This window comes from Felis catus, chromosome C2, assembly GCF_018350175.1.
Source record: "Felis catus isolate Fca126 chromosome C2, F.catus_Fca126_mat1.0, whole genome shotgun sequence".
NCBI classification, from domain to species: Eukaryota; Metazoa; Chordata; class Mammalia; order Carnivora; family Felidae; genus Felis; species Felis catus.
The window spans coordinates 2,895,655-2,951,331 of NC_058376.1; the positions used below are offsets into that span (position 1 = coordinate 2,895,655).

At 61.1% G+C, this 55,677-nt stretch overlaps 1 protein-coding gene and 1 long non-coding RNA gene across 4 annotated transcripts; both read left to right on the top strand.

The window, feature by feature from the left end:
- Nucleotides 1-14,641: 14,641 nt before the first annotated feature.
- On the top strand, nt 14,642-24,391 carry SIK1 (salt inducible kinase 1). The gene is made up of 14 exons (XM_023238671.2): nt 14,642-14,774; nt 15,699-15,869; nt 16,295-16,411; nt 18,823-18,886; nt 19,064-19,225; nt 19,388-19,512; nt 19,614-19,737; nt 20,223-20,446; nt 20,740-20,889; nt 21,361-21,483; nt 21,601-21,817; nt 22,417-22,695; nt 23,254-23,488; nt 23,894-24,391. Exons 2-14 carry the CDS (start codon nt 15,714-15,716, stop codon nt 24,252-24,254), a joined length of 2,337 nt encoding a protein of 778 aa, XP_023094439.2. The 5' UTR covers nt 14,642-14,774; nt 15,699-15,713; the 3' UTR covers nt 24,255-24,391.
- Nucleotides 24,392-37,129: 12,738 nt separating this feature from the next.
- LOC102901542 lies at nt 37,130-50,036 on the top strand. 3 transcript variants are annotated; one of them, XR_006584749.1, is made up of 6 exons: nt 37,130-41,086; nt 42,069-42,175; nt 43,901-44,120; nt 47,856-48,075; nt 48,173-48,566; nt 49,863-50,036. It is a non-coding gene; the product is annotated as an uncharacterized LOC102901542 (long non-coding RNA). The 3 variants fall into 3 exon arrangements; XR_006584748.1 differs by lacking the exon at nt 43,901-44,120 and having other exon boundaries at nt 37,130-39,872; nt 40,117-41,086; XR_002162156.3 differs by lacking the exon at nt 43,901-44,120.
- Nucleotides 50,037-55,677: the final 5,641 nt, after the last annotated feature.

Here is a 55,677-nt window from a genome sequence, read left to right on the forward strand (position 1 = left end):
CTTTCTGGAAATGCAGCACACCCCCTGCCCCCACGCCCTTGCTCTGCGTCCCTGCAAGGTGGGGCTTGGGGGTGCTTCCTCACCGCTGTGTGGGGAGGAGGTGAGCAGGGATGGCTCAGGGGGGAGCTGGGAGCCGGCAGTCCTCCAGGACCCGCCGCGGGGCTGGGGAGCACGGGACAGCCGGGGCTCCGTCCTCCCCTCCGCCTGGCTCCAGCCACGGCCTGGTCACCACTGGCCTCACGGCGGCTGGCAAGGCGGCGGCTGGTGGGGGCCTTCCCGGGAGGCTGGGGACTCCCTGCCTGGCCCAAACACGCTCAGGGGCACCGAAGGAGCTCCCCCTTCCACAAGGGTCTGGCGGGGACCCCGGAGCAGGGCTGCTGGTGCCTAGGGGCTGCAGCTCAATTTATTCTTCACTGGATGTGGAGACAAGGAGCAGGATCGGCTCCACTCGGGCCGCAGACCGGCCTGGCGGGGTATTTGCACCGGGGGACGAGGCTGTCACAGCAGGCCTTTCTAAGAAAGCGGGAGCATGGCCTTGCGGCTGGGCTGGGCTAGGCCGGGCCTGGGGTGCTGGCCGTGTGCTCCCGCAGGGGATCCAGCCCCAGCCCCAGGGGTCTGCCCCTCCTCCCCTCAGTAGCCATAGGCCCTGGGGAGGGGGGGTGGCAACACAGCGGAGGGGCTGAGAAGTCCCCGTTTGTCCACTGTCTTCTTCCCGTGCTCCCCGAGGCCCCCGACTCCGAGCAGAGATGTTGATTTTCTTCCCCTTCACTTCAAACAAGACACAACACAGTCGTCCAGTAGGCACGAGAGCAAGTTCCCAGCCGCTGTCCTACAGAAGTCCCTACCGCTCAGGCTGTCATCATAGGCCGCGTGTCCCTCCCGGATGCGTGTGTGGAAGCCCAGGCCCTCGGCACCTCAGAGCGGGACTGCATTCGGAGATGGGGTCTTTCCAGCAGTGATGGGGCTAAAATACGACCGTTGGGGTGGGCCTGGCCCCGTATGACTGTGTCCTCTGAGAGGGGAGACCGCAGGAGGACACGGGGCAGACGGCGTCCACGCGCCCAGGGGAGAGGCCTCGGGAGGAGCTGGATCCCAGTCGCCGGCCCCGGGGAACTGGGAAAGCGGGTGCCGTCGCAGCCGCCCGGTCGGCTGTGCTGTGTTTCGGCCGCCCAGACACGGATGCATCCGCGTGGCACGGATTAGAGAGAATTTCGCTCCTGGGAGGTGATCCCCCCAGCACTCCAGTGGGGTGCGGCAGGCTGGCACGTCACCCCCACGACGAGGGGCTCCGGTCCCACTGCGCGCCGGGGGGGAGGAAATCGCCCTTTGACCTTCCTTCGAGGGGCATCACTATGGGGCCAGGCCGGGGAGGCTGGTGGCCTTGGTGAGGCAGAGTCCTCCCCACCTGTGCTCCCGGCTCAGCTCTGCCGCGGCTCCCCACCCACCGCGGGCCTGACGCACACCCCTCCCGAGGTCCACGTGATTACTTCGGGGAGCCCTGCTTTGTGCTGATAGTGCTGTGTGGCCCTGGCCTCGGCAGATTGTCCACAACAAGGAAGCATCTAGAAGCAACGGTCCCTCTGCGCCTTGTGATTTGTCCTCAGAGTGTCCAATGTGCCCGTCACTGCCTAGAGCCCCATGCTTTGGCCTTCAATGCAACACGTGCCAGTCTGGGACCATCCCAGCCCCCTTCGTCTCCACGGGCACCTAGCATGTTGCTGGATGCCTGATCTGCAGTGACTTGTGTCCAGGAAAGCTGCATTTAAAAGAGAATTCAAGGGGCGTCTGGGTGACTCAGTCGGTTAAGCGTCCGACTTCAGCTTGGGTCACGATCTCACGGTTCGTGGGTTCCAGCCCCGTGTCGGACTCTGTGCTGACAGCTGGGAGCCTGGAGCCTGCTTGGGATTCTGTGTCTCCCTCTCTCTCTGTCCCTCCTGTACTCATGCTCTCTCTCTCTCTCTCTCAAAACTGAATGAACATTAAAAAAATTTTTTTTTAAAGAGTATTCAATGGTCAGGTCATGTTTAAGGGAATCCTTTTGGGAAGCATTATGCAAAGAAAATAAATCCTCAGTAACTTGCATTTCATTTAAATTTGTATTTGCGGGGAGCCTGGGTGGCTCAGTCGGCTCAGGCCATGCATGACCTCATGGTTTGTGAGTTCGAGCCCCATGTCGGGCTCTGCCCTGATAACACGGAGCCTGCTGGGGATTCTCTCCTTCCCCCTCTCCTCCTCCCCTACTCGTGTTCTCTCTCTGTCTCTCTCTCTCAAAATAAATAAATAAACATTGATTTGGATTTGAAAATGTCGGGTTCCCTGAAGGTGGATTCCCCAGGAAGCTCCCGGACGGTCACAGCAGGGAAGGGGCAGGCATGCTGCTGGGATTTTCCCAGGGTTCCCAGCTCCCCGCCTCCCTGCGGAGGCTCAGGTGGGGACGGCCCACACTGAGTTCCCACAAGGTCGCAGCTGTGGCTAAGAGCCCTTTTCAAGGGCAGGCGGGTAACATCATCACCAGCAGTGTTCTAAGAAATTCCACACTTCTCTCCTGATTAAATCAGCCGAGGGCTGCAGCTGAAGTTATTTCCAACCGAATCTAAATAAGGTGGAGATTCTTGGGCTCCGCGCCAAGAGGGGGAAGGAGCCCACGGAGGGCCACCTCAGGGGGGCCGGGAGCCTTCCCTACAGTGTGGCCGAACCCGAGGCCAAGGCCGGGGCTGAGGGACCCGCCTCCCTCTCCCTTTCTCGGAGGCGTTTCTTTACTGTGGCTGAGCCAACACACGCCTAGCGACGTCCGCTCCCCCATCCCTGGCTCCGAACCCGAACCCGCTGGCCCTGGGAGGAGACGGAGTGGCCTGGGCGTCGGGCCCCTTTGCTGGGGGCAAAGTCAAGGGCTCTCGGTTTGGGGTCCCCGAAAGGCAGACCTGAGGCCAGGATTTGGGTGGGGGTGGTTCATCTGGAGGCAATCCCAGGGATCCCAGGGAGCAGGGGGCACGGTGGCTGAGGGGGTATGGCCGTGCGGGCACAGGCTGCCGGCCGGTGTGCAGACCGCACCTCCACACGGTGCCTCTGCGGCCGGCTGCGGCCACGGCGCTGCGGCCCAGCCCCCTCGGCGGAACTGTCCTCCTGGAGCTCAGACAGACCGAGCACGCCCTCAGGCAGGGCGGAAGGACAAGGGTCAGAGACGGTGACCTCACTGCCCCCCGCGGGGGCATGGCGGCGGCCCGCCTGGCGTTCAGGAGGGTGCGCTGAGCACCTCCAGAACTGGGCCGCGGCCAGAGACAGGCCCATCCCTGAGTCAGACGCCCCTTCAGCAGCAGCGGCCGGAGCCTGTTGGTGTCAGGTGGCGGGGCGGGGGAGGACGCAACCTCGTTCCGGGGAGGGGGTGTCTGGGAGCCTGGACACAGGGCAGCGGGGACCCACCGGGCTTTCGCGTCCCCGTCTAAGCAGACACTCCCGTTGGCCCCGTGTGGCGGCGGCTGGCTCTCCCGGGATTTTTACAGTCAGTCTGGAAGAAACTGGGGCTTCTGAACGGCACGCGCCTCAGGGAGCCCGGGACTCGGTCAGGTTGAGGCTCTTTCTCAGGGGCCTTCGGAGGGGTCTCTTTCCAGGGAGAGGCCTGGAGGAAACCCCGGCCCCGCCTTGCCGGCTCTCACCCAGCCTCCAGTGCCGGCCCCCTCCCACCTCCGCCTGGGCCCCGCTCCCTGGGCTCGGCCCTCCTGTCAAGGCTGCCCAGCCTCTCCCTCCTGGACGCTCACATCCCTCAGCTGATGGTGTTGAGGATGCCTCTGGGCCTGGGCCTGTCTGCCCTGCTCCTCGGCGAGCCTTCTGGCCCTGCGAGGCCAAGACCCCAACCGTGAGGGCGGCCGGGCCCAGCCCCGGCCCGGGGACCTCCCTGCGGCCAGGGGACCGAGCCGGCAGGCCCATCCTAACAGGCCTCAGGCCCCTCCCCCGGTCCCTGCAGTCACTTCCCTGGGCTGTTCTGTCAGCCCTGAAGACCCCTCCTTCCCGGGCAGAAGGCTGGGAAAGGGGCACCCCCCCAGCAGAGCTGGCCCGCACCCTGAGGGGCTGGCTCTCCAGGGACGCGTCCTTCCGGGCAGCAAGGTGGGCCACAAGTGCCCCAGGAGCCTGCCCCACGCCCCGCTGCTCTCCCTGCCGCAGGCCCGGCCCCAGGGCACTCCTTCCGGGCAGCCGTGCAGAAGCCCCTTATCAGGAGCCCTCGCCGGCCGCGCTCTGTTACCCTTGAATTTAAGCTCACGGCAAGGACGACGTGGCCTGGGAGCCTGGGAGCCTGATGGTGGGGGTGGGGAAGCACAGTGTCGGTCGGGCGTCCTCCCCGGCACTTTAGAACCTACCCCTGGAAAGGCTGGGAAAGAGCAGAGGGAGGGCGTGGGGGAGGGGAGGGCAGGGGGCCGGCGGGGGGGAGGGTGCCTTGGAGCTGGACCTCCGGACCCCTGGATCCAGGGCCTGCCTGGGATTTGCCTGTGGGAGGGTCAGGCCGCCCGTTCCATCTGCCTGTAGTCCGAGCCCGGTCACGAGGTTAACGAGCTCCAAGTTCGCTCCTTATCGCGTCGCCGAGAGCGAGCGAGGGCCCAGAGCCCTGCACCTGCACCGTCCGTCCTCGGCGCCCTTTCTTTTACTGCGTGACCTCAGTAACTGTTACAGGTGCGGCCACGCTTTTATTAGGCGAGTGGCGGTTCCTTACCTCTAGCCTTCGCCCATGACGTCTGTGCCCAGATAAGCTTTCAAATGCTTAGTCGTTCACGGAAGTACTAGCCACGCTTTTTTTCCTCCTTTGCTGTTGGACGGCATCATTTACACCCGGGGAATGTGGCCGAACCAACCCCCCTCATGTAATGTCATCACACAAGGACACTGTAGGGCAAGGGCGCCCGAGCAGTGACACAACCCAAAAGGCAGCACTGGCCTCCAGGAAGAGACTCGCAAAGACGAGCTTGAGAAAAATATGTGGAACAAAGATGCAAAGGATTAACATCCTCAATATGTAAAGAGTTCTCAGAACAAATAAGGAGCATCTGCCTTACTCGGGGACTTGCTTTGATTTCCTCCCCCCGAAGGCATCCGTGGCTCCTTCCTCGGGTAACACCTCAGGAACCACCCCTCTCTCACCTTCAGCCCGTGAGACTCAGTGGGCTGACCTACACTTCCCCTCCAGAGGTCAGACGCGTGGCCCAGTCCGGGCCGATGAAGGGGGACCCTGGGCTGCAAGCCAGAACCGCAGAGCGGGAGGCAGGCTCTCCCCTGGTGTTGGCCATCACTGCTACAAGATGGAATGTGCTGATGGAAAACAAGAAGGGCCACACAGGGCAGCTGAGCTGGGAGATGGAGTTGCCAAGATGTAAGAGAACAGAGAAACTTCTTACGAGCGCCTGGATCTAACTCAGCCTGAAGCCTAACCTGAAAGCACGAACTTTGCTTTCTAGCTTAAAGCCATTTGGGTTGCATTTCTGTTTTTCGCAACCAAGGGAGTCTGGGCTAAAACCCACTGATAGAAAACAGGGCAGGAAAGAAGGCCTGATAGTCACGAGGAATACGAATGGCCCATAAACATAAAAGCAAGAACCTATCTTAGTAAGGATATTGAAAATCACACATTAAATTGCACGCACACTGTTACGGACACCTACACCGCAGCCCTTCAAGCCACACACACCCACACACACCTGTCCACATAGCTCGTGTCCAGATGCTGTGGTCCCGAGAGGAGCGTGTTATCCAGGGTGCAGGGAAGGGCCTCGGTCCGTCTGTGCTATTTGAGACTTGCACAGGTCCAGGGTGAGCCAAAGCCCCGCCTCCAGCCTGGCCGCCTCCCGTACATGGAGGTCCTTCAGCAGGTGCGCTGGGACCCAGCCTCCGTCTGCTCAGCAGGGCCTGCCTCCCTGGCTCTGGGCCCTTCCAGCCTCAACGCAGGGTCGCCGGAGCAGGACACAGGCGACGGGGGAGAGGTAGCAGGGGACAGCAGTGGCTCCCGCTGTAGGAACAGTGTGGCTCTGGGGAGACTCACTCTGGATGGGTAAGGGTAAGGAGGGAAGGGTAAGGTGGAGAAGACCAAGGTGCGGTGTCCCCCAGCTGCTCTGGGCTCCTGGGAAGAGCCCTTGCGGGCGTCAGCTTAGAGTGGCAGGCGGGGTCTGAGGCACACCTCCCTGGTGGCCGGCACGAGCCTGGGCGCACACGTTCTGGGCCTGCCTCGGCACCACAGGCGGCCTCTGGCCTGTAAGGAAGGGGGTGGAGGGCCATTGGGTGGTCCTGTGGTGCTTTAGGGTCTTGCTGGACCCTTGGACGTGGCTTTTCTTTTTGATTTTTTTTTTGTCGTGATAAAAGATACATAAAATTTACCACCTTAACCATTTTTAAGTGCGCAGTTCAGTTGCATTAAGTAATTCCCAATGCCGGGGTGCCTGGGTGGCTCAGTCGGTTGAGCGTCCGACTTTGGCTCAGGTCATGATCTCTCAGTCCGTGAGTTCGGGCCCCATGTCGGGCTCTGTGCTGACAGCTCAGAGCCCGGAGCCTGCTTCGGATTCCGTGTCTCCCCCTCTCTCTCTCCCCTCCCCTGCTCGAGCTCTGTCTCTCTCTCTCTCTCTCAAAAATAAATAAACATTAGAAATTTTTCAAAAAACAATCATTCACATTGCTTGGCAACCTTCAGCGCCATCCATCTCCAGAACTTTCCATCTTCCCAACCAGAAACTCTGTCCCCGCGAAACACCGACTCCCAGGCCCCCTGCCACCACTGTGCCCTTTCTGCCTCTACGAATCTGACCGCATGGAATCGGTAGAATATTTGCCCTCTGGTGACTGGCCCGTGTCACTCAGCATGACCTCCCCGAAGAAAGAAAGCTTACTCTGTGCAGGTGTAGAAGTCTTTAGACACCTGTTCTAGCCTCACCCCTGTACGTGAGGGGTATGTATGTAAATGAGCCAGTACAGAAACAACTCAAGGTTGAGGCCCAGCCCTCTGGTTGCCCCGGGAAGCTGGCTTTCAGTGCGCGGAGGGTCCACGCTCTTCAGAGGTGAGGTCAGCAGGCTTAGAGGTTGTCGCCTTTGACCCGAGGGCTAAGGACACCAGCCAGGAGAGCCAACCCCCTTCAGACTAGGACTGAGTGTCAGCTGGGACCAGAGAGGGGCTCCTGGAATGGAGGCCTGAGACGGAGCACGTCCAGGGGACCCTGCCCCAGGCAGGCACCCTCAGACACACTGGACAGGTGGGGTGGGGTAGAGTGAGCTGCGTCGGCCTGAATGACCCAGCTTCACCGTCAACATTTCAAAACACGGGCTATGGGGCGTGTGGCACAGCCTCCCGAATCACCAGGAGGAAGGGGGTCCTGAGAGCCGCTGAACCCCATCCTGCAGCCCGTAGGAATCCAGCCAAGGACTTCTGTTTCTAGAACCTGAATGTCTGCCTGCTCACCCTTCCTCCCCTTCCCGCATCTGGTTTGGGGGCAGAGGGTGAGAGAGCGCCCGTCCTAGATGCCTTGCAACGGCTGGGGCTGGGGGTGCTGTGGAGTGTCCCCGGGGACCACTCTGGGGGGATGCCGGCTCAGGCCTGGGAGGGGCAGGGTCCCAGCACCGACCCTGGGGCCCAGGAGCTTGGGGGAGCACCCCGGAGGGGTGGAGGGACTGGCAAGGGGGAGGGGAGGGGAGGGGAGGCAGCCGCTGTCCGGGTTCTCTCTCTGAGTGGCTCAGCTTTAGGTGGGGGGACCCGGAGCAGGGCACTCCCAGAGGAGAGAGACGGGGAGCAGTCAAAGTCGGGGTAAATTCAGGTCAGGGGCCGGAGGCCACGGAAAAACAAGACCCGTCACTGCACACTCCTGTTTCTGGCTCACGGCCCCCATGCCCCTGCCCAGCTGCCTCACAGTCCACGTGTCTGCCCTGCTCAGCTGCGCCTCCCCCAGCCATACGCTCTGTCTCTCCCTCACCACACGGCCCCCCGGCCCCACTACCCCGCTATCCCACAGCCCCCACAGTCCTATGGCCCCAAGATCAGGTGTCCCTTGCTGCCAGCTTCTCTGGAATATCCCACTACTGAGCTTGCCCTATTATTTTAAAGTTGTCCGTCTTGGGCCTTTCCTGCACTTGGGGCTCTCCAAAGCCTCTCAGGTACGCTTCACATCAACTCGAGGGCTCTGGGACCACACACCATCGAGGGGGGACAGCGGGAGCTGGGCTGCGGGCCGGCCCCGGAGCGGACGGGCCAGCTTCCTCCCGCTGCTCAGCTGCCACTAACCAGTCCCCAGCCCCGGGATCTGGTTGGACCTTCTTCCCGGTCTGGCTGGTCCCGAGAGGCTCTGCCCACCTGCAAACTCTCTTATGTTCTGAGTAGCTGTGGCCTGAGCTGTCTTGTTTTCTCCCCGACCAAATTTTTGTCCTTTCTGGTCTCTCAGGGACCACCACGGAGACGTGAGCAGGACCGCGGGGTGCCAACGCCCCAGACTTTGTCCCGCTCCGTTCCACGTCCCGTCTCTGCACGGCTCATTAGCTGTCCCGCCGTACTGGGGAGATGTCGCTGCGGGTGCGTGGTCGGGGGACTAGCTTTCGGTCATTTTTATTAGCTGATGGCTGTGACGTCTCTGCCTCCTCGTGACGTAAGTCTGTGTGTTTTCTTTTTAAACAAACAACGCAACAACAACACCAGAAACCATGGAAACCAGGTCAGAGGGGATGAAAACACCTCTGCAGGCTATGAAAAGGCCCGAAGCAGAGCCGGCCTCCTCCTGGGCAATCAGAGGCCTCCGTGTCACCTTGGCAATGGGGGGACGAGGTGCTCCTGAGCTCTGCTGCGGTGGCCCGTGCCTGCGGGTCCCCAGGCGTGTCTGCAGGCCCTGAGGCTCCCGAAATTCTGCCCTTGGCCTCCAGGGACCACCCCCCACCCCCGGGCTGCGCCGTCCTGAGCTGTCTGGGCCAGGTGTCCAGCCTTGACCCCGGATGCCTCTCCAACAGCCACATCGCCCCCAAGCCAGCCTCCCGGGGAATGTCAGAGGAAAGCCTCATAGCACAGGAACCACGATGTCCGCGTGGAGGGGAGGACAACAAGGGGTTAAATTGGGGACGACACGGCCACTTCCATGGCGGAATTCCGGGCAGACGCTAAAACCACCGCTCTGATGGCTCCGTAACGCCTGGCAGGACGCTTCCCGGCCGCGGCTGGTGAAGAAGCCTGGCGGAACAGGGTCTCCGCACGGTTTTCATCAAAAGACTGGATGGAAAAAGATCACGCTGCCGGTAGCATGGCCAGGGTTTTCTGTTTTCATCTTTCCGGACTTGCGCATTTTCTAAATTTCCTATCGATTGTGTGCCCAGAAGACACCGCTGAACGTGCTGGGATCCATCCCGAGGCCGCACAGAGACCCGGTGTCCGGGCCTCTGTGTCACTGCCTGTCCCTCCTCCCACGGCTCACACCCGGAATGGGGGAGTCCTCTGCCACCGCCCCAGGGTCTGGGCTGGGCAAACGACTTGCGCTTCCTGTGCTGCCCAGCGGACCCCTGCTGCCCTCACCCCCTCCTTCCCCCGTGGGGAAGCCACACCCAGGATGGGTCGGCTCCACGCAAACATCCCAACCTCCTCTCCCCTCATCCTGGCTGCTTTCCCTGCCGTCACTCCTCGCCTGGCCATGCCCCAACCCTGGTTGAGCCCAGATACCCACTTACGCCACAACGGTCCTCACCCGAGCACCTCCAGGGAAAAGTCACAAGGCCACCTGTGCAATAATTTGCAGACGGGCATTTGACGATGCTGAGCGTGTCCACCCACGTGTGCCTCTCCAGCCTCGGAGCTGGCCTGGATCCCCCTCTCCGGCTTCTCCTCAGCTGCCTCCGCCGGCCTCTTGCTCTGTGTCCCCCACCTTCTCTCGGGAAGACGGAAGGAGCCCCCCGTGGGATGCCTGCCAAACCCCTCTGCCCATCACCTTATCGCCTTATCCTGTTGCCTGTCTTCTTAACGAGGCATCTGCCCTGGAGAGAAGGCACCTTGTCTGTCCCCTTCCTGCTGTGCTCACGTGCCCAATATGCGTGGCACACGGCAGGTGCTCCGTGACTCTGGGTGGACGCCTGAGGGGGGACCCCCCAGGCACCGCACGCCTCGCCACCTCCCCTCCCTCTCAGACCCGCCCCCCGCCACCCACTCGGTCGCTGCCAGCGCATCCGTCACTGTCCATGGCGCCCGGGCACACCCCTGCACAGTTCTGACCCAGAGTAGAAACTCACATCGTTTCTGAATGAGTGAACAGCCGTAAAGAAGACAGTATAGCACGCTCGATGACGGTCAGATGAGAATCACTGCTTCGAAGTCCAACATCTCCCAGCAGGGGTCCGGGAGCTCTGTGCAGCCCCTGTGGAAAGCCCAGAACGAGGGGTGCGACCACACTGTGGCTCCTGGGCCCGGTGCCTGGTTTGCACGAGGTCAGGGCACCCCAGAGGCCTCTGCTCTACAACACGGAGGAGTGGGAACTTTTCTCCCCACTTGCTTGGGACCGCCAGTAAGACAGCGGGAACTGAGGCATTTACAGGTGCGGCTTCCTTCCACCTGAGGACAGCTGGTTTATTCTGGGAACGCGACCAGGACATGTGACCGCCCCCCACCAGGTTTCTGGATGTTGCTTTTCTTAAACGAGCCCGCGATAGGTGCATTTCAGGTCCTCGCTGCTCCCTTGCCCAGTCCTGCGTCCCCTCCCACCCCAGTCTCCTTAAGACAGCTGTCTACAGAACGCCCATCAGGAGACAGACATCCAAAGGCCTGCTGGGTCCTCGGGTGTGGCACCAACCACAGCCTCGCTTTCTATCAGGCAGCCCCATTAGCCCCATTAGCCCCATGATCAGTGAGGACTCACTGGTGGGAGACAGGAATGGGAACCAGAGTCCTAGAACGTTGGATTCAAGAGCTGGTCTGCTAATAGGAGGTTTTTGCTGGTGTGTGTGTATGTGTGTAAGCCCAGTGTGTTAGAATTCTGCCCTGCCTGTCCCATGGCTCCCTCTCTGGGACCTCTCGGGACACATATCCCAGTCCCAGAGTCCCCAGGACCCAGGATTCCTCCTCTCCCAGCCTGTGGAGGGCCTCACCTGAGCACCAACGAGGCAGTCACGGACCCAGAGGAACCGTGGCATAGAAGTGATACCTTTGGAGCCGAGGTGTCCACGGAGGAGGGTGAGTGCTTTCTTCCCACCTGCTGAGCCCAAGGCCAGGGGCACTGATTCCCTGAGGCAGTGAGGGAGTGTCTATTCCTGTGTCCATGTCAAGTTCTGCAAACGTAACAGACGGCAGAAGGGACCGGGGCCAACGCTGAGGCCCGAGAATGCTGCTGGCAACCAATCTTATTTTTTGATACGTGAAATCATTGGCCTGACCCCTTAAATAAACCACATAAAACCAAACAAGACAGCCAGGAGGACAGAGAAGGACCTTGAGTATCTAGGAGGAGAGTGTCCAGGAAGAAAATCACCTCGCCTTCCTATGGCGACAAGGGGAAAGCCACCTTACAAGGGGCGCTGCTGTCCCCACCACCTTTAATCTGGAGGGAACGGGTTTAGGACACCAGCCAGGAAAGTGTGAGTATCGAAGGGACCCACTTGCTGCCAATGGGGTCTCCTGTCTCAAGACCTGAGGAGAGGAAGGTGAACTCCAGAAAGACTACCATGAGAAGTCAGGCTTAAGAAATTCCAAATGGAAAAGAAAACCGACTTCCTGATTCTCCCGAATCTGCGAAGATCTACAAAACAGACACTATCCTTGCAGACGCTGAGAGCGTTTCTTCCGTTATGGCGAGTGGGGGAGTCCTCCCATTGTTTGCTTACCTCTCCTGGAGCACACACTGTGTGTCCCCCCCCCCCCTCATGACGCACACAGAGCATGCAAGACGAGAAATCTGAAAAGAAGTCAAGGATTCTGGAAGGAATTACGGCCTCTGTGTGCCAAGGATGCAAAGAATAATCGAAGATCCTTGGAAGCAGAGACGCGTCAACGGCAAGTTCCCAGGGGTGCCAGCCAGAGTCCCACTGGGAGAGGTGGCAGCCGTTCTGGGGTCAGACTTTGCCTCTGCCCTGCCTGCATTCTCTGCAGAGCAGACTTTCCACCCAAGGGTTGGGGCGGAGGGGTGGCCACGGCCCACACGGGGCTGTTCAGAAGGCTGGAAGCTCAGGAAGGACGAGGTCTAAGGGACAAGTGCACCTGGGTCCAGGGACCTTCTCTGGGAAGGCAGCTTTGGCTCTTTCGGCGGCAGGTTTTTACTCAGCGATGACACAATGTTTCCAAACATCCAGCCAGGTGTTTGCAAACACCTATGACCTTTCAAAAGACTTGGCTAGTCCTGGGACGGGAGGGGGTGGAGGGGCCCCGGTTTGCTGGGCGTCCCTTTGGATGAGCCTGAGGAAAGTTCTGGGGTCACAGAATGAGGGGCCGCAGGTGAGTGCATGCAGATCCCCGGGTTCTTATCTCTGCATCTTGCTCTCCTAGGAGATTAGTGGGACCCCCAGAAGGGAAAACAAGCAGTTGTGAACTATTCAGCTGGAAGAAAGTAAAAATACTCCTCCAAATTCTCGGCGGATATAGCTGGGACAGATAATCAGGGCACTTCTGAAAGACTAAGGAAAATTCTAGAATTGTCGGTGTCCCCGAAAGGCCTTTCAAAACAAACTGACCCACGAAGAACCGCCCAGGGAGGGGTGATTGGGAAATATTCGGTCTGGCTGGTGGCTGTGCATCAGGAGAAGCACATCCGAGTCCTACATGGTGCCCTCACCAGTCCAGCCACCTCTCCAGGCCACGCATGGAAGCCTCTGGAAGAAGGCTGCTAAGTTCTGCATCCATCTTACTTAAGTTTTGCTCCCCACCCCCTCCTATGAAATAGTGTTTTCATTTAACACAAAGGAAAATGATTCTAGGCTAGACGTAAAATTCAAATCCCAAACCACTGCCTTCCTAATGCCTAATGTTCAAAAAATGTCATTCACCCATAGCCTCTGTCTTCCCTAGAGAACGTGTTATTTTCTGATGAGGCATAAGGGGACATGAAGTGAACAGCAATACCAACGGCAATTGTCACCCACTGCCGTTGTCATCCTGTCCGGCCTCCTCTCTAACAGGGAATAGGCTGCCGGGCACCAGTCCGGGGGGGGGGGGGGCACAGGACTGTCCCCGGCAGCTCTGGGGAAACAGGCAGCAGAGGAAAGTAACTAAGTCCACAGGACCTTCCCTGTCCACTGCCGCCAAGGAGGAAGTCCTGGCCTGAGCTGACCCCACCTGTTTCCCCCCACCCACCCCTCCACGGCCCCAGGAGCAGAGTCCTCCCCTTGTCTGAATGCAGAGCATCGGGGACTTGTCGGAGAACCATCACCACCTCACTGAAGGTGTTGCTAACTGGGCTCCCCATAGATGGTCCCAAGAGCTTGAAGACCTCAGTGGGCAGAACCCATTCCCACCGACACCTCTGGCCCTCCGAGAAACCGGCCTTCTGGGCCTTTCCACCTCTCTCCATCCCCCTGGGTGCCTTCGTCAAAGCAGAGCCCGTGGATTCCCTTACAAAGGTCCCCAAGCCTCCTCTGGTCTGTCACTAGCTGCTGACCCGCAGATCTGAGGGAGAACGGGCGGGCTGAACCACGCCACTGGCGCGCCTTGCGGGGGCGGAGGGCAAAGCCAGGACGAGAACCCGACCCATCCCACCCGGGGCTCCCTGTGCCAGAAGATGCTGCCCAGGTTTCCTGTGTTTAAGTTTCTCACTCGCTAAACAATAGATTTGTGCAGAACAAAGGTAACCGGAGTTGGGCTGCCCCCAGGTCTTGCGTGTCTGCAGCTGCCGAGCCCCAGAGGGTCCCTGGGGGTGCTGGCGCTTCTCTGGGATGCGGGGGGGGGGGGGGGGGCAATTCGGGGAGTGGGAGCTGTCGGGCTGTCACCTGGCATCCCGTGTGGCCCTATTCTGCGAGTCTGCGAGCTTTCCCGAGCCCCACCTGCTACTTCTCCTAATAGAGGTGCCAAGTCCGAGGACCTTCGACAGAAATTGGGGCCCTGTACCCCGATAACGGGGACCCCCGGACTACGGGTCCAAAGAGGACGCAGCAACCGCGGTGCTGCACTTCCGGGGGGTTGGGAAATGCCCCAGAACCAAGCCTTTGGGAAGAGCGCGATAAGTGGGGGCGCCGCGCCAGGGCGGCTGCGCGCGCTAGCAGGCGGAGAACTGCACCCCGGGACTGGAGGCCGAGCCGCCTGCAGCGCCCGAGGCGCCCGGTAGGGGGCGCGCGCCGGCGGGAACGCGAGCGCGGGCGGGACGGCGGGCCTCGGCGGGCCTCGGGCGGCCGGCGCCCCTGACGTCACCGCCCCGCGGTCGCCAGGGCGACGGCCCCATCAGCGCGCGCGTCAGAGCCGCCAGTCTCTTGGCAACCGCCCGATCTCCCGCTCTCCCTTCGCCTGGCGCTCGGCCGCGCGTCGCTCTGGCGTCAAAGCGACGTCAATGGGGATGTATCAATCCGGCGGCGGCGGCGGCGGGGGCGGGGCCGGCGGGGCGGGGCGGGGCCGGCGCGGCAGGGCCGGGGGCGGGCCGGAGGCGGGGCCGGGGCGGGGCCGGGGCGGAGCCCGCGGCGGGCGGCGCGTGCGGCCCGAGCGCGCCGCGCGGCCTCAGAGCTGACATGCGGCGCGGCCCGGGCGGCGGCGACGGCGGCGGCCCGAGAAGCAGGCGCTCGAGAAGCAGGCGCCCGAGCAGCGCGAGCGACCGAGCGGGCGGCGGGGGCCGCGGGGAGAGCGGCGGCCCGGCCTCGGCACTCGGAGGGCGGCGGAGGTGAGGCGGCGGCGAGGCCGGGGTGGCCGCCGCCGGGCTCGCGGCGGCCGGGCCGGGGCTCCGGAGCTCCCGGGCTCCGGTTTCCGACTGCCGCTCCGGGCTCCGGGGCCCGAAGGCGCGCGCGTGGGGGTCTCGGAGCGGGACGCCGCTCGCCCCGCCGCCGCCGGGCTCCCCTTTGTTGTGGGGCGGGCGGCGTGGGAGCGGGTCCACCGGCCCCACGGAACTGGGGCTCCGGGGGTTGGGTTGGAGCGGACCGCGGGCGGCGGGGTGGGAGCGCGTCCCGGCGCCCTGCGGGGCTGGGGGTCCGGGGATCGGCATGCAGCCGGCCGCAGGCGGCGTGGGAGCGGGTTACACACCCTGCCGGACTGGGGGCCCGGGGTCGGTGTAGAGCGGATCCCGGGCGGCGGGGTGGGAGCCGGGCCCCGCGCCCCGCTGGGCTGCAGGTCGGGGGTCGGGATGGAGCGGGCGGCGGGGGAACGGGTTATACACCCCGCGGGGCTGAAGGGATCTGGGGGTCGGGATGGAGTGTCCCCAGGGCGGCGGGTGGGAGCGGGTCCAGGCGCCCTGCGGGGCTGGGGGGTCGGGGGTCGGGATGGAGCAGAGGACCGGCAGGGGGCGGTGAGGGTGGGAGCGGGCCCACGCGCCCCGCGGGGGTCGGGATGGAGTCGACCGCGGATCGCAGGGTGGAGGGGGTCCACACGCCCGAAGGGCTGGGGGTCTTGGGAGCCGGAGTGTCGGGAGCGGGCGTGGGAGCGGGCGTGGGAGCGGGCAAGCGCCCGGCGAGGTGAGGTGTTTAGAAAGGAGCAGAGTGAGGGGGCGGCGGGGAGCGCGAGCCGCCGTCCCCCCCCCCCCCCCCCCCCCCCCCCCCGCCCCGGGTCGGGTCAGGCAGGTCCGGTGTTGAGTGCGCTCCCGGGTGGCCCGCAGGTGCGCCCCGGAGCCATGGTGATCATGTCGGAGTTGAGTGCGGCCCCCGCGGGCTCCGGCCAGAGCCAGCAGAAGCCCCTCCGGGTGGGCTTCTACGACGTCGAGAGGACCCTGGGCAAGGGCAATTTCGCCGTAGTGAAGCTGGCCCGGCATCGAGTCACCAAAACCCAGGTGTGTGCCAGACCTGGCCTGTGAGGACCCTCCCTGGGGGCGGCCGGGTGGTTTCCCTGTCCTCAGCGTTCATCGTGCAATGTCTCAGTGCTGACAGTTCTCAGTTCCACGAGGAGAAAATGCTTTATGTTATGATTCTGAATAATTTCGACAAATATTAGGGGACAGCAGAGAGGGTAATGACCGGATGACCCAGGAGTGTGGGGCTCTGGGATCCAGGCCGAGGCCCTGTAAAGTGAGCTAGAAGACATTTAAGATACTTCCTTAACTTTAAGTACCATTAATGGTGACTTGTTTCCCCCCCCCCCAACTTTTTGTGACCTTTGGGGACATAAAGTGTTACAGAAATTAAGCTGCAAAAAACAAAATGTGTCAATGAAAGGCGTTTGTTTGGGGACAAAAATATCCTTTCTTTTAAACTGTAGGTTGCAATAAAAATAATCGATAAAACTCGATTAGACTCCAGTAATTTGGAGAAAATATATCGTGAGGTTCAGATCATGAAGCTTCTGAATCATCCTCACATCATAAAGCTTTATCAGGTAAGGACTCAAGTTTGCCTTTTGCTGTTACTTCTGGCAAGTGTATTTATTACCTTTTATTTTCAACAATAAGTCTGCGATTCTGAATTTTGCCCCTCTCTTTGGGTGTGTGTGGGAGGCAGGGGGTTGGCTGTGTAAGGTAAATAGGTTGATTTTTGGAAGCTCTTCAGATGCGTTTCAATTATTTTCTTGCTTTTGGATCATAATTGAGATTTGCCTCATTAAAATTTTATTTCGTATTGTCATTCGCTCCAGTTTTAAATGCGTAGAGGTCGGTTGTTAGACTCACTTTCCTAAGAAAACAAACAACCAGACGTAGGTATTGTCTCATGTCAAGCATTTAGCATAGGACAGATTTTAGTGGAAGGAGACGCTTCCCCCTTTGCAGATGATTATTCAACTTTAAAACCGGCTGCGTTTACCAGTTTCCGTGAACTCTTTGCAAAGGCAGTGGTAAAGGCATTTGTCTTCCCGTTTCAACTCTTCCGTCAAAAACGGAGAGATGAAAATACTTTTGCCGTGGTGAGAACAGAGAACTTGTCATTGAATCCGCGTTAAGAACATGCCTCGCCCTGTCCGTCTGTCGGTTTGTTTTGTGACTTTATTGTCGTTACCGTGTTTTAACTAATAAATCATATCTTTGGAATATTACAAGCGCTGATTTAATGAGCGCAGTAAAGCAACTCTTACCCGACCACTTCTGCAGATGAGATGCCGGCTGCTACGTTTTTTGCAAATGCTCGGTATTTCATCCAGCTGTGCCGGGTGTAAGTTCCTTCTGGGGATTCTCGGGAAGCCTCCCGAATCTGAGAGGAACACGGGACGGTGCGGGTGTGTGTGTGCCCACGGCGAGGCTCGGCGGGCAGCGTGGCAGGAGAGGGCGTTAGAAGAGAAAACTGTCCCACGGAAGTAGTGTCACCGGGCTTGTGTTCCCCTGAATGACAGTTCACTTAGAGTCACTGAGTGCAGTCATCAGCCCTCCACCATACGCTCGGGTTTGTGTTTTGTTTCTGTGTCATTTTTAGTTGTGCTGCTTTGATAAGAAGTTTCCTCCGCGGCCGCTGATGTCAGTGCCTGAGAAATGTGCCTGGCCTGTTTCCGCAGGAGTGGCCCGAGCCCTGTTTTTGACTTTGCTGGAGGGATGAGCCAGAGTGTACCTTCCTGGTCTTCCTGTCCCTCTGCTGGCCCATTGTGTGGAGCAGCCCAGTTAGACAGCACATCGCCCCCAGCATCAGAGTGAGAGGTCCTTTCGCGGAGTGAAACCTCTCGGTGCTGTCTGGGTCGCTTTAACTGTTCGGACGTGATAGGGACAGCAATGCATGTCATTCCTCGGGGTTTTACGCTGGTGTCTAACTCTCATCCAGCTGGCCCAGGCCCCAGAACCTTGCTGAGACACTACACTCTTGCCTGGAGGTTTCCCAACAGCCCAAACACGTTTACTCTTAATTCTTTCTCCGGCTCTCTTTTGAACTGAGGAGAGGGACGAACCTCGGCCTTCCTGCTCAGGCCTCTACCGCACACGTGGAGGGCCAGGACACTTCAGGACATTGGAGATTCTTGGTCACACACACTGTGTTTGCTGTCTTGTTAGATTTACGGCTTAAACCAGTTGCCTTTGAAGTGTCTTTTTTACGGAAAAACTGTATTTCGAACCCTAAAGAAATCTGTTCCTGTGAGCACATATTGTCTCTGTGTCTCCCTTTGAAATCTTGTAAAACGCCTGGGAAGGAGTTGGATTTCCTTCTTTTAGGACCAAAGATGTGAAATTTACCTTGTTTCTTAGCTAGCTGTATTTTCAACTCTTTTTTAAAATTGTTTGCACAGTGAAGTAAAATTCTCGACCCGTAAGTGAGCCTGCAGGGCGTGTTTGACCTCGGCTGTTGCTACTGACACATGCTGAGGGGTTTGCCGTATAAAGAGCAGTCTGTCGTAGCTTAACCTGGCAGAACCCGCTTCTCAGCGCCCAGTTTATCATGTCAATAACGCAAGGGGGAGGGGGTGTTCGTTATCTGTTACTCGGCTTTGTGCTGGCCTGAATCATCTGTTGCCTGCTAGGCTTCTAGAAGAAAGCCCTAGCGGTGCATGCTGCGGGTGTCAGACCTCTGAGGCCTCACAGAGCCGGCCGGTGGGTGAGGCAGTTGCGTTAACACGGTGATACAGGAAGGTTCTAGTGCATTCGGATAGACAGGTTAGTGAGGAATTCACCTCTGATGTTTTAAATTCTTTTCCTGAATAGGAACCCCCGTATCTCTTTCTTTAACACAGAAGTGTTTATTTTCTTTCCTTTTTAAAGATAATGGATACACTCATCCTTGGGGAAGTTAAAAATTTACTGGGGTTCGAGTAGATTATTTATACCGTTGGCATGTTCTCTTCCCGTGTGGTTAAACGTTAGGTCTTTGTGTTTTTAGGTTATGGAGACAAAGGATATGCTTTACATTGTCACCGAATTCGCGAAAAATGGAGAAATGTTTGGTAAGTCACGCCTGTGTCTAACATCTGTTGAAAGCGGAGGGTTTAGCTGGTCAGGCATCCGCCCTCCGGCGTCTGGGTCTGCCCGTCTTTAAGTCGTACGGCTTTCCTCACTCGCGCTCCAGACGATGGCCAGACTTCTGGACGTTAGGGCTGGAGCTTCGGCTTGTCACTCCTCAGATTATCTGACCTCCAACGGGCACCTCAGCGAGAACGAGGCACGGAAGAAATTCTGGCAGATTCTGTCCGCCGTGGAGTACTGCCACAGCCACCACATCGTCCACCGGGACCTGAAGACCGAGAACCTGCTGCTGGACGGCAGCATGGACATCAAGCTGGCAGGCAAGGGGCCCTCCGGGGCTGGGGGGCGGGGGGTGGCCCCCGAGCCCGGGAAGCGCGGTCTCCTAAGGGCCCACGAGGCCCCCGCTGTGGGCGCGCGCGCCTTTGTGTCCGTGGCCCTGCCGCTTCCGCCGTGACCTCACCGTCCGTTTTCCTGTCCTTCAGATTTTGGATTTGGGAATTTCTACAAGTCGGGAGAGCCCCTGTCCACGTGGTGTGGGAGCCCCCCGTACGCGGCCCCGGAAGTCTTTGAGGGGAAGGAGTACGAAGGCCCCCAGCTGGACATCTGGGTAGGAGCCAGGAGCCCGCGTGGGCGGCGCGCGTCAGACGCCAGGGCCCCGGCCGCGGGTGTGCGGGCGCTGACCCCAGGCCGTCCGTGTGGTCTTTGCAGAGCCTCGGCGTCGTGCTGTACGTGCTGGTGTGCGGGTCGCTCCCCTTCGACGGACCCAACCTGCCGGCGCTGCGGCAGCGGGTGCTGGAGGGCCGCTTCCGTATCCCGTTCTTTATGTCTCAAGGTGGGCGACCCGGGACGAGGGGTTTGCACAGGGGGCGGGGGTTTGGTTCCCGAAACGCCTGCCCGACGGTGTCTGGGTGTGCCGTCAGGTCCGTGAGTCAGCGCCGCGTTACCGCGGGCTGTTTCCCTGCCGCCTGCGACACAAGCCCAGCCCACTGGGTGTTTCCTCAGTGCCCTACTTGTGGGGCGGGGGGGGGGGTGGGGGGGCTCGGCTCTGCGGTCCCCCCGAGAGGGCCTAGTCTCTGGGATGCCGGCCGGCCTGGTCCTCGGTCTGGGGCAGGTCGGCAGGACCCCGTCCCCTCGATTGCTGGCTCTCCTGGCGGCAGGTCCTGAGCGGCAGCCCGGGGCCACCGCCCCCGGTCTCAGCGTCCTTTAGGACGGTCACTCGTGTGTCGCGCTCAGGAGGGGACCCTGGTCCCCAGCGGGGCGGTGGTGGGAGCACCCAGGGGGGCCGCCCGGGCTCAGCGGGCCTCCCTCACCCCCCAGACTGTGAGACGCTGATCCGCCGCATGCTGGTGGTGGACCCCAGCAAGCGCATCACCATCGCCCAGATCCGGCAGCACAGGTGGATGCAGGCCGAGCCCCCGGTGCCGCGGCAGGCCTGCACGGCCTTCTCTGCGCTCAGCTACAACGCCAGCCCGGGCCGCTACGACGAGCAGGTGTTGGGGATCATGCACACCCTGGGCATCGACCGGCAGAGGACCGTGGAGGTGAGGGCCACCGCCTGGCCTCGCGCGGGCTTGGACGGGAGAGGCGCTCACTCCGAGGAAACGCAGGCGCTCGCCAGTCGAGTTAAAACGGGAACATGGGCTAATTTAAGGGCCAGCTGTCCACTCCTCTAAAGGATATTCTCGGCCACCCAGGAATAACCCTGGGAACAGGCCTGTCAGGGAGCCTCAGCCGCTCGGGAAGCGTCGGAGGCACCGCCCGCCGCGGAGCCCTGTCGCCCCGCTCTTCCCCGTGCTGGCCCCGCTCTGACCCCGCTTCCCTCTGTCTCCTGCAGTCACTGCAGAACAGCAGCTACAACCACTTTGCTGCCATTTATTACCTCCTCCTCGAGCGGCTGAAGGAGCATCGGCACACACAGCCGTCGGCGCGGCCCGGCCTGGCCCGGCAGCAGAGGCCGCGCAGCTCGGATCTCGGCGGCTTTGAGGTGGGGGGGAGCCTCCTTCCCGAGCTCTGCCCAGACTGTGCACCCCCACGCCCGCCAGTTACGGTCCCTCACCCAGACGGGCCCGGGACTGAGACGCCCGCTGAGCCCGCCGGCCCCCGGGTGCCGTCTCCTGCCCATGCGGCATGGGGGCTGGGGGGGATGGTTCCTGTGGGAGCCACGAACCAGAGGCTACATGGAGGAGAGGGGGTGCCGGCCGCTCCGCTGCGGGTCAGGCACTACCCTGCAGCCACTTGTTCCTTAACTGTCCCCGGTCTGGCCTCCTGACACCTTCCCCTGGTCACCCTGGGCGGCATGGCCTTGGAGAGGAAGGTGCATATGTCCTGAGCCCAGGCAGGTGGTGACTGACCTGTCAGCCCCGCGGCAAAGCCAGTGGGGCCTTCCTAGTGACGCTGTTTGCGGTTGTCCCCAAAGCTACCTCCCTGCTGACGTCTGTCCTCTGCCTGCCCGCAGGTGCCTCAGGAAGGCCTGTCTGGTGACTCTTTCCAGCCCTCCCTGCTGTGCCCACAGCCCCAGGCCTTCGGGCAGTCTGTCTTGCAGGCAGACACGGACTGTGACCCCCTCAGCTCACTCCAGGTGTGTGATCTACACTGGGCAGCCGTCGCGTGGGAGGGGCTCTCCCAGCCGTGGTGACGACCCCCACCCGCGTCCCATGGAGCCCCAGGAGTTACGGGTCTGTGTCTGTCCCCCCAGCCCTTGCTCTTCCCCCTGGACGCCAACTGCAACGGAGTGTTCCGGAATCGCCCCATCTCCCCGAGCGGCCTGCTAGACGCGAGCATCAGTGAGGAGGTCAGGCAGGGCCAGGGCCTGGAGGAGGAGCGGGAGCCGCAGGAGCCCCTGTCCGGCGGCACAGGCCGGAGGCACACGCTGGCCGAGGTCTCCACCTGCTTCTCCCCGAGTGCCCCTCCGTGTAAGTGCCCGGTGGGGCAGGAACGCGGCCCGGGGCACCGGCCAGGGGGCGGGCGTGCGGTGGAGACTCTGACCGGCCGATGGAGAGTGCACCTTATTGGCTGGTGGGCGTCTGATTGCCCTCGTCCGGATTTGCCTTTTGCTCTAACCCCGAGGCCACGCAGATCCTACTTCGAGACTGCACGTGGTCCTTCGGTGGCAGGACAGCTCGGGGTTTAGCTGCCCCCGGGGGCCGGAAGGGCCGGTTCGCAGCCCAGGCCCCCGTGTGTCCTTGTCTGAGCCCCACCGGTCAGCTACGGCGGCAGCCGCACCCTCAAGGTGTCCGGCCACCATCATGGCTCCCAGACGCCTCTGACAGCCTCTGGCCGTCATAGACTCCTGCCCCGTGTTGAGGGTAGGCACAGGGAGGCCAGTACCGCCGTCTGCCCCTGTCAGCTGGCCCCACGGGCTGTCCCAAGACCCAGGGGCTGTGCACCAGGCACGGAGAAAGTGTCCGTGCCTGTTCTTTCCTCTGACTTCCGGTGAAAACTTGGGTGCTGGTGGGTTGCTTCTGGCCTTGGGGAGCGTCAGGCCCCTCAGGAGCGCGTGCTTCTTCTGCAGGTATCGTCGTCTCCTCCTCCGCCGCGAGCCCTTCGGAGGGCACCAGTTCCGACAGCTGCTTGACCTTCTCGGCCGGCAACGGCCCAGCGGGGCTCAGTGGACGCCTGGCCGCCCAGGGGCTGGTGGGCACCTGTTCCCCTCTCAGACTGGCCTCACCGCTCCTGGGGGCCCAGTCTGCCACCCCGGTGCTGCAGGCTCAGGGGGCCCCAGGAGGGGTCACTCTGCTCCCCATCAGCTTCCAGGAAGGCCGGAGGGCGTCGGACACCTCGCTCACTCAAGGTGACTAACCTTTCCTGCTCCCCTTCCACCCGTCCCAGAAGGTGCTGTGTGTGCCCCTGGGAGGGTGTCACCCTGTCCCGGTGCAGATGGCGTGCCCCGAGTCTCTGGCCGGGGAGCTCTAGATGTCCCCGTCTTCTGGGACGAACTCACAGGGTCTCCTAGTGGCCGGTCCTAAAAGCCCAGGAGACACTTGGATGCCAGGCCGCAGCGCCTCACCTGGAGGAGGGGACAGGTCAGGGAGGGACCCTCCTCAGAGGCAGCCCCCACCTGCCTGCCTGGGCTCCCTCCCTCAGCCCACCGCCCCGCTCGTGCCTCCGTCCACAGAGGACCCCTGCCCAGACTCGTTTGGGGTTGGAGCTGCTGCCCCAAATCAAACTCTGAAGAAAAGAGGACTTAGCCCCGGGAGGGGTCATCCGATCGGATGACCAGAGAGTGCCCTTAACCCCCACGGGAAAGCAATCCGTTCATGCCTTCACGTTTGCATGGGGTCCCTCCCTGCTCACGCCGGCCCGGGGTCTGCGGGCCACCCACGGACCGGCTTGATTTTGCACCCCCCAGGGCTGAAAGCCTTCCGGCAGCAGCTGAGGAAGAGCACGAGGGCCAAAGGGCTCCTGGGCCTGAACAAGATCAAGGGGCTGGCTCGCCAGGTGTGCCCGCCCTCCTCCTCCAGCCGGGCCACGAGGGGCGGCCTGAGCGCCTTCCAGCTGCCCGCGCCGAGCCCGGGCCCGCACGGCGGCGGGGCCGGCAGCCGGGAGGGCCGGAGCCTGCTGGAAGAGGTCCTACACCAGCAGAGGTACGCCCCCCGCCTCGCTCCCGTGACCGCCCCCGGGGAGGGCTCGAGGACGTCTGGGTTTCTGGAGTAACCTTATCTCCGGAGCTCCTCGCCCTCTCCGTGGAATCAGACGCGTGCACCTGCCGGCCCCTAGTGTGGGGGGATCCGCCGGTGGGGCTTCGTTCCGGCGGATGGGGGCGGAGGGGGGGGAGCAGTCGGCCTTCCTCACTTTGAGGCCCGCCCGTGAGTGGGGGGCGGGGGGGGGCAGCGAATAAGAACGTCGCGTCTGGTTGGCATCTCTGAGCTGCCGCAGAAGCAAGACGGAGAATGGAAATGTCAGGAATTGCTCAGGGATTAGTCACGCACAGCCTCGCGTGTGGGGAGCAGCCCCAGCCGGCGGCTGACCCGCCCCCTCCCTCCCTCCAGGTTGCTCCAGCTCCAGCACCACCCAGCGGGCCCGCCCGGCTGCCAGCAGGCCCCCCAGCCGCCCCCGGCCCCGCTGGTCCTCGCCCCGTGCGACGGCACGCTCCTTGTGTCGGGACTCCAGAAGGAGCTGGGGCTGGCGCCCGGCCCGCTGCTGCCGCCCCACTTCCTGCAGGCGGGGGGCTCCCCGGTGGCGGCGGCGGCCCAGCTGCTGGACACCCACCTGCACATCGGCAGCGCCACAGCCCCGCTGCCCGCCGCCACGCTGCCCCCGAGCTTTGTGGCCGCGGGGCTGCCGCAGGCGGACTGTGAGATAGAGGACCTGACCTCGGGCCGGCTGGGCACCTTCGTGCTGGTGCAGTGAGGACCCCCCCGCCTGCGGCTCGGGCCGGCCGGCCCTTCGAAGCAATAATTTCAGAGTATGTGAAGACGTTTCCGGACTCGAAGCCAATAAGTTTCTAGAAGCGAAACAAGCAATACGTTTGGTGTTTTGGCTTTTTACTTTCTTCTCGGTTTTACTTTTTCCCTTGCACTGAGCAAATGCAACTCTGAGCAGGGCCTGGAAACTTTCTGAAGAAAAATAATAATTGAGGGGCGTGCCAGGGTGGGCGGACGGGAAGGGGAAGGAGGGCGGCGGGGCGAGAGGCGACAGGGCTTGGCTGGACTGGCCAGCGCCACTGCGGTCGGGGCGGCGGGAGGGGGCCACGGGGGCCACGCGGGGCTTGCCTCGGGAGAGACCGTGGCGTGGGCCGCGTGTCCATCCGCGTGCGTGCGTGTGTGTTTGGTAGCCTTTTTTGTTTGTTTTGGTGAACGATTCTCCACTCCCCGAAACATTTACGCTTCAAAACGAGGACTGTGAACTTTCTACTTTTATGTATCAGTTTTTTCAAAAAGGCTCTGTTGGCCGGCCCAGGAGAAAATAATCTACAAATTCCTGGAATTCTCTACCCTGAAATCAGAACCCCAAGGACGGTGTTTTCTTATTTTAGATGAGAACTTTTATCAACTGCTCGAGGTCGGTTTCCAGGATCCTTCAGAGGAGCCGTAGGAAGAGCCTAGAAGCCGTGGGTGACTGAGGTTGGGGCTCCGGCCCGGATCACGTGGCTTCAGTCCCCCACGTGCCCCGGAGGGCCCCGGAGAGGTTTCTTCCTGCTGCCCATCTTATTTCCGCTGCTAATTTAAGTTTTTATGCATTTCATTATCAGGGTCCAAAATGAACAACTGACCAGGGCGGGGGGGGTGTGCAATACGGCCAGGTGTGGCCGTCGGGCAGGGGCAGGCGGAAAGCGGGGTCGCGGGTGCGCGGCCCCGCCCGCCTGCTGCCACCGGGCCGTGGCCCGTGGTAGCCCTGCCTCATCCGGGCCGCACACGTCAGGCTTTCGTTCGAGAATACCGCAGTGAGAGGTCAGATCAGTGTTGTTCAAGCTTTGTTCCTTTTTTAAAGCAGATACTGTCCATGTATATAAACAGACAGATAGACACTACTTATTTTTTATATTTTTTACTACACTTCTGTGTTCCTGGTGTCACTTTTGCTCTCTGGTAACGTTAGCAAGCACCGGCACCAGGTCGGCGCGGAAGGGGGAGACAAGGCGCGTCCTCACCTGGCGGGTGAACTCGGGTCAGAAGCCACCCGACCCCCTCTGCACCAGTCAGTCCCCGTCCCTCGACCCGACCCAGGTGCCTTCAGCTCACTTAGGCTCTTACAACCTACAGTATTAACAGGGGAGAGGAGGGCGCTGGGAGAAGCCGAGGACACCCCCCTGCCCTGAGCTCCTAGAGGGCAGGGGGCCGGCCGCGAGCACGGGGGGCCGCGGCCCGCGTGTCCGCGCCTGCCAGGCTTCCTGCTACCGGCCACCGGCCCTGCCACGGCCGCTGCTGCTACCTCCCCGTGGCTGTCGCCGGAGAGTCGGGGAAGGCACTGTCCTCGCGCCTGGCCACAGAGAAATCACCAAAGCCTCCTGCTGACTTGTGACGAGGGCCCCGGGGGCGTCCGGGCCTCCGGATCCACAGAGGTGGCGTGGCCGACTCCCCCCGAGACCGGGGTCCCCTCGTTAGACTCCTTGCTGTCGTGACGCCACAGATCAAAGGCCTCGGAGCCGTGACAAGCACTTTACTTTCACGGAGGTTTTCTTTCCGGCTGTGAGTCGTGTCTCTGCGTCTTGTGTTTAGGTGTGTGCGACGTGCGTCCTGTACTTTCTCCACAGCGCCGGTGCGCAGACTGGCGGCCGTAGCCTGTGCGAAGGCGCCACGGCGCCCGATTAAGGTGTACAAAGTTTGGTTTGTTTGGTTTTTTTTTTTTTTTACCGCAACGGAATTAATTATTTTATTTCTTATGTTAACATGAGAAATGTATGCCAAATGATTAGCGGGTGTATGTTTTTTTAATTTAATATTTAAATAAAATATTTGGGGGAAGAACCTTGCCTTGTCCCCGTGCTCGCCTCTGTGGGAGTGCCGTCCTTCCCAGCCGCTTCCTCCCGCCGCCCTCCGGTTCCAGATCTCAGAGAGGGGGCGGTGGCACCAGCTCCCCCGCCAGCCTGGCCGCCAGGAGCTGCCCTCCCCCGGAAGTAGCGACCACCGGGCGCTGGGCGCTCAGGGCAGGGCGCGGGAAGGGGCGGCCTGGGGCTGAGCGCGCCCCGGCCCTGCTGGTCCCCCTTCCCCGGGTGGCATCTCCAGCCCGGCCTGTTTCCAGTGGGTTCCTCCCCTCCCAGGGTGCCATACGCTCCTTCCTCCTCCCTCCCTCCCCGGTAACGCTCAGCGAATCCACTTGTGGACCGAGCATTCGGAAGACCCTCACGGCCAGACTCTCCCAGTCTCTTCAAACCGGCTTTACGAACTTCTAGCAATGAGAGAGACGTGGCTGCTCACAGAGCACAGGGGTCCCTTCATTTTGATTCCCTGGCAAATACCTTTGGGTTAAAGAAAGTTTGTCAGTCTCTTTGCACCCATTAGGATGGTCATCACCAAAAACAAAAGCGTGAGGTTGCCATCAGCACCCGCGTGGGCTGCTCGAGGGAGAGGGTGGCGCGGTCTGGCAGAGCCCCACCGAGCGAGAGCCACCGTGTCCTTCCGCTGGTGGGCGTGGGCCCGACCTCTGGCAGAGACCCCACTGGCGCCTCTGTTCATTACGGCGACTCAGCGACCGAGGGACGGGAGCAGCCACACACCCGTTGACAAGGCGATGGATGTGACGTCCGGTGGCACGTGAAGAGTAGCCATAAAAAGTACAGGAACCGACGCCTGCTGTAACACGATGAGTCTGAGGACATTACACCAGGGACGCTTACGCGGGGACCTCAAGCAGCAGAACCGTAGACACAGAAGGGGGATGGGTGGGAGCCAGGGGCTGGGGGAGGGGGAGGGAGAATCCGTGCTCTCTGGGGACAGACTTCAGCATGGGGAAGATAGAACGTTCTGGAGATGGATGGAAGTGACGGTTGTATGGCAACGTGAATGGACCGAAGGCCACAGAACCGGGCACTTGAAAATGGTTAACGTGGTAACTTTGACGTTAACCGCGTTTCACCATAATGAGAAGGAAATAGATTCTCTTGGGGAGAGGACTGACGTGGACAAGAAGCTTCCCCATGGCAGAACAGCAGGACACAGGACGGGACAGCAGGCTGGGACCCGCAGGGGTCTCCGGAAGAGTCGGGGTCTGTCAGCCGGCGTGGGGATGACCCCTCGGCCCGGCCACTCAAGCCCGGGGTGGCACTCGCGCTGTGGGCAGGAGGCCGGGCTGGCAGCGGCAGTGGGGCGGTTATGCTGCTTACGTGGGAACGGCTACAACGCCCGGAACCGAGCCGCGGCTCTGGGTGTTGGGGGGCCCTGACGTGTGTGGGGGCTCAGCCTCGCTGTGTGCGCCCCGAGTGGGCTCTGCGACCCCCGGCAGTGGGGGTCCCCCAGGGGGACATCGGCTTCAGAAGAGACTAACGGGTGTTCAACCGACACGCGTGGCCCACGGCTCCCCGGCTGGGCTCCTTACGGGCCGGCCGCATCCCGTCCCACGCCTAGGACACCTCGAGCAGCCGGACCGCCGCCCGCTGAGATCCCAAGTTCACACTGGGTTGTTTCTGTGGGGCACTCCCGTTGTCGTCGTCATTAAGTGGCGCTTCTGGAACTCCCAGGTTGGAAGTCGGAGCCCCCCGCCTGGGGAGCCCCGCGGATGTCTCGTGGGGCTACCATCCGTCCGGGCTGGGTGATCCGCTCAGGAGTCATTCCGGCCCCTCGGAGAGAGGGCCAGGGCGGCCATGGGCCTGGCCCAGGCCCGCCAGCCTGTTGGGGACCCTCGCCCGGCCCCACCGTCTGCATCTTGCTCTGGGCCACGAGGGCCTCGCCCACTCGGGCGCTGGTCCCGGGGTGTGGTGTGCGCGTGCCGTTCCGTTGGGGTGTGGCCAGGCTCACCTGTGCTTTGGCACACCTGAGTGCCGGGCACGCCGGGGGTTCAGAGTTTCCGCCTCCTGGTCGCTCTGGCGGGGGTCCGGATACTGCCCCGGGGCCGTGACCGCGGCAGACCCAGGGGCAGCTGAGCCCAGCGCGCAGAGGAGCACGGGGGCCCCAGAAGGTGGCCTCTGCTGTCGGATGCGCCTGGATGTGATCCGCGCGGCAGTCTTCCGGGCCTGTGGCGGCGGACAGGGCTGAGCCGTGCCTGGCTTTCTCCTGGTCAAGACGGCGTGCGTGACCACACGGTGTTCTTCTCGGGGTTGAGCGAACACCGCCTACTGCGAGAACCGCTTCGCACAGCGCCCGGCACACGGCGGGCGCTCCGTGAGCACAGCGGCGCCTGCGACGTCGCCACAGCCAGGAGCGGCGGGGCGCCCGGGAGGGAGGAGGCATCGGTGCACCCAGCTCGCTCGAGTCACCGCCGTTCCTCTCAAGGGTGTCGGAAATGTGGACCCGGGCGTCTTCCTGCCTTCACCAAGGGTGTCCATTCCGGCCACGAGGGCTCAAGGAAAGCGGGGGGCTCGTAGGTCCCACTGGACCACGGATCGAAGACTGTGGGGAGCACGGGGTGGGAGCCTCCCACAGAACGGCGCGTCCCCAGAACAAGCCAGCTCTGCTGAGCTGCAGGGGACACACAGCGGGACTCACCCATCCGGACTGAGCGTGTGGCTCGGGGAGCTCTGCCAGCCGCCGCCGCCAAACCCAGCCCGCCCGTCACCGCGGCCTCCCAGAAAGCCCCTGGGTCCTTTGCGGGGGCCCTTCCCGTTCCCCGGGCCTCAGGCGGCCGCGGCCTGCTCTCCGTCACCGTGGACTAGTTCTGCACTTTCTAGAATTTCCTGCAGACAGTCCATGCCGCGTGCGCCTCCGATCGCGTGGCGGCTCGTGCAGGGGTCGCCCGCTGGGGCCTCAGCCTCTCTCGCTGCGGAGCCGCGCTCGCTGGGCCAGCGTCTGTGGTCGCTCCGCAGTCGGCGGACAGTCGGGCCGTTTCCGGGGCGAGCTGCCGCGGGTGCCACCGCTGGGAATCTTCGCGTCCGAGCGTCTGTGCGCGCGTCCTTCTTTTCTCTCGGGTAGTGGGGATACAGGCACAGCGGCCGTGTCCCGTGGCAGGATGGCTGTCAACGTCGTAAAAGCTGCCGAGCTGTGACGCGAGTCCCCCCTGCAGCGGGAGAGCACGCTGGCTGCCCCTTGTCCTCACCAGCACTCACAGGGCCCGGTTAGCTACCCTGATAGGCCTGCAGGGGTCCCTCATTGTGGTTTTATTTTGCATTTTCCTGATGGCTAGTGATGGCCAACATCTTTTCACGTGCTTATGGGCCGTTCTAGGTTTCAAGTTTACTTAAGTCTTTGCCAGTTAAAAAAAAAAAAAAGTTTATTTATTTATTGGGGGCGGGGAGCGCAGGCAGAGAGAGAGGGAAGGAGAGAATCCCAAGCAGGCTCTGCGTTGTCAGCACAGAGCCCGATACGGGGCTCGATCCCATGAACTTTGAGACCATGACCTGAGCCGAAACCAAGAGTCAGACGCTTAACTGACTGAGCCACCCGGGGGGCCCGTGTCTTTGCCAATTTTTAATTGGTTGTTTGAATTCTTAGTATTGAGTTGTAGGAATTCCTTATATGTTTTGATATGAGTTTCTTTGTCGTGTGTGTGTATATACACATACATGTATACGTATCTGCACACATGTATACATACAGATCTACCCATGTGCGTGTGCACATACACACATGTTTGTGCACACACACAGAATATTTCTCCCACCTGTGGCCTGCGTTTCGTTGGAAGAGAGGAGTTCAAAGTTTTAAATTTTATGACGTCCAACACACCTTCTCTTTTCTGGTGCTTCCTCTGTCCTAAGCGATCTCCACCCCCGCTCCTGGTGTGGAGGGACTCTCCTGTGCTCCCTTCTGGAGGCTTCTCACACTTTTAGCTTTTGGTCCACATCGGCAACCCACGTTGGGATGAATGTTGCCTGCGCTTTGGGACAACGGTCGAGGCTTATTTTTCCTCTGTGGATGGCCAGTTGTCCCAGCACCATTTATTGCCAAGACGCTCCCTTGCCCCTGCTGGATTAATTTGAAACATTTGTCAGAAATCAAGTGATTTCTGCAGTCTTGATGAGTCGGGTAGGATAAGTCTTCTCATTTTGTTCTTGTTTCTCTAAGAGTTTTGCTTTTCTGGGTCCTTTGCATTTCCGTATAAATTTTTGAGTCAGCCTGTCATTCTCTACAAGTTGTATGGAGTCTGTATATTTGTGTACAGTCGGAATTCTCTCTCTGCTAAGCGTTGGGTGGAATTCGTCAGTGAGAGCACTTGGGGCGGGAGCCGCGCTGGGGGCGGGGGGGGGGGGGGCTGTAAATCACACATGCGATCTCATTACTGCGTTTAGAGCGACGCACATTCCCCGTTCCACTTTCGAGCGAGCTTCGGAAGTTTGTTTTCCAAGGCGTTTGTGCATTTCTTCTGGGCTGTCGGATTTAGTTCTCCAAGGTCCGTCGTATTCTCTCGGGCCCCTCTTATCGTCTGCGGGATCTGCGGCCGTGTCCTCTGTGTCACGGAGGCTTGTTCTGCGGACGGGCGCGAGGTTCGCTGGGTGACCCTCCGGTGCGCTGCTGTTTATGCTCTGTAAACATAACCACCAGGGAAGCCAAGCTGGGTGAGACCGATGTTTGTGCTCTCCACATCCTCCTGATTTTGTCTTCCTTTTTTATTTGTTTTTGCGGGATGGGTGTGGAGACGACCAGTTACACCTGCGAGTTCATTTCTTCCGCCCTGTCCGTCTTAGCCGCGCGCACTCTGAAGCTCTCCCTTACCCGCTGCCTACTTTTTAGGACTGTTGTGCCTCCTGGACGAGCTGACCGTGCTTCCGTTGCGGGCGATTCCTCGCCGTGGATCCCCCTTGTTCCGAGGTCTGTTCTGGTGTTTCCGCCGCTGTCTGGCTTCCGTACGGTCAGCGCCGTGTGGGCGCGATGCTTTATCTACCGCTTGCACATGTGCGGCCTGTCCTTCTATTTCCGGTGGGTTTCCTGTAGATGGTCCAACCTGGGGTCTCGGATGGGAGCCCAGTCCGCCACCTCTGCTCTTTACACGGTGTGTTCGCCCCTTTAACCGCGCACATAACTAACGCGCCGGGTCCCAGTCGGCCGTCTTGCTCCGCATTTCCGGGCTGTCTCTCCTTTGTGGCTTGTCACGTCTTCTGCGGGGCTGGGTTTTGATTGCTCCCTTTTGTCTCCGCAAGGAGAAGGGGTGCGGCACGCCTCCACCCTGCCCACCTCCCGCGGGTCACACTGTGGACACACGGCCACGGCTCGCGTCTGGGAGGCTGTGGGCTCCCACGAAGCTGCCCAGTTTCATTGTGTTTTGCAGAACTGTGTTCGTATAGCATTTATTTCTATGATAACGACGACAGGAGCGTGAGAAGCACAACTTCTCTCCCCGGCGGGTACGGAGATAAAGTGTTGGCGAGGACAGGGGAGTCCGCTTTTCCATAAGCTCCACGCCTGGCACGAAAGTCGGGCCCTGTCTGTCCGTAGGACTTCCCTTGTTCTGACGGGACTGTGGAGCCAGTGCCTCCCTGCCGTGCGGCTGTGCCCGTGGCCCCTCCTTCCACCTGCCCCTCGGCCAACAGCAGCACGTGCCCCAGGCTCTCAGAGGACACAGAGGACACCGGGCCAACGGGAGCTGCTGTGATTCGTCCCTGGGAAGCTTCTTCCTCACATCTGCCGCCTGGCTGCCGAGGTCTCGGCTCCCGCTGGGCAGGGCGGGTGGGGCCAGGGCCCCGAGGCCTTGAGGCTGGGGTTTCAGCCCCAGGTCAGCGGAGCCTGGCTTCCGGCCCTGGTCCCTTGGTGCCCCGGCTGTCTGTCTCCTCTCGCTGGGCAATTAGAAGACCCCAAAGAGCAAGTGGGGGAAAGAAAAGGCTTCTGCGGTGGGTCCAACCCCCCCCCAAGCGGGCATCGGGCAGCCTTCCAAGCTCGGGCCATCGCTGGCCTCGAGGTGCAGGGCCACACAAGGGCACAACGGGGCCAGTCAGTTTCTCCGGTCAGCCCCGGCCGGGGCCCCTCCTGACAGCAGGGTGGGACTCCCCGGGTGGAAGATGATCGATAGATGGAGGGGATAGGAGCCCAGCTGGAGGGGCTGGAGTCCCACTGGCCAGCACCCGGGAGCCCTCCAGACCTCGAGCTCCTAGGGACCCTGCCCACCTCTCTTGGGCCCCAAGTTGCAGGCAGGTTGTGCTGCAACATTCTGGGCCCGTGCATTTAAGACACTTACTGGGCAAGTTCCCTCTCCGTATGGGTCTCCGTATGGGGTCCAGTTAATTTTCCTGAACAGGCACGGCGGCCAAGTCGTCTGCCTGTCTGAGTTGGGCGGTGATTATCGCCTCCCGCAGGTGTGCCGTGGCCTCGGCCACCGGGGAGCCCCGAGTGCTCGAAGCGCCCTGGACCTGCTGGGTGGTGCAGGGGAGAGCCAGGGGTCAGGGAGGTACTGCCCGCCACTGCCACCCCACCCGGAGGCCACGGGGCCAAGAGTACATGGCAGGTCACGCGGGCTGGCGGCCAGAGTGTGTTGGGGGCGGTAAGCTTGGGCGGGGCAGCAGAAACGCCTCTGGGTGGGGTGCACAGCCAGGTCCTGCGGTGGGGGAAGGGGTGCACCCAACACGCACCCTACCGACGCCAGCCCCCTCAAGAGAAGGCCCCTGGGGTCTGGTGATGTCGAGGCTGGTCATCGCCCTGGGCTGCCCGTGGTCAGTGGCGAGGGGTCAGAGCAGGACAGGGGAGGGGTGCCGGGGCACAGCTGTCATCTGAGGCTCTCTGGTGTTGTGGGGTCACTGCTCCCCTCGCCTCGGTTGGGGGCAGCTGGTGGGGGAGCAGCCGGTGCGTGGGGGCCGGGCTGCTGTTTCTCAGGCTGCGGCCCCTTCAGAGCCGGGCCCCCCTTCTCCCTCCCATTCCTGAGGCTTCTCCTGCAGCTCAAGGGCCAGAGCCTCATCCTCGTGCACAGGGCAGGCTGGAAGCACAGAGACTTTGTCCCCATAGGGTCACAGGTCCCTCCTCCCGGGCCAGCAGTGGTGATGGGCACATCAGCTTACCTGACAGCCAGACCCCAGAGCCACACGGTGATGGTGATGTGATGGGACTCTCCGGGCCCTCCCCAAGAGAGACTCCCCATTTTCTTTGCTCTCACAGCCCTGTGGACCCCCTCCCCACCACCAAGAGACCCTGCCTGGAGGCAGGACCCAATGGCTAGGGCCCCAGGCCAGAGGCAAGTCCCTATTTGTGATGCTTTCCATTCTTCCCTCCCTTTTAAGAAGAGGGTATTGTGGGTTGCATTGTGTCCCCCAGAATATGTTGATGTCCCAAGCCCCCCAACCTGTGGATGTGACCTTATTTGGAAACGGGGTCTTTGCAGGTTAATCAAGTTGAGCTGGGCCATAAGCTCCTTTCCTACCTGATAGGACCAGTGTCATAGAGGAGGGGAGTTTGGGCACATATGGAGGGACAGGTGGACACAGGTGTGGCCACAAGCCAAGGAACACGGGGGCCAGCAGATGCTACCAGAGCTGGCCGAGGCAGGAGGGACCCTTCCCAGAGCCTCTGGAGCCGGTTCAGCTCTGCTGACACCTTGATCTTGGACCTCCAGCCTCCGGACCTGTGAGAGAATAAACTTCTGTGAGTTAAATCCCCCTGGTCTGTGGCCTGTGATCCAGTGGCCCCGGGAAACTGACACGGAGGACGAAACGGGCAAGTGCCCACCTCCAAAGGGCAGAGGCCCCGGCGTTAAGTCCCAGGGACTCCTGGGCAGGCAGCCCCTCTGTGCCCTCGCTTCCCGCCCTCTCCATGCTCCGTGACCGTGCCATCTACAAGTATTGATGCACCTTCCCGATGGAACGACTCCCTCCTCCTCCCCTGTGCAGGGAACAGAGGCATCTTTAAAGAGGCACCGCAACCCCCCATTCCCTGCGGACCCCTCCTCCTCCCTCCAGCCTGACAGTCGGGCCTGATAGTCCCGTGCTTTCCCGTGGGAGGGTCAAGGTGTGCCCGAGCTTGGGGTTGGAAGGCTGAACCCCAGCAGGGGACGTGGGGCGCCCCTCCCTGCCGGGCCAGCCAACACTGTTCATCCTTGTGGAGCTGTTGGGTAAACAGAGGCCCGGGCTTTATCTGTGGAATGGCTCTGGGGGTCTCCCCCTGGGCTTTGCAGGACCTCAGCCACTGGCCGCCTTGCCCCCAGGCCCCGGGGCTGAGGGGCTGAGGCAGCCGCCAGCTAGGCAGGCTCAGGCTCGGCGGGGTGGGTGCAGGTGTTCTGGGCCGGCACATGGAGGGGTCACTGGAGGCCAGAGCTTGGAGAGCTGGCCACGCAGGGCCAGCCCGGGAGGAGTGGAGACCGCAGCCACAGAAGGGGCCTGGCAAGGAGGTGGGGGGTGGGCAGCCTGCGTTGGGGCCAGCACGGTCCCCAGTGGCTACAGAGAGCCCCGTGTGGGGCCAGCAAGCAGGTGCTGGGCGGGAGCTCAGCCAGCAGACCGGCCACCCACCCAGGGCCACCTCCCGGCCTCAGTGGGGGCCTGAGGTGGGGGTGTCTGCCCTGGTCTGCAGTGGGACCCCACGGCTGTGCTGGGGTGACCTGGGGGCGGTGAGGGGAGGGCAGCCTCCTGGTGCAGGGGTGGTAGGAAGGCCACAGAGGGGGGAGGCTGCCCCACACCTCCCGCCTACCCTGCTCCAGGCCTGTGGGACCCCTACAGCCAGACTCAATGGGCGCTTCCTGGCTCTGAGTCCCTTCCTCTGTGAGGGAAGGTGACAGCTCGCCCAACTTGTGGGTAAGGACCCTGAGTCCCAAAAGCTCCCTCTGGCCCTGGGTGCCAGGCCCCCTCGGAGCCGAGCACACCATGCCTGGGGATGCGGCTGCCCTTGCTGAGGGCTTGCGCTGGGCCAAGGGCAGGTGGCCTCCCTTCCTTGGGAAAAAGGGAAATGAAAACAGGAGAGGGAAGTGGTTTCCCTGAGCGGCAGAAGGTCACAAGTGCCCAGCGTGGGGACGGTGGCAGCGGAGGCAGTGGGCCCTGTGCTGCTGTTGCCTCGGGACCCTGGGGAGGAGCAGCGGGCCCCCAGCCCACGGGCAGCCAGATCCCTGGACACACACAGAAACCCCCCCTCCACCGAGGAGAGCCATCAGGGCGTCTCGGGGCAACACCCCCTCATCACATCACACCCCGGCATCCAGGCGGCCCTGGCCCCAGGAAGACTGTTCATCTGTGGCTCACCCACGGTAGGAGTTGGGGCAGAGGTGACAGGGGTGCCCAGAGAAGTGACATGAGGAGGGGGGCGCCGTCGGCTCCTGGGAGCACACTCGTTATTGTCACTCCAAAAGGAAAGCTTTCTTCCAGGACTTCCCTGAGCCCAGGGTGGCCGGAGACAGCTCTCAGGAGGTGCCCACAGGTCGGGACAGCAGGAGATTCCCCGGGAAAGGCCTAGGGAGCTGCAGGGAAACTGAGGTCAGCAAAGCCCCCACCAGCCAGGGTCAGCAGCCCCAGTGACTAGGGTGGGAGGGGGGCAAGACCCCCGTGCTCTCTCCCCCAGATGCCCTCTGGTGATATGCTGGCTGTCACACTTGGTGACTCACCCTCACACCCACTCGGTGGCAGGCATCATGTCTCCAGTGCCCGGATGAGGAAGCTGAACCCCAGGACTCAGCCTGCAGGAAGCACGAGAGAGGGCACCGGTGCTGTGCCTGCACCCCAAGCCCTCCCCGGGGCCCCGGCACCCCCCTCCTGCCGCTTCACCCCAAGTGGGATGCACATTCTCGAGAGGGGCCAGGGGACAGGAAGGGCTGGCCCGGAGGCTGGGCAGAATTTAAGCTGGAGGAGGCTGCTCGGTGATGTGTTTGCACGTGCACGCACGTGGGCCGGGGTGCAGAAACCCATCGCCCTGCTTGTTCGGACTGGGTCACCACCACAGGCTTAAAAAGCAAAGGTTGTGTCCCCAAGCTGCAGAGGAGGAAGCCTGAGAGAGTCGGTGACTCAGGACGTCCAGCTCATCAGCTGGTGTTGGCCTGTGTGACTCCCGGTCAGGTGCCCGCGAGCCTGGGGACAGCGCTGTTGACCAACAGGGCCAAGTGGGTGAGCTCACGGCAGGAGAAGGGTGTCTCCTGTCGGTGGATGGGACCACAGCGGGAGAGGTGACCACGGGGAGGTGACTTCCCCCCTGCAGTGCAGGATGAGGGAGGGAGCTGGCCTTCATCGGAGGAAGAGGAGGGCACTTACCCTGTGCCCCGTGTTCGGGGAGGACCAGGGACAGCAGGTCTTTGTCCCCTCTGGGGCTGCAGGATGGCCTGGGCTGACCGGATTCCGTAGCTCACGGTCCCTAGTGCCTTGGGCGCTCTGTCGCTAGGACAGGCTCTCGCCCTCAGCAGGGCCTTCCGCCCCCTGGGGCCCCGTTTGTGCCTGATCATCAGGCCGCTGTGTTCCAGGGATCCTGGAGCTCGTGAGAGCCAAGCCGATGGCGTCAGCACAGGCCGGGCGTGCAGGCTGGGTGTGCACCAAGCGTGCACCGGGTGTGTGGGCTAGTGTGCAGGCCGGGTGTGCTGGGCTGTGCTAGCCCTGCCGTGAGGGAGTGCCGGCGTGTGCAGGGCTCAGCCTGCGCGTGTGTGCGTGTGCACGGGCACATGCGCGTGCGTTCCTGAGCCCGAGACCTCCGTTGCCACGGGGAAAAATGTGCTGTGGTCACCACCGTGCAAGTTGTCCCGAAGGAGGCCAGAAGCCGAGGGTCTGTGCGGAGCGAGACCCGAGGAGGCTGGGGGTGGGGGTGGGGATGGGGGTGGGGGTGGGGGGTGAAGCCTGAAGTCATTTCTGCTCCAGAAACCAGACGCACGCGGGTTTTCCTTCCTGGGCCGGCGGAATCCTGCTCATCCAGGCAGGAGGAAGTGAGAGTTTACTGTAAACAGGGCTCCCCGTAGCCTTCGTTTATGGTCAAATATCACAAAGACCTGCTGGAGACCAGGGCCTGTGGGGAGAGGTGCCCGCGGGCAGGCGCACCTGCCCCTGACGTGGAGGGCGGCTCTGCCCCGGCTCCGGGCTCCGGGCTCCTCTAAGGCCGAGGGGCTGGGCCCCCAGCTCCCTGCACGAGCTCCTGGGCCCGCGGGGCCCGCCTCAAGCGGACAGCTCTGTGGCCGTGGAGCTCCGTGCAGAGTCGCGGCCTGCCCGGTGCGAGCCCGGCTGACTCTGCACAGACGTTATGCTGCGTTTTTGTGCAAACAGGAGTCCTTTCAGGTGGCATTTCATCCTTGACTTTGAGACTCAGGTGACTTTCTCTCTGGGGGATAGAGTCCCGCAGGCTGGACTCCAAGTTCCCGAGGACCGGCCAGGATCCTCCTGGGCACCGTGCCCGGGGAAGCTCCGCCTGGCGGGAGGCCTCCTCCCCACGCGGACGCGCCCACCCTCCCCCCGGCCCCTGCTCGGCTCCGTCGCTGGGCTCCATTCTGGCTCCGGCTTCCGGGCCCATCGGGGAACAGCCCTGGTGAGACCGGACACCGGAGTCGGACTCAGACAATGGGGATTGCACCCCCGGCCTTCTCTCCTAAGGACCTGACCCTGGTGGGGATGGACAGAGGGCGGGAGGGAGGCACCTCCACCCCGGGCGGACGCTCTCAGGGTGACTCATCCGGGTGCGGAGCCACGACAGGCTTCGCTGCTCACCCTGGCTGCGCTTGGTTTGGGAAGGTGTGGAGACCAGTGACTTCTCGTGACCCGTGGTTGAGGCGCCCGTGAGCTTGCCCAGGCAGGGCCCACGCTGGGCATCGAATCCACGCTACGCGGAGGCCGGAGTGGCTTTCAGGAGTCCCGACAGGCCCCCTGCCTGGCTCTGTGCTGCCAGGAGCCCTCTGCAGCCTACCCCGGGCTCCGGGGCTCGACCCTCCCCCATCCCAGGGTGCCAACCGGCCCCTGGAAACAGGTGGGGCCTGGGGTTCCCAGGCTGGAGGCTGGGGGTGCTGCTCAGGGTTTTGATGGACCCACGGATCGGACAGAGGAGGTGGAGAGACGGAGAGACGGGAGGAGAGGGGAAGAGAGATCCACCTCGTGGCTAAGTGGGGAGACTGGGACAGGAAGGTGGGGTCAGCACGTGGGAGGGGTGCAGGGATTCAGAGATGCCGTGGTCGGTCAATTCCATCACACTGCTGGCAGACGATGCAGGCCAAGGATTGATTTGCCAATTACGTTTGGTCCCCATGAGTGTGTACCTGCATGTTTGACCACCTGGCGCTCCGGGGTGGCGAGAGGCGGGACCGTCCGCACAATGCCCACCTCACCGCTTTGCCGCACGTGGCCTCCACCCCGCCACTCGCTGCTCGTGGCCCTCAGCCCTTCCTGCGTCGGCCCGCCCCCTGCCCCCAGCCTCTCTGAGAGCCTTTGCCTGGGTAGCTGCACACATCTTCCGAGACCCAGCCTGCCCTTTCCTCTAGTTTCCACGGTACCTCTGCATCCCCCTGCCTGAGCGCCTAGGTATGGACCTGGCATTCCCGCATGAGTGTTCGTCTCTTTATATTGCTAGAACTCCCTTGGCTCAGAATCTCCATTCAAATGAACTTAAGTAAATAGGAAATTTATTGGCTTACGTTAACTACATCTCCCAGGAGCAGCTTCAGGCTTGGCTGGATCCAGGAGCCCCGGTCATGGCCTCGAGTCTCGGCCTCTCTCTCCCTGTCTTGGTTCTGCTTGTCTTTTATTGACTTCATTCTGGGTGTCAGCTCTCTCCCCGCGGGGTGGAGGTGGCCTCTGACAATCCCACAGTTGCCTCCTACCAAGTGAGCCCCGATTTTCCGGTCACTCTGGGAACAAGTCCCAGAGGGGGTTCTCATGTTGTGATTTGGGTCACGTGAGCATTGCAGAACCAACTGCTGTGGCTGGCGGACGAGGTACATGTCTGTCCTTATACTGGGTAAGGGCAGCCCCGCAGGAAGGAGAGGTTTGCTGCCTGGCCAAGGGGAGAGGGAGGCTGGGCAGTCTCCCCAGCGGGCCGGGTGAGTTCCTCACGAGAAGGTTGTGCATTTTAAGTGTCTCTGCACCCGTGGCCCCCTGCACAATGCCTGGCACATGGATGGGTACGGTCTTTCTTGACTAGCAACTGCCCCTCTCCCACGTAGGGGCTTCTTGGCTTTAGAGAGTGGGGCACATGGGCTCTGGGGAAATTATAAAGTGACAAAGGTCATCTTTGGGAAACCTCTCGGCTGCCCAGGTGTGGCTCTTCCTCCTCTGATGGCCTCAAGATGGAGGATTAAGCTGCAGCAGAACGGACAGGGGGCAGGGGTGGGCAGGCTTTCCTGGCCCCTGAGGCCCTTCCCACAATTATCACAGTGTTCAGCTCCAAATCAAAACCCACGGCCTACAGTGGGGTGGAAAATGCCACATAGATGCTGGAGGCTGTCTGCTGTGGTCATCCCAGACACCCAATGCCAGCCTTGGCAGAGAATCAGAGCCTCGAGGCCATGATGTGGGGTCCTGGATCTAGCCATGCCTGAAGCTGCCCCGTTGTCAACAGAACCTCCTGCTTTCAGAGGCAGGTAAGGATGTTGGTGGATTCGGTTCTGGATGAGCCGTGTGTCTCCTCAGCATCCCCCAACACTCCCCGCCGCCATCGCTGGGGCTAGCTGCTTCCAAGGCTCTCCCTCTGCTGAGCCCACCCCCAGGGCGGGGAGGCATCAGGTCCTGACGTCCTCTGATCCCGGGGAGCCTGGAACCTCCGTGCGTGACATTCACGCAGGTCTGCAGCTCTCTCTGCCCTCAGCCTCTCCTTTCCTTCCCCAGGCTAAAAACGCAGACAAGTGCACCCCCACCCACCGTAACGGGTTCTCTGGAGTCTCGAGGGTGAGGAACGCCACCGCAGAAAAGGCGGCGAGGCCACAGCGCACGTGTTCTCTCCCTGCAGGACGGGTCTCAGAGCCTCAGCTCGGGGAGAACACAGAGCAGTTTTGTTGGGGCCAACAGCCCCTCCCGATCATGCTTTGCGGCCTCCTCCCCTGCGCGGGCCCCGCCACACCCGGTCACTTTGGGTGGTCGGGGTGCTGTCCTCTGTCTAAAGCAGCTTCTCATCCCGCCCATGGCCCGCCTGGCCGGAGCCGGGCTGTGTCACACGGGGCTCCGGCTGCCCCCGGCCCAGGTGCCACCAGGTCTCATGCCCCCAGCCTCGTGGCCTGCCCTCGCGAGCCATCACGCATAAAGCCCGGCAGGGAGGTTTCTGTCCCCGGAGGGCCTCTCAGGATCGGAGTGGGGTGCAGGGGGAGTGGGGGTGTCAGGGGCTGCTTAGCTCCACTGCCATTTACAACCTCAGTCACCGACTCCGGGGCTCTGGTAAGCACCTCCCTCTCAATCCCGTTCTCACCGTGCCCTCGCTAGCTCCCCAGATGCCACCCCGCGGTCCCCGGCTCCTGGTGTCCGGGCCCTTGTGGAGTCTGGGCTGCTCTGTGCCGAGGTGAGTGGCATCCGGGACGAGGTCACAGGCGACATTGTGGTTTCCACCTTACCCCCTTTCGGATCACTGACCCTGGTGGACCCCGGCCGCCATGCTGTGAGGACGTCCGCGTGGCTCTTCGGAGATGCCAAGTGGCCGGGCACCGAGGGCCCTGCCAACGGCCGTGTGAACTCACCTTCTCGAAAACAGACCCTCCGGCCCCGGTGACACCCGCACGTGATGCCACCCTGTCTGACATCTTAGCTGCAGCCTCGTGATAAACCCTGAATCAGACCCCCCAAATCCCTGAGCCACAGAAACCACAAGGTAATAAACGCTTGTTTAAAACGGCTGGTTTTGGGGTAGTTGTTACAGAGCCCCGGGTAACTCCTCTCCCCTGCATGCGCCCACACCTACTGGTTCTTGCTGTGGGAAACAAAGGCAAAGAAACAAATCAAATTTCCTTACAACGTACAGCCCATTGACAAGTCCTTGGGACAGGCAGGGTGACCTTCCCCCGGGAGCTCAGCGGCCTGGATGAGGACACTTTGCTCGGGGCAAAAGTCGATCTTAGCCTGACACCGTCCCACTCTCCAGGGTCCTGTGAGTCTCCTTTAACAAATAAAGATTCCTTTGGAAACTTCCTTTGTCTCAACACCCCCCACCCCAAGATATATGCTGGCAATCATCCTCCAAGCATGTGGCCCCCTGATCTCCCTCTGAAGGGTCTCATGACGGGGTTTTGACTAAACAGTAATAAATGACCTTTTCCCAACAACAGCAAGCCCCTCCGGGTCCTGGAAGCCTTGTTTCCAAAACTCCCGGGAGGCCTGTGCTGTCCTGAACCCCTCCCAACCTGAACCCCTCCTCGCAACCCCAGTGCGGCTCTTTCTGTGCACGGGTCCGTCCCCCTGCTTTAATAAAATCACCTCTTTCTTCGCCCGGAAGACGTCTCGGGAATTCCTCCTTGGCTGTTCGCTCCGAACCCCACGTTTCCACGTCAGTCCTGTTCTCCTGGAGAGCCCTGCCCGTCCCAGCACACACTCAGGCCACCCACCCCCCCCCCCCCCAGCCCCCAATCCCCGCCTTGCTTCTTCAGGTCTGTCTACACTCCTGCCCACAGTTCCTTGGTTAAACGCTTCTCAACTGAGCCGGTTTGCACGCAACAGCCATTTCTTGTCAGGCCCACGCTTGGCAAAGCCACCCCACCCCCACCCCCAGTCAAGACCCAACCAACTGCCGCTGGAAGGGACTTTCCGGGCCTTTCCCAGCTGGAGAAATCTGGAAGCAACTTTGGCCTTTCCCTCAGATCCACCCGCAGCGGCAGCGACGGCTGAGGACCCGTAATAAAGCAAATGGAATCGGATGCGCCGAACGACGTTCTGCTCTCTCATCGCTGACCGTCAACCTCCGCAGGTAATTGTGCAAAGGGGGCAGCGTGCGAGAGGACACTACTCGGTTCCACCGTCACCCGCTTCGCCTCCTCTGTGTGTGTGGGCAGCATGGCCTCCGGGGCCCCGGGAGCCGCCTTCCACCAGGGAGAGAGGGCGGAGGGCTCCGTCCCCGTGTCCCTGTCCCCGTGCCACCTGCGGAGGCCGACTTGCCCGGGCTCTTCGGGAAAGTCCCGGGAGGAGGGACTTCCTCACCGCATCCCCGGAATGTTGTTTTCCCTCCGGAGGAAGCCTGGGCGCAGGAGTCTCTTCCTGCCAGGGATTCCCCTCCGGTGCCCCCACCCCTGAGACGCCGCTGCCCACAGGTCGTGGGCTGGTGGCCGGGCGGCCGCGGGAGGGGCGGGTCCAGAGCCACGAGGGGCAGCACCAGCCCCGGGGACCCTGCCTGTGTTTAGGCGTTTGATGTTTCGTTCATCAGGAATTTTGAATTAATTCTGGCTTCGGAGAGGGTTGGGCTAAAATGGTGCTCATCTTGATCAGTGAGTTTTTTTAGCGACTCCCACTTGGATTTCGCACCAAGACAAGCATCTCCCTCACTGTGCCCTGAGGTCTGGTTTCTGCCCTCGAGGGACGGGACACACATCACACACTGGGTGTGCGTGGTCATCTGCATGGGGCGTCCCCCGCGGAGCCTGAACCCCACGCAGCCACGGGCCAGCACCTGGCAGACGCCGACAGAAGCCCGATAAACACCAGTACACGGAAGGGGCCTGACCCTCCCGGGCCAGGACCCCGCACGGACGGCGGCAGGGCCCCCGGCACAGCAGGAGGGCAGTCCTGAGGGACACAGAGTGGCCACTGCCCGTCTGCCGGCCCCACGCTGGCCTCCGCCCCGGGGCAGTGATCGGGCAGTGCTGTGGATGCCCGGCGGCTTCTGAGGGACCAAAGGGTTGGTGTGGGTCCTCACAGAAGTGGTCTGGGGGTCCCGGCGGCTGTAGCAGTGGCCACAGTGGCCCCTCATCCCAGATGGATGAGGCTGCCTGCCCCCCAGCCCTGGGCCCAGACTCCCCGGGATCACACCAGCCCTGCCTGGTTTAGACGCTCCGTCCCCGGTTCTCAGCGCGACTCCGCCCCATTCTCCCACCGATGTTTCTCTGAACCCCTCTTGGAACATCAACCTGAACACCCCGTTTCAGACGCACCGTGAACAGATGCAGGCCTGTGAACAGCACGATCCCAGACATGCAGAGTGCAGGGCCCCTCCCCCGTCTCCTCTGCCAGGTCCCCCAGCCCTAGGGCCCCTGTCACTCCGTCTGATACATGGAAGGGGCAGCGAATGCTCCTTGACCTGGTGCTGTGCTGGGGGCTTCATGCCGTGGGCCCCCCCCACCCCCCGGGCCCTGTTGTGTGGTTGGGGCTCAGCGTGTTAAGTGACCTGTGTGGGGTTGCCCAGCGCCTGCCCCCTGGGCTACCCTGGAGCGTGGGGTTCCCCACTTTGCTGAGATCGAGTCCCCTGGAAAGGGAAGCAGGGGTGGGCCGCACGTGGGGTCGGTGCGTCCCTGCGCGTGCCGCGCCTTCTGAAGCTTCTCCGTCGGCCTGGTCCAGGGCCCTGCAGCCGAGCCCTGGGACAGTCCAGGCAGCCAACAGAAGGGAAGGGGGCAGGCAAGGTGGGCCGAAATAGCAACTGTCCCGGCTGCCCCGCAGGACCCCTCCGAGCCTTCCACTGTCTGTCCTGTACCCGCCTGACCAGGCTCAGGGCCAACCAGAGAGCACCCGCCCCGCCTGGCAGCAGGCAGCCCCGTGGGGCCCGAGGGCCAGCGGCCAGGGCGCTGGGAGGAGCCCCGTCCTGACGACAGAAGCCCGCTCCTGCCTGCCCGGTTTCTGCAATGAGCACACCCTCTCAGAGAAGGAGCTGGAAGCCCAGAAAGCCGCTGGCAGGGCTGAGAGAAGGGAGGGCGTCGGGAAGACAGGTCTGTGTGCAGGTAGAGCCTGTGTGCACATGTGTCACACACACACGTGACACGCACACCATGGACACGCCCCCACATGCCCCTCACACACCAACACACACAGAACTAGGCTTTCCTCTTGCACAACAAGCACAAAGTCCTGGGTCTCCAATCAGCCAGAGTTGTGTTTCTGGCTCTCACTCTGTGCCACATCCAATCTACTCCGTTTCCCACAAGGCCTACCCACCTCGGCACAGGTGAGCCTCACCTTGCCTCACTGCCTGACCAGGGCTGTCCCGGGAGGTGTGGGCCAGTGACCAGACCTGCTTGCTTTCCTGATGGGGTCAAGTGCTGTTGGGCAGAGAGAGCCACCGGGGCACCATTCCAGCCAGGGGAAGTACCCCCGTACTTGGCTGAGGAAACCAAAGCCCAGAGAGACCACGGCTCGCCCAAGGTCACACAGCACAGCTAGGCTCCTTCCTGCATGTAGCCTGGGGGTGGAGGGACTCAGCTTGTGAATCAGCTTGGTGCCCACATCCAGTTTTCCACCTGGTCCTGGCCCCCAGCCCTCTGCTGATAGTGGGTACCAGGAAGTATTTACAGAGGGGCTATTGGATCGTGTCCTGGCACCCTCCCTCCTTATTCCCATTTATGCCCACGGACAAAGGACCCCGTGTACCACCTACCTCACTCTCCCAGAAAACAGCTTTGGCATGTACTTTGTTAATGAGACCGCAGCCTGCTGACCCATTCTCTGCCTTCAGCCACACTTCCTCGCCTGCTGGTCATTCTCTGTGTCTCTCTCTCACTCCTTTCTAAGCCTCCCTCTTCCCTGGGACTCTGAACCACATCACTCATTCTGTCTTTGGTCTGCAAAATGCCCACATCTGTAAACATCCCTGCAAACATCCTGAGCTCTTCCACTCCCTCACCTTCTTGATGAGCCAACACCTTGTTTATGTAGAAACTTCAGGTGATGCTCTTGTCCTGAAGTCAACTTGTCTGATATTAATATAGTCTCATCCACTTTCTTTTTTTTATTGTTTTAATGTTTATTTATTTTGAAGGAGACAGAATGTGAGCAGGGGAGGGGCAGAGAGAGAGGGAGACACAGAATCCCAAGCAGGATCCAGGCTCCGAGCTGTCGGCACAGGGTCCGACGCGGGGCTCGAACTCATGGACCGTGAGATTACGACCTGAGCGAATTTGGACATTTAACTGACTGAGCCACCCAGGCTCCCCTCACCCACTTTCTATGGTTAGAGTGTGACACTGTGCCTTTCCCTACCGAATACTTTCAATCTCTTTGTGTTCTGATATTTAAACTGTGTCTCTTGGCAATAGCATACAGTTCAGTCTTGATGTTCTTATGCAATCTGATAAGCTCTGTCTTTTCACTGGAGTGTTTAGTCCATTTACATTTAATGTAATTAGTGATATGGCTGGGTTCAGACCTTCAGTCTTGCTATTGCCACCTTCTCTTTCCTCCTTTGTTCTTCCTTTCCAGACTTTCCTGGTGCTCTGTCTTTGCCTTTCTACAGAGTTAGGCTCACATCTGGGATCACTTTCCTCTGGTATTATTTCTGTTCTGTAGGTCTGCTGCTGATAAATTCTTTGTCTGAAAATGTCCTCATTTTCGTATTCATTTTAGAAGGATGTTTGCACTGGGTATGGAATTCTAGGTTGAAAGTTCTTTCCATCACCATTTTGAAGGTGTATTAAGTTGCCTCTGGCTTTCGTTGTTCTTTTTTTTTAATTTTTTTAATGTTTATCTGTTATTGAGAGACAGAGAGACAGAGCAGAGACAGAGACAGAGGGGCAGAGAGAGGGGGAAACACAGAATCTGAAGCAGGCTCCAGGCTCCGAGCTGTCAGCACAGAGCCCACCATGGGGCTCAAACTCATGAAAGTCACGAACCGCGAGATCATGACCTGAGCCAAAGTCAGACGCTTAACCGACAGAGCCACCCAGGCGCCCCTCATTGTTCTTAATTGGAAGATGTTCATCATTCTCATTGCTGTTCCCTGGGTGGCAAAGTATCATTTTCTCTGGAAGCTTCCAAGATTTTGTCCGTATCTTTCGTTCTTAGCAGGTTCACTCTAATGTACCTGGGTATGGCTTCCTTTGCCTTTATCCTCTTTGGGGTTTACGAGGCATCTTAAATCTGTAGCATGATGTCTTTTATCAATTCTACAAAATCCTCAGCCACCACCTCATCAAATATCTCTTTGCCCCCTTCTCGATCTCTTCTCTTTCTGGGATGCCAGTTACATGAAAGCGTGTATGACAGACTATTTGCGGTGATCTCATATGCCCCTAAATTCTGTCCCTTTTGCCCCTATTTCTTTTCTCCCCATGCCTCACCCTGGATAATTTCTATTGGCTTGTGTTTGCCCAAACTGTGTTGTCAGCCCCCACAAACTAAACACATCTACGGTGTGATGCCCCATGTGCACAGCCAGCCCCTCACACTCAAGCTCATCCGGGAATGCATCTCACTCTTCCCTCTGCTGCCATTTTGCCCACACGACAAATCCTGGGGTGCAAACACCAAGCTTCCAGACGTATGGCGCCTTCTCTCAGAGATTCCATGTCTCTGTTGAAACTCTCCTTCCTTTAACTCATTCTATATGTTTCTCCAAATTCTTTAGCGTCTTTGTCATAGTTATTCTCAAGTCCTTGTTCAATGACTCTAACATCTGGGTCATTTGTGAGTCGTCCTCTCATGCCAAATTTTCCCTCCTGATTCAAGGTCACATTTTCCTACTTCTCGTGTCTCATAACCTTTTACTGTCTTCTGGGCATCATGGTTAAAGAAAGGCGGCCGGGGGGTGAGTATCACTTCCCCCCACCCAGAGGCAGGCACTCTTTCCTCTGTTAGGTGGCTAAATGGGGGGCTGATCACTTTGGCCCACTCAGGAGGTAGGGGCTTTCTTTATCCTGGAAACAATAAGGCAACTTCAACAACAGAAGAGGAAACCCCCAAATCTCTCCAGCTGGCCTCTCTTCTGCTGCTTGGCTCCCACGTTCTCTGCCTTCTGCTCACCCAGATCCTTCTCCATTTCCGAACCTGGGGTCTCGGTCCTCAGCCCCGGCTGTGCCTGTCGGGGCCCGGGGTTCCCCAGCTCTGACCGGCCTCCTTGGGGTCGGTCCACTTAGGGCTCCTCGCCTGAGTGTCCCAAACAGGCGGGGGTTGTGTCCACCCACACCCCACAGCCCCGGGAGCGGTTCGCACAAATCTCCTACTCTCTGTCCCCTCCTGTCACGGTGACTCATCTAGCCAATGGGGGTGAGCCGGGCGACTTGTGGGCTTCGGGAAGGTCCCTCGTGATGGGCATGTCCCACGAGTGACAGATACATCTGGGGCCTAAGCCTTGGGGGGCTTGGGGCTACTTGTTACCTTAGCATGACTTTACCTGTTGTGACTGCCGAGGGCCCTGCTGCCCATTTCCCTGCCTGCTGTTCCAGAAGCAGAGGCAGAACCTGGGGCGCCTGGGTGGCTCAGTCGGTTAAGCATCCGACTCCTGATTTCGGCTCAGGTCATGATCTCACGGTTCGTGAGTTGGAGCCCTGTGACCAGCTGTGCACTGAGTGTGGAGCCTGCTTGGGATTCTGTCTCCCTTTCTCTCTGTCCCTCCCCTGCTCACTCTCTCTCTCTCTAAAAATAAATACAATTAAAAAAATAAACTTAAAAACTCAAAATAATAGAAGCAGAAGCACATCCGGACCCCTCTTTCGTCCCTACCCCGCCCCCAGGACGGACCAAGTCACACGCATGGGACTGTGTGCCCTCCACCGCCCCACCGACACCCGGCCAGGCCTTCGTCATCCTCCCCTGGGCCTCTGGGCGCTCTCTCAGCTGGGGCGCCCAGGACGGCACTCCCTGACTTCTAAGCACATCTGCAGAGCAGCTCTGCCGGCGTCCTGAAGGGCGGTCAGAGCATATGGACGGGGACGGCTGCCCACCACACTTGCGGTAAAGCCCCTCTCGGCCCTGCCCGATGGGCTTCTCTCTGCCCGCCGGCCACCGGCCTCTCCGCTCCTGACAAACCCTTCCCCCCACCCAACCACAGGGCCTTTGCCAGTGCTGGCTCCCCTTCCTTCACCCTCGGCCTCCGCCACATCTCCAACCTTCTAGCTCCCGTCCCGAGATCTCAGGTGTCAGTCGCCGGGAAGATGTGACTAATCCCCCCACCCAACACCCGGCCCGTCTTCGCCCTGGAGCGGCCGTTCATTCCAGCTGCCAACGACGTGTTCCTGTGCGTGTGAGCGGCCGTGGGGGTCGGCATCTGCTCTGTGACGACGGGCTCTCCAAGGCGGGCTGTCTGCTCTGCCCACCGCCTCGCCACCAGTGCCCGTGCAGGAGACTCACACAGGAGTGTTTGTTGATTGACTATGCAAGAGGATGCCCTAAACGGCACGTGTTCATCCTGCTGAGTAGCTGAGAGAACTGAGCCTACACGACCCGTACGCGCTGTGTGGGGCAGCGGGGGACAGAGGGCGGGGCCGTCACCCGCTCGGGACCCGCCTTTGCAGCAGGCGGTGTGCACAGAGCGAGGCCCCAGCGTGGATGTGGGGGGGGGGGGCGGCTCTCGCTGACAAGGCTGGGGCAGGAAGGGAGGGAACCACGGGTCCTCTCACGCGGGCACCACGCCTGCCCTCATGACCTGCCTCGCTGCGTCTCAACCAGAGTGCCGGCCAGTCCTGCCTTCCTACCCACCACAGGGAGCCCGCTTCAGCCCTTCCTTCCCGGCTCAGACGCTGTCCCTGGGCCTGGGGGGACAGGCCCGTGAAGCCCCCGCCCGAGTTTTAGTTTTCTCTCCGCACAGTGTGTGCTCCCATCCCCCCCACTCCGACTCACCCTAGGGACCAGTAACGTTTTGCTGCTGGGGAGGGGCAGGGGACACAGCTCTCGAGGGCAGGGAGCAGCTTCTCACGCTCTGTGTGGGTGACTGTCACCCTTGTTCAAGGGATGTCAGCAGGGGACAAGAGTGGCCCTTCCCGAGGGCGTCCTGGGGTGACCAGTGTTGTCACGACCACACTTGGGCTGGGGTTCCAGACACACCCACGACGCGCGACCCACAGACCCGGGCTGGGGTTTCCTTGAAGAGTCAGGAGCAAAGTCCCCTAGACCCCTGTCCCTTGCAGACAGCCTCGGATTGGCCTGTCCCCACACCCCGGGAACTCTCCCTAGCTGCACATTTCTGGGTGACCCTCCTCTGGCATGCAGGGCTCAGACCCCTCAGGGGGCAGGGGCCTCCGGCAGGGGGAACATGGGTTCTGGGCCCCTCCCCACCCCAGGCATGTCCCCTCTGGGGACTTGCAAGAGCCACAGGCATTGGGAGGCATAGAGTCGGGGCCACGTCTAGCTCGGGTGAAGTGGATGTCTATTCTGATGGTTCACGGCCACCTCTGGGCGGCATACCTGGGTCGTGGGCATCTGGAAACTCCTGCCCTCTGCCACCCTGGCCTCAGGGCCAGAGGTCAGGTCGGGTCAGGACGCCAGCACGCCCGGTGAGTCCTGGTCCTGGAATCGTGAGAGCTTGGGAATGCGGCCAGGGGAAGTCTGTGGAACGTTCTCCGAACCTGACAGCTCGTATAAATACTAAGCAGAACACCTCGGTAGAGGGTTCCCTAAATTTGATTATCCTGAAAATATGCTCAACATCATCAGTAAAGAAACTTTCCTATAAATAATTAGAAGCAAATTTTGATCAACAGTGCAACAGAAAAGCCTGAATTATCTTTTTATTCTCTTTATAGGAAATGTTATGACATCACGGCCACATGAAGAGACAATCAGGGTATCCGGTTGAAATGTAGAAAAAAAGGGAATTATCGGGGCACCTGGGGGGCTCAGGCGGTTAAGCATCTGACTTCGGCTCAGGTCAAGACCTCACGGTTCATGAGTTCAAGCCCCACATCGGGCTGTGTGCTGACAGCTCGGAACCTGGAACCTGCTTCAGATTCTGTGTCTCCCTCTCTCTCTGCCCCTCCCCCACTCGCACTCTGTCTCTCTCTCTCTCAAAAATAAACTTTAAAAAAAGAAAAAAGGCAAAAGGGAATTACACAGGTATATCAAGTGATCGATAAATTTCCTTGACTTTATCATGCATACGGAATTTAAAATATGATCCTTTCGCTATGGTTTCTTTTCTGGTTCCAAATAGTCACGTTTGCACCTACACTTTGTGGTTATAATTTTGTATTCTTTTTCTTGGAGTGATGCCCCGAAGTGTAAGCTTTAGGCCCACAAAACCTGGGTCTGCGGCTGCCCAGGCCCTGAGTGATAGAGCAGTCAGGGAAGCTTCCGGAAGGATGGGAGGTAGCATGAGAAAAGACTGTATTGGGGAGTCTCCAGGAGGCCCAGCCAGGTGGGGGTTTGGGGGCGGGGGGAGGGGACCTCGTGCTTGTTCCTCTCCCCAAACAGAATGAGGACAAATCACACACTACAGGGACGTTGCAAAAATTTAAAGATTAAAATAAATATACAGGATTTTAATAGTGAACATGCATTTGAGTTTTTAGGGAAAGATGCATTTTGAAGGGCTCTCAGGCATACGCTTTAAAAAACAAAACAAAACCGACTTTATTCTTTAGAGCTGCATTAGGTCCCCAGCAGACTGAGCACAGGACAGATGTCCCGTTTCCCGGGCCCCACACCCCGCAGTGCCTACCCCCCCCCCACGCCGGCCGAGCAGCGTATCCGCCGTGGTGGAGACGGATGGGCCCACACTGACGTCATCACCGCGCACAGGCCAGGAAGGCTCTTGCCGGTGTGAGTCCTGCGGGTTCAGGCGAAAGGCTGGTGACCTGTGTCCACTGTCACAGTGTCACGCAGACCGGTTTCACTGCCCTCCAGGCCCTCTGCACTCTGCCCGCTCACCGGGCCCCCCCACCCGCCAGCCGCCAGCCCGCCACTGACCCCTCTGCTCCCTGCAGAGCTCAGAGTGTGCTTTTAAATGAAGCTTTTGATTGGAAAGTGATGAAAGAAGCCAAGAACAGGGAAAACGAAACCCAGCAGTCTCTGGAATGAATCCTGGGAGAGGGGGTGGGGTCTCTCTGCACGCTGTGCAGCCCCGGGCCGCCACCCCTGCCTGACCCAGACACCCCGAGGCAGGGGTCTGGCACCTGTCACAGCCCCCACAGTGCCCAGGGCAGCGTCTTGCTCGCTGGTCATGTAACCAGGCTTTGCTGAACAAGGACAGCACCCGATTCCGGAGTCACTGAACTGGGTCCCGGACCCCCGCCGGCCATGGGAGAACGGCCCTCCTCCCCCACGGGGCCCAGAACAGCCTTGGTGGCCCCCACTCTTTACCAGCTGCACCTTGGCCGGGGGCCATGAAGCTCCTCCAGTGTTGCAGCCCCCCAGACAGGTCAGACCCGGGCCCCCCCGGCCCCTGCTGTCCTGCTTGGACATTGTCCACGCCGTCCCCTTCTCCCTGCCCCCCCTGCCCCTCGGCTGTTACCGGGCCTTCAGCTGGCGGCCCTCATGAATCATTCACAGACCGAGAGGACTCTGCCAGCTTCCCGCAGCCCCCAGGTGATCTTTCAGGGAGTTTGCGTCCGGTGCCCTTGAGCAGTCTCTCTCCGGTTGTGCCAAGAAGGGTGTCGGGGTCTGTCGGACCCGGGCGGGGTCGTGCAGCCAGGGAGCAGGGCCCTGGGGTGTGTCCAGCGGCCGGGAGGCCTGTCGGTGTCCCCACACTCAGGTGTCGAGGACGGCCCCACCTTCCTGACCTGACCCACGGAGGCAGGCGTCCGTGTTTGACAACAGCCCTGAGCTCACAGTGCACAGCTCCAGGAGGATGTAAAGCACGACGAAGGAGAACATGTGACAGAGGCGGCCGGTGACCCCAAACCCTCCATCAAGTAACGAGTGAAACGCCTTGCCCTTTATGGAGAAAAGACCCACTAGGCAGCTGCCCCTCCCCCGCGTGCCGGCTCCTTCCTCCCGGGACCTTCATCCTCCAAAGCCGGCAAAAGGGCAAAGCGTGCTCCTTTCTCCCAGGGGTTCTGGAAAAGTCCAGGGCGGGCCTGGGGCTCTGCTCAGCCAGGGCAGGTCACGTGGTCCGGAGCCCGGGAGCAGGACGGGCACCACCTGGCCTTCACTGCAGGGTTGAGGCCACTCCCAAGGGAGACTGGATGCGTCCCCAGGCAGGGGCGGGGGGCTGCAGGGCTGCATGCCTCCCCCCTGCATGCTGTGCCCCGCCCTCACCCCATGGGGTGCGAGCCACTTGAACCTGGCCCCTGGCTGTGTCTGCAGTGGCTCCCGACCCTGCGTAACAAGGCAGCAGGTGCTAACGGGCACCTGACTTTCCTTCTCCAGGGCGGTGCTCGTTCGGTCAGCCGAGCAGGTCAGGCTGTAGGGACCAGCGGCAGACTCACGGTGCTTGACCACAGGAGCTTTCCTTCTTGCGCAAGGTGCCCGTCCGTGCTGGGTTGGCTTCGGGACCCAGGATAAAGGTGCAGCCAGCCCTCGCCCCGGGCAGCCTCCTCAGGGTCACGGCCAAGGGGACAGAGCTCACTGGAGCTGGCAACGGCCCTTGAGGCCTCCGCTGGGGTGGGGGCTCTCTGTGTCCCTGTCACCAGCCAGAGCCTCCAGGTGGCTGCGCCTGCCCCCAGCAGGCCGGAAGCCCAGTCCTCCCCCAGGGAAGGAGGAAGAGCCTGGTCCCACCCACCTTACAAGCGGACTTCTCTTCCAGGGCGACCGGCCCTGCCAAGAATAGGGGCGAGGGGAGGGCAGACGAGGAATGTGGGGTTCCAGCAGGGGTATTATGACGTACTGGGCCCTCTGACCCTCCCTGGGACCAGCAGTGAGCTGGGGGCTAAAGCCCTTTGATCCCCCAGCCAGGCCCCCAGGAGTCTCCACAACCCTCGAAATGCAGGTGGGTTTGTCCTTGACCCAAACAGACCAGGTCTTTTGACCACGCGGATTGTCTCCGTCCACCTGTGACACGCCCCCGGGCGGGCTGCTCGCTTCCCAGGTTCATCTTGCAAGCAAGTCACAGGGAAGGGCTCCATCCAGCTGGGGGAAGCAGAGCTGGCCTGAGCCAACCGCCTGCCTCTCTCCTGCGGATGTCGGGGAGGAAGGAGGTGATCGATCACCAGTTAGCCTGCGTGCCGTGTCTTTGCTGACTCCTTTGTAACGGGCACCCCGTCCCCAGCCCTGCCATGGGGACCCCGGGCAGGCCGGCAGCCTCGGGGGGCTTTCTCAGGTGTAGCCACTAGAGGAACCCAGATCCCTCTGTGGTCCCCGACCTGACACGAAACAGGGACCCCCCCCACCCCGCACCGGGGCTCACCGCCGCCACTGTCCGGGCCCACCGCTGGGGATGCCCGTTCTTCTCCATTGCTGTCTGATGGAGAAGCTTCAACCCGAGCGGCGCGAGGGTGGGTGGGGGCAGGGAGATGGGCTTGGATTGGTCATTTTAAGGCGGTGACCGTTCCTGCTTCTGCAGCCCCTGCCCAGGAAACAGTGCAGGGAGACCCCGCGCCTCACCTTTGCTGCGCTGGTGCGCTCCCAAATCAGAAACGAGGTCCTGGCAGGTCCTGGGCCACGGCCAGAGGACAGGACTGCAGGCCCACAGGCCTGTGACCCCGGAAGTCCTTCTGGAAAATAGTGGCAAACACGGACCCCCAGGTCAGCACCACGCGTCGTGCTCAGGGTGACCACGGAGGCCGGCAGCCGCTGCCCGCGTGCCTATTTCTGAGGTCCTCCTCTGTCCTGCTTTGTCCGGCTCCTGCTCTGTCATGAACACGGTCCCAAGGGGACGCGTCCTTTCAAGAGACCTAGCGTGCAAAATCCAGGAATTAGAAAGCGATGATTCGCTCTCCAAAGGACCTTTTTCTCCAGAAAAGAACACCCTGAATTTGCCAGAAGCACCGATAGCCACGTCCCCGAGTGCCTTTACTGTGTGATCCGTTTTTTCAAACGGGGACGGAATTTTAGGACCACATCCGGGGCCTCGATTGAAGGACCTCTGCCGCTCCAAAAGCTCCCGCGGGCGGTGCGGGTGGCTGGCTGGCAGTGAGGCGCAGAGGTGGCCGCCTGCGGGCCGCGGGCTCCCTCGGGTCAAGGAGCATCGGCCGTGAGGAAGCAGTGGGCGGGAGAGCCCGTGCCCGGAGGGGAAGGTGGGGGCAGCGTTTGACGCTGGTAGAGTCTCACTGAGCAGCTGACGACGGGGTGGGCAGGGGGGGGGGATGACGCCACGTGTGACGGCAGAGGGGGACACATGGTGAAAAGGCACACAAGAGGAAGGACCGGGGTCGTGAGAAAATACGCACTGAGAGAAATCCCCTTGGATGTTTTTTCCTTGAAAAACAAACCGACCTCTCTGAGCTGTGTCTGAGCCGTGATTCAGAATTCCACGCTGAGCCTAAATTAAGCAGTGACACGCACTCACCGGGGCGGGTGACATCTGCTCGCCGCGCGTCTTTTGTGTCCCTCTCCCACCAGGTCCCGCGTGGCAGGGCTGGTGTCCCCCAGGGAGGACAGAGAGTGGTTTCGGAGACTCTGGAGCTCAGTGCCCAGGAACGGAGAGTCCTCCGCTCTCCCGGGAGGACAGAGAGGGGAGAGGCGCGCTCTCCGTCTGTCTGGACCGTCCTCCCTGCCTGGAGGGAGCTGTCTGGCGGGCTGGGTTTAAAACCTTCCATGCAACGCCAAACCAGTCAGCACTGCCTTCTGGCGTGGCGAACCTTTTGGACCCTCCCTCCCGCTCCTCTCCCTGTTCTCCCTGACTCGTGTATATGTATATAGTCACCGGAATGCACGTGGGACTTACCCCAGGCCGTTATAAACAAAGAGGCTGCAGGGAACCGACCCTCGGGGCCAGACCGGGCTCACAGCGTCCATCCTGGAACCTCACCCAGCCGGGGCCGGCTCTCCTGGGTGTGGACAGTGGAACTCAGGAGGGCCAGACCCTCCGCTGCCCCACACCGACGGGCAGGGCCACCGCCCAAGCCGCCATGACCAACAGCACCGCACCAGGCTAGGGACGTTCACTGAACACAGCGACCTGGGCAGCTGGGCTGGCACGGGCGGGCTGCTCCTCGTGTGCCCTGTTTGCCCACGCGCTCCGGGTCTTTCCAAAGAGGCCGCTTGGTAAAGATAAACGCTACCCTTCGTGTCTGCAAGGGGTGTTCTGGGCGTTGCGGGCAGACATCCCAAGCCCACGTGGCGGCTACGGTCCTGCTCCTGCTTTCTTCTCACGCAAAGGGACACGGAACCCCTCTCGCCTTCGGCCTTGAGCGTGTGAGACCAGGGTGGAAGCCGTTCGTGTCATCAGAGCTCGGGTTTTGCTTGGGGGCCGCGTGGGCGGGACATGTGCAGAGCAGGATCCCGAGGGCCGCAACAGGAGAAGGGACGCCAAGCCACCTCGGCCGAGTCGTTTTCTCGTCTGGGGTTCTGTCCCCGTCCCTGCAAGACGGGGAGAGTGGTGACGCTCACGGCTCCAGGGCCTCGGCCAACACGGCACGTGGCTCGCAGGCTGGTGTGCAAGCAAGCAGGAGGGACCGAAGACGCCACAGGAGTGCGGGAGCTGTCCTTGTTGGTCGTGGCCCGACCAGGAGCCTTGTCCAC

What these genes read in the sequence shown, in the direction of transcription:
- SIK1 (XM_023238671.2), top strand. Translation starts at nt 15,714, where the DNA reads ATGGTGATCATGTCGGAGTTGAGTGCGGCCCCCGCGGGCTCCGGCCAG. An exon ending in GAAAAATGGAGAAATGTTTG is followed by an intron (nt 18,887 to 19,063) that starts GTAAGTCACGCC and finishes GTCACTCCTCAG; the next exon opens with ATTATCTGACCTCCAACGGG. An exon ending in GGACACCTCGCTCACTCAAG is followed by an intron (nt 22,696 to 23,253) that starts GTGACTAACCTT and finishes TGCACCCCCCAG; the next exon opens with GGCTGAAAGCCTTCCGGCAG.